This window comes from Nomascus leucogenys, chromosome 18 (assembly GCF_006542625.1).
Source record: "Nomascus leucogenys isolate Asia chromosome 18, Asia_NLE_v1, whole genome shotgun sequence".
Classification (NCBI taxonomy): domain Eukaryota; kingdom Metazoa; phylum Chordata; class Mammalia; order Primates; family Hylobatidae; genus Nomascus; species Nomascus leucogenys.
Genome location: NC_044398.1, coordinates 29803984 through 29875273, shown reverse-complemented (window position 1 = coordinate 29875273; position 71290 = coordinate 29803984). Strand labels below are relative to the sequence as shown.

The 71290-nt window shown below is 44.6% G+C and overlaps 3 protein-coding genes and 1 pseudogene across 3 annotated transcripts in view; 2 read left to right on the top strand and 2 right to left on the bottom strand.

Annotated features, from left to right (window-relative positions):
• The window catches only part of LOC100591246 (pulmonary surfactant-associated protein A2), a 4476-nt gene extending 4227 nt beyond the window's left edge, over positions 1 to 249 (bottom strand). The window contains exon 1 of the mRNA XM_012502881.2: positions 212 to 249. The gene's annotated coding sequence lies outside the window, so the exon portion shown is untranslated. The remainder of the gene's footprint in view (positions 1 to 211) is intronic.
• A 41263-nt stretch (positions 250 to 41512) lies between these two features.
• LOC100590566 (pulmonary surfactant-associated protein A1) lies at positions 41513 to 45233 on the top strand. The gene is made up of 4 exons (XM_030798628.1): positions 41513 to 41828; positions 42121 to 42240; positions 42999 to 43076; positions 43547 to 45233. Exons 1-4 carry the CDS (start codon positions 41588 to 41590, stop codon positions 43921 to 43923), a joined length of 816 nt encoding a protein of 271 aa, XP_030654488.1. The 5' UTR covers positions 41513 to 41587; the 3' UTR covers positions 43924 to 45233.
• An 8069-nt stretch (positions 45234 to 53302) lies between these two features.
• Positions 53303 to 53406, bottom strand: LOC115831393 (annotated as a pseudogene).
• A 6892-nt stretch (positions 53407 to 60298) lies between these two features.
• On the top strand, positions 60299 to 63082 carry LOC100590227 (mannose-binding protein A-like). Its single transcript, XM_030798357.1, has 4 exons — positions 60299 to 60482; positions 60926 to 61042; positions 61878 to 61952; positions 62625 to 63082. The coding sequence occupies exons 1-4, from the start codon at positions 60299 to 60301 to the stop codon at positions 62996 to 62998; spliced, it is 750 nt and encodes a 249-aa protein (XP_030654217.1). The 3' UTR covers positions 62999 to 63082.
• Positions 63083 to 71290: the final 8208 nt, after the last annotated feature.

Below are 71290 nucleotides of genomic sequence, written 5' to 3'. Positions count from 1 at the left end.
GTAGGGATGGATCTGGCCAAGGAAGATATCAAAGTATGAGGGTCTTTGCAGGTCATCCATATTGATCGTGCTGTGAAACACCTCCCAGTGGAAAATGGGAGTTGCCCTCCTTCCCAGCCTGGGCCTTGGTCAGGCCTGTGGCTGCTGGGCTGGTCCTCTCTGCCTGCGATCCTCAAGCTAGAGAACACCCAGGGGATGGGGCTAAACTCACCCACACACAGAGCCTCCAGCTTCTTGGGTCTCTGCCTCCAAGTCAGAGCACAAAGGTGGACAACAGCATTTATAGGGTGTGGGCTGCCAGGCTTCTTCCCCACCCCCGAGAGCCCTACCACAAAACCTGTGCTCCAAGCAGGAAATAGGCATAGTGTTTACACAGCACGTTTCCCTGCAGAACACTCAGGCTGAAGGAATACTTAGGACCCTTGAGGGGAGCACAGAACCTGGTAAAGAAAAATACCAGGTCTGTAAGAAGAGAAATGCCCCACTGGCTAAGGCCACCCACTCTGCACTCAGGGAGCTCCACTGGGTTCCTTGTTTAGTTTCAGAAAATGAAGAAGTCACTGCTCCAGCTGAGGTTGGTCAGGTTGATCCAGGTCAACCTGTCTGCCCTGTAACCTTGCTCAGCTCTGAGCCCCAGGACCCCCAGCCGGTGTCTCTGGAGCCTGCAGCCGAGTTGGTGGGCACATGGGCAGAGTGGCTGGCAAATATGCTGCACGTTCTACTTCCCTCTGCCCTAGCAGGTTCAGCTGGAGGAGTCAGGGCAGCACCTGGAAGGTCACGGGAGAGCTGCAGTTTCTGTCTTTGGTAGAACATCACTTTGGGTGATGTCTGGCAACCTGCAATGGTGATTATGCTAAGTGTCCCAGTGATATATGAAGCCCTAGTTGTTGAGGTCCTGGTTCGAGCATCTGGATTAGGAGGACATCTCCAACTGTGGAGGTGGTAATGATGGGAACCAAGACAGGAAAATCTCCCCTGGCTTATTTGGAATTGGTTTGAAAAATCCCAAACCATTGAGGAGTTGAGCTCTTCCAGGGAGTGGAAGCTCAGCCAATGGACCCCACTCCCAGAAGCAGGAGGCTGGGCAGTGCCAATTTGTAGCACGGAGTCTTTCAGCTGCCCCAGTGCTGTCTGCCACACCATGTGGTGGGTGCTGGGCCAGGTGTGGAATGGGGGAGTCAGGCCAATGCAGTGGGGGGACAGGTGGGGCGCAGCTCCAGCAACTTGGCTGTGGGGAGGCAGGGCTGTTTTGCAGGTGATGAGCAGGAACAGAGGCCAACTCGGATGTGCAGGGCCTTGTGGTTGGCAGCGCAGGGCATGACTTTAGGGGAAAGGCACACCTGAGTTTTGACCCAGAGTTGTCACTTACTAACCAGGTGGCCTTGGTCAGTTTCATTTTTCATTTTATTATTCTGAAACAACATCAAAATTACAGAAAAATTGCCAGTATGGTACAACTTTTTTTTTTCCCTGAACCTATGAGAGTAGGTTGTCGAAACCCCAACACCTCAATACTTTAATATGCTTTTCACACAAAGGCATTTTTGCATTACAACCATAACCAAGAAATTAGCACGGATATAATAACTCCAAATAGCCTTCAGGCCCTATGCAAAATGTACACAATGCCCCAATAGTGTCCTTTATAGCAAAGGATCCGTTTCTGAGCCATGTGTCTTATTCGGTTGTCACGCTTCTCCAGGGTCCTGAAACCCACAAAGTCCCTCTGTCTTCCCTTCACCTTCATGACCTGAACACAGTGTGATTACAGGAGAGTTACTGTGTAAAATGCCCCTCACTTTGTTTGTTTGTTTGTATTGCCTCACAGTTAGATTCAGGTTCTGTAACTTCGGCAGAAATACCAGGGACACCCGGCTGCCGTCTTCTCCCATTCTACCCGGCGGCATGTGACTTTAGTTTGCCCCAAGACTGATGACGTTCGTGTTGATCATTTAATTAAGGTGGTGGGTGTCACAATTCGCCACTGCAAATTTATTCTTTTTCTGGTTTTAATCAGTGACTATGTTGTGGGGACACACTTTGGGACTATTGTAAAGATACCATCCCTCATCACACTCACACTGTCTTTGTTGCCCATTGATTGATTTGTAGCAATGTGGACTCGTGAGTGAGGCTTGCCACCGACCGCCAGGGGGAGCCATGCACTCGCCTGCGGGCTGCAAGGGACACTATCCGAGTTTGATGTTGAGACAGGTACAGTTTACCAGCACATGGCACCAGCAAATCTAAAGAATGTCGTTAAGAAGCACAAGCTTGTCATTCTTAGCACTAAGAATTGCTGCCGTCCCTGCTGAGTTCCGAGTGTCCATGCCAGGCCACAGCCTCCTCCCGCTGCTCAGGCCCCATTGCCCCCGCGGGTCCGCTCTCCTTCAGTGCCCTTCTCACTCTCCTCGGGGCTTCACCCCCCCCATGCTGGGCCACCTCCCTCTGCAGGGACATCCTCTTCACACCGCCAGGCCCTGGGTGCCCACGCGAGGCCACCACAGAGTCCACAGTCTCACTGCACTCCGAGTCCCACTCCCTGTGGCAGGACCCCCTCCTCACCCAGTGTGACTGAAACCAGGAAGACGACGCTTTCCCACGTGGGCAAGGTAAGACTGAAGGGGCACAGAGTGGGAGCCATGCACCGCCCTAAGGACAGCCCACGGGGGTCTCTGCAGATTCGAGACCTCTCTCTTAGTGCTCAAGGGACTCTTTCCTTCCCCTTTCTCCAGCTGCACTGGGTGCTAGCAGTGGGAAGAGGCTGTCTGTGGCTGCGAAAGCTTTCCCGTCGTTTTGGATCATCGCAGCACTCTATGAGGCGTACAGAGAGTAAATCCCCATTCCATACTTCAGTCAAGTGAGGCTGACAGGGGTTACATGGATTGCCAAAATTACCCAGAAATCCTCTTTCCAGCTCGATCCTCTGCTAGAACCTTCCCAGAGTCAGAGGGATGTGCTTAATCTACCTGTACATGGAGACAAAGAGATGCATAAATTGATTTACTAATTATGGATATATTTCAAGATCACTTCTACTGTCAGAATCTAAGGGGCAGCTCAGCCACATTAAGGGAATGGAAGTTGACGCTTCTTTTCCTTGATGCAGCCAGCAAACTAAGCAAATATGTGTGTATGTATTATAAATATATGTACACACATATATTGCGTGCTGTATATTTACACATATATTTATATTACATTGGCACATCTAATAAATGTCACTGCATTCTTAAAAAGCATAACACAATAATCTTTCTATTACCTAGAAATGACATATTTTAATTTTCATCAACACAGCCCTCTCACCTCTCTACCCTGAGCATTTTGAGTCTTCCAAACCCCAGAGAAACACGTCATGTTTTATTGAGGCTTTGAGAAGAGAGAGACAGCTTTTCCCATTCTGCGCCTTGGAGGAATTGAAACTGGCAGAAGGCAGCAACTATCTCCAATGAAATAAGCTCAGGAAAACACACGTGCGCGCACACACACACACACAAACACACACACACACACACTGACTTTGCATCAATAAGACCATACTGCAGATACTCTTCTACAGTAAGTGTTTTCTCTTACATACCCCAGCCACATTTTCATATTGACACATAGGGATATAATTGTAACTATAGTCTTTTCTTGGGGTTTCCTTGTTTTTAATTTGGGTGATTTATTCTTTACTTTTTTTAATTTTAAAAAATTTCTTATTTTTAATGGACACATAATTTTATATATACATGGGATATTGTGAGCTATTTTGATACATGCATGCAATAATCGATGATCAAATCAGGGTAAGTTGCATACCCATCACCCCAAAAGTGTATCAATATTTAGTGATGAGAACATTCACAGTCTTCTCTTTTACCTCTTTGAATGTATATAATGAGTTATTGTTGACTGTGATCACCCTCCAGTGCTCTAGAAGGCTAGAACTGATTGCTCTTGTCTAGCTATGATCTTTTATCCATTGACCAAGCTCTCCCCATCCTCCATTCTCCTGGTCTTCCCAGCCTCTAGTATGCTCTGTTCTACTGTTTACTTCTATGAGATTAACTTTATTTTTAGCTTCCACATATGTGTGAGAAGATTCTGTGTTTAACTTTCTCTTCCTGGCTTTATTTCACTTAACATAATGGCTCATCCATGTTGCCATGAATGACAGGATTTCATTCTTTCTTAGGGCTGGACAGTATTTCATTGTGTATCATTATCGCATTTTCTTTATCCATCCATCCATTGGTAGACACTTAATTTGATTCCACATTTGGCTATTGTGAATAGTACTACAATAAACATGGGAGTGCAGATACTTCTTCAACACTGAGTTCCTTTCCTTTGAATATATGCCATTGAATACTGAGTAGTGGAATTGTTAGATCATATGGTCGTTCTATTTTTCGTTTTTTGGAGGAATCTCCACTCTGTTTTCCATAATGACTGTACTACTTTACATTTCCACCAACAGTGTATAAGAGTTCACTTTTCTCTGCATCCTTGCCAGTATTTATTAGTTATTGTCTTATTAATAAGAGCCAGTCTACCTGGGGTGAGATATCTCATTGTGGTTTGACATTTTCCTTAGGAGTAGTAGTATTGAGAATTCTTATTTTTATATTATATTTATTATTTTATTTTAGACAGGGTCTTGCTCTGTCACCCAGGACAGAGTGCAGTGACACAATCTTAGCTCACTGCAGCCTTCACCTCCTGGACTCAAGCAATCCTCCCACCTCAGCCTCCTGAGTAGCTGACACTATAGGCATACACCACCACGCCCGGATAATTTTTTATTTTTGTAAGCATGAAATCTCACTATGTTTCCCAGGCTGGTCTCAAACTCCTGGGCTCAAGCCAACTTCCCACTTCAGCCTCCCAAATTACTGGGATTACAGGCAAGAGTCATCGTGCCTGGCCAAGCATTTTTAATGTACTTGTTGGCAGTTTATATGTCTTCTTTCGAGACGTGTCTGTTCAGATCATTTGCCCATTTTAAAATTGTATTATTTGGATTTTTTTGCTGTGGACTTGTTTGAGTTCCTTGTATATACAGGATATTAATTCCTTATTGGATTAATAGTTGCAAATATTTTCTCCAGTTCTGCAGGTTTTCTCTTCACACTGCTGATTGTTTTCTCTGCAGATGCTTTTTAGTTTGATATAATCCCATTTGTTTATTTTCACTTTTGTTGCCTGTGCTTTTGAGGTCTTTCATAAAATCTTCACCCAAACCAGTGTCCTGTGTTTATTTCTAGTAGTTTCATAGTTTCAGGACTTACATTTAAGTCTTTAGTCCATTTTGTGTTGATTTTTTGTATGTGTGAGAGATAGGAGTCCAGTTGCATTCTTCTGCATATGAATATCCAGTTTCCCCAGCATCATTTATTGAACAGACTGTTCTTTCCCCCAATGTATGTTCTTGATGCCTTTGTCAAAAATCAGTTGACTATAGATATGCGAATTTATTTCTGTATTCTCTATTCTGTTCCATTGCTGTATGTGTTTATAACAGTACCATGCTGTTTTGGTTATCACAGATTTGTAGTACATTTTGAAGTCAGGTAGTGTGATGCCTCCAGCTTTTCGCTTTTTGCTTAGGGTTTCCTTGACTATTTGGTGTCTTTTTGTGGTTCCATACAAATTTTATGATTGTTCATTCTCATTCTGTGAAGAATGTCGTTAGTATTTTAATAGGCATGACATTAAATCTGTAGATCACTTTGGGTAGTATGGTTATTTTAACAATACTGATTCTTCCAATCCATGAGCATGAGATGTCTTTTCACTTTTTGGTATCCTCTTCAGTTTTTTTCTTCAGTGTTTTATAGCTTTCATAGTAGAGATCTTTCACTCCCTGGTTACATTTATTCCTAGGTATTTTATACTTTGTAGCCATCGTAAACGGGATTGACTTCTTGATTTCTTTCTCATGTAGTTCCTCTTGATGTATACAAATGTTGTTGATTTTTGTATGTTGATTTTGTATCCTGCAACTTTACTGGATTCATTTATCAGTTCTAAGAGTGTTTTTGTGAAGTCTTTAGGATTTTGCCTTTTTAAGGTCATGTTGTCTGCAAATAGGGACAATTTGATTTCTTCCTTTCCAATTTGGATACCCTTTATTTTTTCCCCATGATTAATTACTCTGGCTAGGACTTCCTTAACTATCTTGAATAAAAGTAGTGGGCTGGGCGCAGGGTCTCACGCCCGTAATCCCAGCTGTTTGGGACGCCAAGGCAGGAAGATCACCTGAGGTCAGGAGTTGGAGACCAGCTTGGCCAACATGGTGAAACTCCGTCTGTACTAAAAATACAAAAAAATTAGCCAGGTGTGGTGGTGGGTGCCTGTAATCCCAGTACTTGGGAGGCTGAGGCAGGAGAATCACTTGAACATGGGAGGCGGAGGGTGCAGTGAGCCGAGATCACGCCACTGCACTCCAGCCTGGGTGACAGAGTGAGATTCCGTCTCAAAAAAAAAAAAAAAAGAGTGGTGAAAGTGGGCAACCTTGTCTTGCTCAAATTATTAGCGGAAAACTTTCAAATTTTCTCCATTCAGTGTGATGGTAGCTGTGGATTTTTTTGTATATGGCCTTTATTGTGTTGAGTTACTTGGTTTATACACCTAATTTGTTGAGCGTTTTTATGATGAAGGGATGTTAAATTTTGTCAAATATTTTTTCTGCATCTATTGAGATGATCATGTGTTTTCTTCTTCATTCCATTGATGTAATGTATCACACTTATTGATTTATATATGTTGAACCATCCTTGCATCCCTGAGATGAATCCCACTTGATCATGATGATTATATTTTGGATGTGCTGCTGGATTCTGTTTGCTAGTATTTTGTTGAGGATTTTTGTATCTCTGTTCATCAGAGTTATTAGCTTGTACTGTTCTTGTTGTTGTTGTTGTGTTTATGTCTGGTTTTGCTGTCAGGATATCAGGATAATGCTGGCCCCATAAAATGAGATTGGAAGAATTCCCTCCTCTTCAATTTTTTGGAATAGCTTGAAAAGAATTGGTGTTTTTTGTTCTTTAAAACTTTGGCAGAATTCAGCAGTGAGAGCATCCAGTCATGGACTTTTCTTTGATGGTAGACTTTTTATTATTAATTCAATATTGTTATTAATAATCAGTATGTTCAGGTTTTCTATTTCTTCCTGGTTCAGTCTTGGTAGGTTGTATGTGTCCAGGAATTCATCCATTTCCCCTAGATTTTCTCATTTGTTGACATAAGTTGTTTATAATAATGTTGAATCATCATTTGTGTTTCTGTGGTATCGATTGTAAGTCTCCTTTTTTGTTTTTCATTTTTACTTATCTCAGTCTTCTCTCTTATTTTTTTAGTTAGTCTACCTAATGGTTGGACAATTTTGTTTATCTGTTTAAAGTACCAACGTTTCAGCCCGGTATAGTGGCTCATGCCTGTAATCCCAACACCGAGGCCAAGGCAGGAGGATCTCTTGAGGCCAGGAGTTTGAGACCATCCTGGGCAACAAAAAAATACTACATCTTTTAAAAAAGAAAGAAAAAAAATCTTAGCTGAGTGTGGTGGCATATGCCTGTATTCCCAGATGCTCAGAAGAATGAGGATCTCTGGCGCTCATGAGCTGGAGGCTGCAGTGAGCCATGACAGAGGAACTGCACTCCATCCTGGGTGACAGAGCAAGATGCTCTCCCTAGAAAAATACAAAAACAAACAAACAAACAAACAAAAACTCCCCCCAACTTTTAATTTTTTTGATCTCTAGTCTGTTTGTTGTTTATTTCTGCTCGATTTTTAAAGTTTCTTTCTACTAATTTTGGGTTTGGCTCTTTTTCTTGCTTTTCTAGTTCTTTAATGTGCATTATGAACTTTTTTTTTTTTGAAATCACCTACTTTTTTGATGTAGGCATACAATGCTATAAATTTCCCTCTTAGTACTGATTTTGGTATATCCCATAGGTTTTGATATGTTGTGTTTGTATTTTTGTTTCTTTCAAGGAACTTCTTAATTTCCTTCTTAATTTTTTTATTCACCCATTGGTCATTCAGAAGCATATCGTTTAATTTCTATGTATTTGTTCAGTTTCCAAAGTTCCTCTTGTTATTGCTTTCTTGTTTTATTCCATTGTGGTCATAAAAGGCAATTGAAATGATTGTGATTTTTTAAAATTCATTGAGACTTGCTTTGTGGCCTAACATAGGGTCTATCCTGGAGAATGTTCTATGTGCTGATGAAAAGAATGAGTATTCTGTAACTGTCAGATGAAATGGTCTTCAAATGTCTGTTAGGTCCATTTGTTCTGGAGCACAGATTAAATCCAAAGTTTCTTTGTTGATTTTCTGTCTAAGTGATCTATCAATACTGAGAGTGAACTGTTGAAGTCCCCAAGAATTATCGTATTGGAGTCTGTCTCTCCCTTTAGCTCTAATAATATTTGATTTCTATAGTTTGCTTTTCTGGTGTTGGGTGAATGTATCTTTACAATTGTCATATCCTTTTACTAAATTGATCCCTTTGCCATTATATGTGACCTTCCTTGGCTTTTCTCACAGCTTTTGACTTAAAATACATTTTATCTGAAATAAGTACAGTGATTCCTGCTCACTTTTTATTTCTATTTGCATGAAATATTTTTTTCACTCATTTGCATTCAGTCTATGCATGTTTTTACAAGTCATGTAAGTTTCTTGTCAGAAGCATATAGTTTGGTCCCTTTTTTTTTATCCGTTTAGCCAGTCTATATTTTTTAATTGAGTAATTTAATCTGTTTACATTCAAGGTTATTGTTGATAAGTGAGGATTACTCTCGTGATTTAAATAGTTGTTTTCTGGTTATTTTGTCTCTTCTTTGTTTCTTCCTCTCTTATTGTTTATCTTCGAAGTTTGTTGGTTTTCTGTAGTGATAAATTTTGATTGCTTTCTCTTTCTCATTTGTATGTTTCCTCTACCAATTATATTATATTTCACATGTTTTCATGAAGGTAGTTATTTTTCCTTCACTTCCATGTATAGGATTCCCTTAAGTATTTTTTATAAGGCTAGTCTAGCACTGATGAATTTTCTCTAGTTTTGCTCGCCTGGGAAAGTCTTTATTTCTCTTTCATCTCTGAATAATGGCTTTGCTGGTTGTAGTATTCTTTTCTGACAATTTTTTTTTCCAACACTTTGAAAATTATCTTATTCTCTCCTGACCTCTAAGGTTTATTCTAAGAAACCTGCTGTTAGTCTAATAGGGATTCCCTTATTGTGACTTAACACATTTTTCTTACTGCTTTGACTATCTTTGACTTTTGACAGTTTATTTACAACTTTTACTTTTGACAGTTTATTTACAATGAGCTTCAGTGAAAACGTTTTTGGATTGAATCTATCCAAACTCCTGGAAAACATTATGCTTTAGGCTTTGAGGAGAGGAAGCCAGCTTTCCTCATTCTGCCACCTTGGGGCAATTGAAATTCTCAGGTGGCAGCAAATGTCTCCAAAGAAATAGGCTCAGAAATTCTCTCTCTCTCTTACTTTGCACAAAAAAGATCATACTGCAGATACTCTTCTACAACTAGTGTTATATACCTCAGACATCCAGACATCTATTCAAATTCTGTAATTAGTGATTTCCCTTACATCCCTCAGGCATCTTTTCAGGTGAACACATATAGACCTAATTATAACTATACTCTTTTCTTGGGGGTTGCTTGTTTTTAATTTTGGTAATGTTTCCTTCACTATCTTTTTAACTTTTTGGAAAAACTTGTGCACCATAATAAACAAAAAGGATAACAGATAAGTTTACATCTCAATGAGTTGTTACACATTAAAACCTATAAAACTACCAACCAGTCAAAAAGTAAACTTTGCCAGCACCACAGAGACCTTCTTATGTGGTCAGTTTCTATGCCCTCTCTCTTCCCTATAGGAACTCATTATTCTAACCTCTGTTGCCATTGATTAGTTTCCCTGTTCTTGAAATTTATGTAAAGGATATACTCACACACTAGGGAATTTTGGGGTCTGGCTACTTTGGATCACCATTGTATGTGTGAGATTGATCTATGTTGCTGCACATGGCAATAGTGTGTTCATTGCTGACCAATATTCTACTAGATGAATATATGACAACTGGTTATTTACTATGGTGTTGACAGACAGTGATTATTTCCAGTTTCAATTTAGTATGTATAATGCTGATATGAACATTCTTGTACATAAAGCTGTCAGGTTATGAGTTTTTCATATGTTAAAATATTAAAGTATTAAAGTATATACTGGATGGGATTCCAAGATGGCAGAATAGGAACAGCTCTGGTCTGCAGCTCCCAGCGTGATTGAGACAGAAGATGGGTGATTTCTGCATTTCCAACTGAGGTACCTGGTTCATCTCACTGGGACTGTTGGAAAGTGGGTGCAGCCCACAGAGGGTGAGCCGAAGCAGGGTGGGGCATCGCCTCACCTGGGAAGCACAAGAGGTTGGGGGATTTCCCTTTCCTAGCCAAGGGAAGCCATGACAGATTGTACTGGGAAAATCGGGAAACTGCCACCTAAACACTGTGCTTTTCCAACGGTCTTAGCAAATGGCACACCAGGAGTTTATATCCCACACCTGGCTCAGCAGATCCCATGCCCACAGACCCTTGCCACTGCTAGTCCCAGATAGTCCCAGCAAGGCGGCAAGCCTGAGTAAGTAAACAAAGCTGCTGGAAGCTCGAACTGTGTGGAGCCCACCGCAGCTCAATGAGGACAGCCTGCCCCTGTAGACTCCACCTCTGGGGGCACGACACAGCCAAACAAAAGGCAGCAGAAACCTCTGCAGACTTAAACGTCCCTGTCTGACAGCTCTGACGAGAGCAGTGGTTCTCCCAGCATGGTGTTTGAGCTCTGAAAATGGACAGATGGCTTCCTCAAGTGGGTCCCTGACCCCCACATAGCCTAACTTGGAGACACCTCCCAGTAAGGGCCAACTGACACCTCATACAGCTGAGAGCTGCCTTGAGACAAAGCTTCCAGAGGAAGGATCAGGCAGCAATATTTACTGTTCTGCAATATTTGCTGTTCACCTCTTCTGGTGAAACCCAGGAAAACAGGGTCTGGAGTGGACATCCAGCAAACTCCAACAGACCTGCAGCTGAGGGACCTGACTGTTAGAAGGAAAACTAACAAACAGAAAGGAATAGTATCAACATCAACAAAAAGGACATCTACACCAAAACCCCATCTGTAGGTCACCAATATCAAAGACCAAAGGCAGATAAAACCACAAAGATGCGGAGAAACCAGAGCAGAAAAGCTGATAATGCTAAAAATCAGAGTGCCCCTTCTTCTCCAAAGGATTGCAGCTCCTCACCAGCAATGGAACAAAGCAGGACAGAGAATGACTTTGATGAGTTGACAGAAGTAGGCTTCAGAAAGTCGGTAATAACAAACTTCTCTGAGCTAAAGGAGGGTGTTCGAACCCATCACAAGGAAGCTAAAAACCTTGAAAAAAGATTAGATGAATGGCTAACTAGAATAAACAGTGTAGAGAAGACCTTAAATAACCTGATGGAGCTGAAAACCATGGCACGAGAACTACGTAATGCATGCACAAGCTTCAGTAGCTGATTCAATCAAGTGGAAGAAAGGGTATCAGTGATTGAAGATCAAATTAATGAAATGAGAAGAGAAGTTTAGAGAAAAAAGAGTAAAAAGAAATGAACAAAGCCCCCAAGAAATATGGGACTATGTGAAAAGACCAAATCTATGTTTGATTGGTGTACCTGAAAGTGATGGTGAGAATTGATCCAAGCTGGAAAACACTCTTCAGGATATTATCCAGGAGAACTTCCCCAACCTAGCAAGGCAGGCCAACATTCAAATTCAGGAAATACAGAGAACACCACAAAGACACTCCTTGAGAAAAGCAACCCCAAGACACATAATTGTCAGGTTCACCAAGGTTGAAATGAAGGAAAAAATGTTAAGAGCAGCCAGAGAGAAAGGTTGGGTTACCCACATAGGGAAGCCCATCAGACTAACAGCAGATCTCTCAGCAGAAACCCTTCAAGCCAGAAGAGAGTGGGGCCCAATATTCAACGTTCTTAAAGGAAGGAATTTCTAACCCAGAATTTCACACCCAGCCAAACTAAGCTTCATAAGTGAAGGAAAACTTAAGTCCTTTACAGACAAGCAAATGCTGAGATATTTTGTCACCACCAGGACTGCCTTACAAGAGCTCCTGAAGGAAGCACTAAAAATGGAAAGGAACAACCAGTACCAGCCACTGTAAAACATGCCAAATTGTAAAGACCATCGATGCTAGGAAGAAACTGCATCAACTAATGGGCAAAATAACCAGCTAACATCATGGCTAAATGCTCCAATTAAAAGACACAGACTGGCAATTTGGATAAAGAGTCAAGACCCATCAGTGTGCTGCATTCATGAGACCCATCTCACATGCAGAGACGCACATAGACTCAAAATAAAGGGATGGAGGAAAATCTACCAAGCAAATGGAAAGCAAAAAAACAAAACAAAACAAAACAAAAGCAGGGGTTACAATCCTAGTCTCTGATAAAACAGACTTTAAACCAGCAAAGATCAAAAGAGACAAGGCCATTACATAATGGTAAAGGGATCAATTCAACAAGAAGAGCTAACTATCCTAAGTATACATGTACCCAACACAGGAACACCCAGATTCATAAAGCAAGTCCTGAGATACCTACAAAGAGACTTAGACTCTCACACAATAATAATAATAGGAGACTTTAACACCCCACTGTCAATATTAGACAGATCGATGAGACAGAAGGTTAACAAGGATATCCAGGACTTGAATTCTTCTCTGCAAGTGGACCTAATAGACATCTACAGAACTATCCACCCCAAATCAACAAAATATACATTCTTCTCAGCACCACATCACACTTAATCCAAAATTGACCACATAGTTGGAAGTAAAGCACTCCTCAGCAAATGTAAAAGAACAGAAATCACAACAAACTGTCTCTCAGACCACAGTGTGATCAAATTGGAACTCAGGATTAATAAACTCACTCAAAACTGCACAACTACATGGAAACTGAACAACCTGCTCCTGAATGACTACTGGGTAAATAACGAAATGAAGGCAGAAATAAAGATGTTCTTTGAAACCAATGAGAACAAAGACACAATGTACCAGAATCTCTGGGACACATTTAAAGTATTGTGTAGAGGGAAATTTAAAGCACTAAATGCCCACAGGAGAAAGCAGGAAAGCTCTGAAATTGACACCCTAACATCATAGTTAAAAGAACTAGAGAAGCAAGAGCAAACAAATTCAAAAGCTAGCAGAAGGCAAGAAATAACTAAGATCAGAGCAGAACCGAAGGAGATAGAGACACAAAAAACCCTTCAAATCTCAATGAATCCAGCAGCTGATTTTTTGAAAAGAGAAGCAAAATTGATAGACCACTAACAAGACTAATAAAGAAGAAAAGAGAGAAGAATCAGATAGACACAATAAAAAATGATGAAGGGGATATCACAACCGATCCCACAGAAATGCAAACTACCATCAGAGAATACTATAAACACCTGTATGCAAATAAACTAGAAAATCTAGAAGAAATGGATAAATTCCTGGACACATACATCCTCCCAAGACTAAACCAGGAAGAAGTTGAATCTCTGAATAGACCAATAACAGGTTCCAAAAATGAGGCAATAATAGCCTACCAACCAAAAAAACTCCAGGACCAGATGGATTCACAGCCAAATTCTGCCAGAGGTAGAAAAAGGAGCTGGTACCATTCCCTCTGAAACTATTGCAATCAATAGAAAAAGAGGGAATCCTCCCTAACTCATCTTATGAGGCCAGCATCATCCTGATACCAAAGCCTGGCAGAGACACAACAAAAAAAGAGAATTTTAGACCAATATCCCTGAAGAACGTTGATGTGAAAATTCTCAATAAAATACTGGCAAACCAAATCCAGCAGCACATCAAAAAGCTCATCCACCAAGATCAAGTCAGCTTCATCCCTGGGATGCAAGGCTGGTTCAACATACACAAATAAATAAACGTAATCCATCACATAAACAGAACCAAAGACAAAAATCACATGATTATCTCAATAGATGCAGAAAAGGCCTTCAACAAAATTCAACAGCCCTTCATGCTAAAAACTCTCAATAAACTAGGTATTGGTGGAATGTATCTCAAAATAATAAGAGCTATTTATGACAAACCCACAGCCAGTATCATACTGAATGGGCAAAAACTGGAAGCATTCCCTTTGAAAACTGGCACAAGACAGGGATGCCCTCTCTCACCACTCCTGTTCACCATAGTGTTGGAAGTTCTGGCTAGGACAATCAAGCAAGAGAAAGAAATAAACAGTATTTAATTAGGAAAAGAGGAAGTCAAATTGTCCCTGTTTGCCGATGACATGATTATATATTTAGAAAATCCCATCATCTCAGCTCAAAATCTTCCTTAAGCTGATAAGCAACTTCAGCAAAGTCTCAGGATACAAAATCAATGTGCAAAAATCACATTCTTAAACACCAATAACAGACAAACAAAGAGCCAAATCATGAGTGAACTCCCATTCACAATTGCTACAAAGAGAACAAAATACCTAGGAATCCAACTTACAAGGGATGTGAAGGACCTCTTCAAGGAGAACTACAAACCACCGCTCAACAAAATAAAAGAGGACACAAACAAATGGAAGAACTTTTTTGTCCTTGTGATAGTTCCATGTGAACATGTGAATTACATGTTCAGCTAATCATCTCAGCTAAGTAGTATTTTGGATACAAGCCATTTGTATAAGAGAGTAGTAATTTCTTCTCTGAAGATTTGATACAACTCACCTTAAAACCATTTTGTTGATGGAGGGATGGTTGTTAATTTTTGACTTCCATTTCTATATTTTATGATTAGTGATATATCAATTACTCTGGTATATCAGTTATTCTTGAACCAACTTAAATAATTCTAAACTTTCTTATAATATATATTTTACCTAATTTTCCATATGTTGCTATAAAATTAACTGTACATAGTGTGATTTTATAATGTCAGTACCATCTGTACTAGTATAATAATCCCTTTTCCTCCTGATTTGTTTGTTGTTGTTGTTGTTGTTTGTTTGTTTGAGATGGAGTCTCGTTCTGTAGCCCAGGCTGGAGTACAGTGGCACAATCTTGGCTCACTGCAAACTCTGCCTCCCGGATTCAAGCAATTCTCCTGCCTCAGCCTCCCAAGTAGCTGGGATTACAGGCGTGCACCACCACGCCTCGCTAATTTAAATTAACCACGTCCAGTTAATTTTTGTATTTTTAGTAGAGATGGGGTTTCACCATGTTTGCCAGGCTGGTCTTAAACTCCTGACCTCAGGTGATCTGCCTGCCTCGGCCTCCCAAAGTGCTGGGATTACAGGTGTGAGCCACTGCACCTCGGCTGATTTGTTAATTTCTTATACCTTTTCTATTAATCACTGATATTGTATCAGTCAGCTAACACAACAGTAAATTTCCCTCTCAAGGGCTTACAACAGTAAACATTTTATTTTCTGCTCTGGATCTTCCAGTTTGTTGAGCTTTGGCTGATTTCAGCTGAGGGGGCCTGGACTCAGCAGCAGTCGGCTGGACTCCAGACTTTCAGGTGAGCTCATGACTGTTCCATATCACTTTCCAGTGATACATACTTCCCATGATTGGGTAAGAAACACAAAGGCCATAGTAAACCTGTAAGCACACGTTAAGCTGCTGCTCCCTTTGTTTCAGCTCAGGGTCACATGGCCACACCAAACAGCAAAGGGGCTGGAGTGTTTACTCCTCGCACTCTAGTGGGAGCCTTTGTGAAGCCCTGTGGCAGAGGGCCTGAGATGTAATTTTACAACAAGGAGGAAACAACCCAAACTACCATGGCCATATCTGCTAAGTTTGTGTCTGTTACAAAGAACCAGTATTCTATTTTATTAGCTCTATAGTTACTTTTAATTCTAGTTTATTAATTTAATTGTATAATTTTCATTCATTCCTTCATTATACCCTCTTTTGAAGTGCATATTAATTTATCTGTCATGTAGAGTCCACACTCCTTGGAGGGCTATTTCTGGGAGGCTTATCATTTCTATCAGCTCTCACTCTGTTTGTCGCCTACTATATTTGGTAATTGTCCCATAGTGAACTCAAATCTGCTTGGCCTCCATCTGAGACACCACTGAGGTGCCTGAGTTATGGGTGTGGTTCTCCACTGCGTTTATGTCTCCACAGTGCAGGCGATCATGCCACACTGAGACACTGGAAACACAATTTTTCATCTTGGCATAAATAGCAGAATTCTGTAATAGTCGTAATAGCAACATAAATTCATCCCCGGGTCTATGAGAGGACAGACCTATGGGTACACATCCTTGGGGGATAATCTCGTCCCCTCCAGAATCCAGGCTTTCTCAGGTTCCTTTGCTCCTAGGTGTATTTACCTCCTGCCTACCCTCTCCCCGCTCAAACCACCTTTTCTCTAAGTCTGCAGCACAGTTAGGATCCCGGTTCAATGCAAATCTGTCAGTTTCACATTCCCACCTTCCTCAGAGGTCTGCCTATTTGCTGAGCGAATTGAAAGTCATTTGTCCTCTGGGCCTATGGGCTCTTCAACATTGTGTCAATGGCATCAGGAGACACAGCCTTGAGAGGGATCTTCTTTACCACGGAAGCACCTCTTGGTGCCTGGCAGGCCCCCTGAATGGGAACCGGGAGGGCCGCTGGACAGGGCCTGATGACATAAGTACACAAGGGTGAGGACCCTTGAGAAGCCAAAATGCCTATCACAAGGCAGAGTCACAGGGAAGTGACCCACCCCACTCCCCACCTGGGAAAAACAAACTTCTCAAGCTGTTTGGTGACATGAAGTGTTTCAAAGAATGGGTGTGAGTTTGGAGGAAGGCAAGCATCAAAGGTCATATCTGGGACCTGGGCAGCTTGACTAGGCTCTGGAGACAAGAACTGGACGCTTCTGGAAACTCAGGCCTGGATGAGCACAGATGGTCTGGTGTCTGCTCGAGGTCTCTGCCTCTCTCCTCTCCCTCACACCCAATCCTCCTGTGTGCCCAGCCCTGGTTTGCACCCTGGCGACAGAGATGTGAACTGAGAATAGGAAAGTGAGATCACTGGTAAAGGGGGCACAGATGGTAGCTCCAGCCAGAGAGAAGAGGGCTGACTAGAGGACACACTGCTGGAGGATTCATTTGTTCCATAAATGTTTATTGAGCATTGACTCTGTTTCCAGGCACTCTTCTTGGTGGAGAAACAACAGCTGGGGAACAAGACCCCTGTTCTCATGAGCTTCTCGTTCTACTGGGGTGGGGTGAGTGATGAATCAATATGCAACCAAATAAACAAAGCAGTCCCACATGGAAGCAACAATCGGCAGAAAATTAGAACAGAGAATTACAACTCACTGACAGAGTGACTACTTAAAATTACAGGGTTAGCAAAGACCTTTCTCCAGAGATAATATTTAAGCTGAGAGCTGAGTGACAACAAATAAGCATGCAGAGATGCAGGGAGATGTCCAGGCAGAGGGAGCAGCAGGTGCCAATGCCCACATTCGCTGTGGATTGAAGTCATCTGCAAATACCCCTTCTCCTTGTGCCTGGCCTGGCGAGATGCCCAAACAAGACATTTGACAAACGTTCTAAATGAGAAGAGAAGAAGGAGGTGACTCAATGCTGGGGGTCTTTAGTCTCTCCACCCTGGCCCTGCAATAAATGAAACACAAATGGAAGTAGTCAATTCAACTGATACAAAGGTATGTGCGCATGCATCTGTGTATGTCCCTGTATGTGTGTGTGTGTGTGTGTGCATGTGTTTGTCTGGTGGAAAATCTATGCATGCTTTTTCTGGAAATAAATATCTGGAGAAAGCTACCCTAAGAACCTGTGACTCTGGAGGCTCAGAGGTGCTTAGCTGTGGAGACAGATGCCTGGGAGGGAGCAGTGCAGGATGGGGTGAGGACACTAATGTAGAGAGCTGCCTAGTGCTGTGCTGGAGACCCAATGGCATCCCAGGCAGAGATGGGTGAGACCGACCCGGGGGGAAAAGGGAGATCCAGGTTCGGCCTGTGTCTTTCTGAATCTCCACCTCCAGCAGGTGTCTCCTCCACATGAGGGTTCCAGCACAGACTTGGGGAGGCTCCCCTTTCATCAGGACCCATGCTACACTCAGAACAATCCCTGTAAAATGCCATTGCCTCCAAAACAAAGCTGCTCGCTGACTCTCCGGGATCCCATATTTCCACACAGGAATTGGGGATATGTGGTTGTCCCTACAGAGGGGTGTCCCACCTGGTTAGGGAGCTGGCCTTGGTGCAGGCCCTCCCCTGGGATGCAGGAGGGGGGTTCTTTCTTCTTTGGGTCACCATTAGCTCGCTGGCTGTTCCAGGGGTGAACATGAATGGAGTATTGAGCTTTCTGGGAAAAAAAAATGAGTGACAGCCACTGGGTCATCTTCCCTTTGTCTTGCAACAGATCAAGGGCTCAGAGATTTGCAGCGCCCTCCTGGGAACTTGGGGCCCCCAGTAAACACAGGGGCTCCTGGAATTCCAGGACCAAGGGTCCAAAAAGGAGATCATGAGGACAATTCAGGTAAGGGGCATACCTCAGCATGTGTGGCCTGGGGAGCTGGAGGGCCAGCTGGGAGGTCCCCTTCTCCCACTTCTCCTGCTACCTCATGGGAAGGTGCTCAATTCTCCTTCCTGGCCCAGTGCCCCCGGCCCTCTCAGCTTTACTTGGGGCCTGAAGAGACTCCCATAGGTGCCCAGGTGCAGACGTTCAAGCCACGTAGGGCCATTCCCTTGTCAGGCCCCTTAGCAGATGGGCCTAGGCTTTTCTTCAGTGGAAACAGTTCAGTGTGCACCTCCGGGGTACCAGGGAGGAAATAGGCCCTTTAGGGGTTGGGTTTATGTCCATTGTCACAAGAGTGCATGAAAATGGTCTGTCTCTTAGGACCCCTGGGTGACAGGGAACATCACAGCAACTTAGTTCAGAGTAAAATAGAGCAAATTCAGTAAGAAAAAAAGAACAATGACAACCCACTTATTCATATTTGTCTACCAGCCTGTCAAAACAATAAAGGTATTAAAAAGTGTATCTGGAATGAGAAATGAAAATGAATGACAAAGAAATTTTTCAGAAAGAAGAGTAATGAGTTGAATACTTTCTTATGAATTCTTACAATATGACAATATGCAAGCTGTATGTGGAGACAGGGGTCCAGGACTGAAGTTCCAGGTTGTGAAGGGATGCAGAGATATTGCTGGGAAGCAGGAATGTAGTCATTTTTCCCCTTTAATTTCTTTTGCTTTCTTATTTTTCTGGAACACACATTCTTCTTAGTAAGCCACTTTGTTTTTTTCAAAATGCTCCACTCTCCAACTTAAGGTCTTCTCCATAAACGCCTTCTCCCTATTGCTTTGCAGTTGCTGAGGCTAAGCTGGCCAACTTAGAGAAAGAGCTATAGAGCCTGAGATCAGAAGTGGACCATATGAAGAAGCATGTAATTCAGCTACCACCGACTTTCTTCACAGAATTGGAAAAAACTACTTTAAGTTCATATGGAACCAAAAAAGAGCCGGCATTGCCAAGACAATCCTAAGCAGAAAGAACAAAGCTGGAGGCATCATGCTACCTGACTTCAAACTACACTACAAGGCTACAGTAACCAAAACAGCATGGTACTGGTACCACAACACAGACATAGATCAATGGAACAGAACAGAGCCCTCAGAAATAATGCCGCATATCTTCAACTATCTGATCTTTGACAAACCTGACAAAAACAAGAAATGGGGAAAGGATTCCCTATTTAATAAATGGTGCTGGGAAAACTGGCTAGCCATATGTAGAAAGCTGAAACTGGATCCCTTCCATACACTATACAAAAATTAACTCAAGATGGATTAAAGGCTTAAATGTAAGACCTAACACCATAAAAACCCTAGAAGAAATCCTAGGCAATACCGTTAAGGACATAGGCGTGGACAAAGACTTCATGACTGAAACACCAAAAGCAATGGTAACAAAAGCCAAAATAGACAAATGGGATCTAATTAAACTAAACAGCTTCTGCATGGCAAAAGAAACTATCATCAGAGTGAACAGGCAACCTACAGAATGGGAGAAAATTTTTGCAATCTACCCATCTGACAAAGGGCTAGTATCCATAATCTACAAAGAACTTAAACAAGTTTACAAGAAACAAACAACCCCATCAAAAAGTGGGCAAAGGATATAAATGGACACTTCTCAAAAGAAGACATTTATGCAGCCAACAGACATATGCAAAAATTCTCATCATCACTGGTCATCAGAGAAATGCAAGTCAAAGCCACAGTGAGATACCATCTCACACCAGTTAGAATGGCGATCATTAAAAAGTCAGGAAACAACAGATACTGGAGAGGATGTGGAGAAACAGGAATGCTTTTACACTGTTGGTGGGAGTGTAAATTAGTTCAACCACTGTGAAAGACAGTGTGGCGATTCCTCAAGGATCCAGAACTAGAAATACCATTTGACCCAGCAATCCCATTACTGGGCATATACCCAAAGGATTTTAAATCATGCTATTATAAAGACACATGCACACGTATGTTTATTGCAGCACTATTCACGATAGCAAAGACTTACAACCAACCCAAATGTCAATCAATGATAGACTGGATTAAGAAAATGTGGCACATATGCAACATGGAATACTATGCAGCCATAGAAAAGGATGAGTTCATTTCCTTTGCAGGGACATGGATGAAGCTGGAAATCATCATTCTAAGCAAACTATCACAAGGACAGAAAACCAAACACTGCATGTTCTCACTCATAGGTGGGAGTTGAACAACGAGAACACATGGACACAGGGCAGGGAACATCACCCACTGGGGACGGTTGCGGGGTGGGGGCCTGGTGGAGGGATAGCATTAGGAGAAATACCTAATGTAAATGATGAGTTGAGGGGTGCAGCAAACCAACATGGCACATGTATACCTATGTAACAAACCTGCACGTTGTGCACCTGTACCCTAGAACTTAAAGTATAATAAAATATATATATATATAAAACAGAATCAGTTATATTAGAAGTATTAGGGGGAAAATGAGAATCCAAAAGATGGTTGGGTGTAATATCAACAAACAGAAATTGAGTCTTTTTTTTTAACGAATCAGCAATAATTAATTTAAAATCTAATAAAAATAGTAACAATAGCAAATAAAAGCATAAAGAAAGTAAAAATAGTCCTAATAAGAAACAAGAACATATCAGTTTTCAGAGGCTTGAAGTATTTACCTATAAAATTGGGACTACACACGGTCCTGGATTTTTGATGGTTTGACTTACAATTTATCAACTTTACAGTGGTTCAAAAGTGATGTGAATTTAGTAGAAGCCATACTTCGAGTACGCATACAATTATTCATTCACTTCCAGTACAGTATTCAATAAAGTCCATGAGATAGTCAATACCTTATTATAAAATAGGCCATGTATTAGATGATTTTGCCCAACTACAGGCTAATGTGTTCTGGGCATGTTTAAGGTAGTTTAAGTTAAGCTATGATTTTTGGTAGGTTAGGTGTATTAAATGCCTTCCCAACTTATGATATTTTCATCTTACACTGTATTTATCATGATATAACCCTATCATAAGTCAAGGAATATCTGTATATCCTTCTCCTTCTTTTTAAAATAATTTGGGGGAGGCCTCAATAATTTGTGTGCTGCATCCTAAGTGCATGCAGAATGGTGATCAGATTAAATTTTTTCATTCATAAAAGACTGAGAAATTATTCCCCTCATTCTCATTGGTTTTCTGAGTGTTGATTCGGAGCTTCCTTCCACCCAAGAAAAGCAACAAATGCTGAAGAAGAGTGTTCACAGGTATTGGGGGTGGAGAAGTGGGAGCCTTTCTGGGACAGTGTTACAGGGGAGAAGTGGGAGGTGGGACACATATGTAGCTGCTTCTTCAAGCAAGTAGGGACATGGTCTCACTCCTGCACAGCCCTGGGGTATGGAAGTGTGGTCCCATTCCATGCAGACCTGAAATTAGGATGACTCACTGAGGCCTGGAACTGAGTCCTGAGTGCCACCATCACTGCTGGGCTGCAGAAATCATTCAGGTGGCTGTGTGGAGGACAGAAGGCATGGTATCCCCACCCACAAATGGACCATGTGGATTCATGATGCCCATGTATTCTTCCAAATGGTGTCTGTAGCTCCCCATTCCCCTGCACCATCTCAGGGAGGAGAGCAGTTGTCCCCTCCCATCAAACAAAGAAAGCACATCTTGAGATTGAATTTTCCAATCTTCAGGCAAGTGGGGGCTCAGAGCCAGAGTTCACTTGATTTTACAAAAACACAGAAATGTGATGTTTCTTGGAACCAGAACAGAGGAAACACATATGAACACATTCACGATTTATTACATACATTTAAATCATCTTTGTTCAGCTCAGGGGTGGGGTGGCTGGGAGCATGAGCCTCAGATCCAGGAAGATGGGTTTGGATCCAGCCTTTGCCACTTGCTCTCTGGAATAATACTCAAAACATTTAACTCCTCCAAGCTTCAGTGTCCTTATAAAAAAAAAAATGGGGAAAACAATACCGGTCCCATGACATTGTGTGAAGATTGAATAATATGTAATAAGCCATATCAGAATTGCTTGTCAAGGTGTGTGGCACATGGTATGTGCTCAGTCAATAGCCTCTGTGTATAGTAACAGCTCTGGTGGCAATTTTGCTAGCTGCGGGGAATGGTAATAATTGTGACAGCAACAAGTATTTTATCCCCGTTTTATAGATGAAGACATAGGCTCAGGGAAAAAAAATCCCCAAGAGTCGCCAGTTACCTTGCCTACCTCAAGACACATCCTAAGACCTGGCCCACATTAATTTTAATGATTATCTGGGTGAATAGATTAATGAAAGGGGAAAGTGGAGCTGGTGGTGGTGGGGGGTGGTGTGAATGCCCACTGAAGTCTGAAGTGGGGTGCAGATTCGTTCATCAGCAGAAAGTTACTCGGGTCACGTCTGCAGTGGGGGGCTCTTCCCTAGAGGCCTAGGCCGGCTGCCTTCAGGTCAGGGGGTTGAGTTGGCATCCAAAGACTCAAAGGAGTGAATTGTACATGTCAGTCACAGGGTTGGCTTGGGCAGCACTATTCTGGGGCACCACTGGGCCCTCTGACCACCTGGAGAGCCTGACCAGGCCTGCCACAGAGACCTCAGAGTGCCAGAGAATCTCCACTGTGTCCTTAGCTCCACACAGTCAGGACTTCTCTGAAGTCCGCCTCTCTATGTCATTATGCTTGGCCAGGACTGCTCATCCTGATGGCACTGGGCTGCAGAGGAGGAGCTCAGGGCACCAGAAGGCAGGCACTCTGTGTGACTTCGGAGGGTCCTTCTACCCCAAGACCTCACCGCTACCATCTGTAAGTGAAGGAACTGGACCAGATGGGGAATAAGGAGGGTTGCATCTCATGCCAAAGGCAAAGGTTAGGAGTGACTGCCTGGGGTGCAGTGCTGGGAGGGTTTGCAAGGGGAGTGTCAAGGCTGGTCAGTGATTATGGGGAAGAGTCAGGGCCCATCAGGGGAATGAAGTGGCTAAGGATGCCTCCAGCCCTAATAGCCACAAGTGAATTCTGTTGAAAGGGAGTTCTAGCATCTCACAGACCAAGTGGAGCTTAAGGATGGAGGCTGAAGGCCAGACAGGATCCTCCCTGTCCTGCGGCATAAATTCTTCTCAGAACTCACAGATGGTCAGTCAGTACTGCAGGCAGCTCCTGTCATTCCACTGTGTACATCTCCAAGCACTTCTCATTGCCCTGACCTACGAGTTCCCCTAGGCACCAGTTCGTGTAGTCCACAGGGGCCCCATCTAGGTAGCAGAAGTCTCCAGGGCTGGGGCCCTCAGCCAGGGCCATGTAGGCATACATGTTGTACTTCTTCAAAAAGCTTGCAATGGCCTCGTTTTCCTCTGGACTCCTAGGGACAGCAATGCAGCTGCCTGCTCTGGCACATGCCTCACTAATGGCATCTAAATAGACCGACTGCCTGTTGGTGAAGAAGAACTTCTCTCCCACTGCCAATATGGAGCCTTGCAGACTGAGGGCTGAGAGCCGAGGAGTCTGGGTCAGGCCTCTGACCATTTTGTCTCTAAGCCACCTCCCTCACCTGGGCTGTCCGCCATCGGGCTCTCCGCAGCCTCTCCATCTCTGCCTCTGTGTCTTTTGTCCCTCCCCCAATCCTAGTTTTCCAAATTCTTTTCCAGGCTCTCATCCATTTATTCATTCATCTATTTAACAATTACTTATTGCCAGAAATGGTACAATTTTCTGGGATTCAATAGAAAGCAAGATTAGGCAGAGACCTTGCTTTCCTAAGTCATCAGGAGTGGATCGTGTACACTTCTGTCACCTCTGGGCCATTCAGAAGCATCAGAAAAGGCAACCACCATTCCTTTCCGAAGACCTGAATGTCCACACGCTTCTCTTCTTCAAAAGGATATGAGAATTGTAAATATATATGCACCCAACACCAGAACACCAAGATAAAAACAAATATTATTAGATGTAAAAGGAGAGACAGACTCCAAAACAATAATAATTGAGGACTTCACCAGTTTACTCTCTGCAGTGTTAGATCATTTAGACAGAACATCAACAAAAAGAAAGTTGGTTTAAACTGTGTTTAAACCAACCAAATGGACCTAACAGACATTTGCAGAATATTTCATCTGACAGCTACAGAATACCCATTCTTCTTATCAGCACATGGAACATTCTCCAGGATACACCGTTTTAGGCTACAAAGTAAGAATCAATGAATGAAAATATTAAAATGACATCAAGAACCTTTTTTGACCACAATGGAGTAAGAAGGAAATTTAAAAATTTCTCAAAACAAATGAAAATAGAAACACAACATACCAAAACCTATGGTAGACAACACAAGCAGTGGTAAGAGGGAAATTTATAACAATTTAGCAGAAAAGTAGAAAGATTTCAGCTAAAAATCTAAAATGCATTTCAAGGAACTAGAAAAGCAAGAAAAAAGCCAAACCCCAAATTAGTAGAAAGAGAGAAATTTTAAAAGTTGGAGCAGAGGCTGGGTGCTATGGCTCACACCTGTAATCCCAGCACTTTGAGAGGCCACAGTGAGTGGATCACCTGATGTCGGGAGTTTGAGACCAGCCTGACCAACATGTTGAAACCCTGTCTCTACTAAAAATACAAAAAAATTAGCTGGACATGGTGGCGGACACCTGTAATCCCAGCTACTCGGGAGGCTGAAGAAGGAGAATCGCTTGAACCCAGTAAGCAGAGGTTACAGTGAGCCAAGATCGCACCATTGTACTCCAGTCTGGGCAACACAGTGAGACTCCATCTCAAAAAAAAAAAAAAGGAGTGGAAATAAACAAAAAGTAGACTAAAAAAGCAGAACAAAATATCAACAAAATGAAAAGTTGGGGAATTTTTTATTTGTTTGTTTGAGACAAGATCTTGCACTGTCACCCAGGATGGAGTGCAGTGGCATGATCGTGGGTCACTGCAGCCTTCAACTCCTGTGCTCAAGTGATCCTCTTGCCTCAGTCTTCTGAGTAGCTGGTACTACAGGCATGTGTCATCACACAAGGCTAAGATTTTTTTTTTAGTTTTTCAAAGACAAGTTTTTGCTGTGTTTCCCAAGCTGGTCTCAAACTCCTGGCCTCAAGTGATCCTTCTGCTTCAACCTCAGTGCTGGAATTACATGCATGAGCCACCATGCCCAGCTGAAAAGTTGGATTTTTGAACAAATAAACATAATTCACAAACCATTAGCTAGAAAAGGTAAGAAAAAAAGAGAGAAGACCTACATAAAAATCAGAAACAAGAAAGGAGACATTATAACTGATACCACAGAAAGACAAAGGATCATTAAAGACTTTTATAAACAACTATATATCAACAAATGGGAAAGCCTAGGGGAAATGGATAAAGTTCTGGATTCATACAACCTACTAAGATGAAACCAGGAGGAAATGGAAAGCCTGAACAACTAGAAATGAGTAATGAGGTTTAATCAGTAACAAAAATCTCCCATCAAAGAAAACTCTGGGACTGGATGGCTTCACTGCTGAATTCTACCAAACTTTTAAAGAAGAAATAACACCAATTATTTTCAAGCTATTTAAGAAAATTGAAGAGGGAGATGTAGATAGGGATGAAACACGCCCTAGTCTCCTGCAGCGCCCCCAGGCTTGCTAGGATTAGGAAATTCCAGCCTGGCGAACTCTAGTCAGACCTGTTCTCTGCTCTTGAACTCTGACAATGCATGCACAGCGGGACATGGAAGTTCATTAGTGATTCTAGTTTTGCCCTGACCTTCTGCCTTGTGATCTTTTGTTGCCCTTGAAGCATGTGATCTCTGTGACCCACACCCTATTCATATACTCCCTCCGTTTTGAAAATTGCTAATAAAAACTTGCTGGTTTTACAGCTCAGGGGGCATCGGAACCTGCCAACATGTGATGTCTCCCCCGGACACCCAGCTTTAAAAATTTCTCTTTTGTACACTTTCCCTTTATTTCTCAGACTGGCCGGCACTTAGAGAAAATAGAAAAGGACTCATGTTGAATTATCGGGGGTGGGTTCCCCCGATACCCATGTTTATTTAAAAAAAAAGAAAAAGAAAAAAAAGTGTAAAGTTTGTGTGGAACTATAAAAAGAGACCAAGCAGTCAAAGTAATCCTGAGCAAAAAACGAAAAGTCTAAGGCATCACACTACCTGACTTCATAATGTACTACAAATCTATGATAACCAAAACAGCAGGGTACTCGTATAAAAACAGATGCATAGACCAATGGAACAGAATAGAGAACACAGAAATAAATTTACATATTTATAGTCAACTGATTTTTGGCAATGGCACCAATAACATACATTGGGGGAAAGGACAATAAATGTTCAATAAATGGTGCTGGGAAAACTGAATATTCATATGCAGAAGAATGAAACTAGACCCTTATCTTTTACACGTTAAAAAAATCAACACAAAATGGATTAAAGCCTTAAACATAAGACCCAAAGGTATGAAACTAGTAGGAAAAAGCATAGGAGAAGTGCTTCAGGATATTGATCTGGATGAAGATTTTATGGAGAGACTTCAAAAGTACTGGGAACGAAAACCAAAAATAAACCAATATGGTTATATCAGACTAAAAAACTTCTGCACAGAAAACAATCAACTGAGTGAAGAGATAGCCTGCAGAGTGGGAGAAATATTCATAAGCTATTTATCCAATAAGGGATTAGTATCCTGAATATGCAAGGAACTCAAACAATTCAACAGCAAAACATTCAAATAATCCAATTTAAAAATAGGCAAATGATCTGAACAGACACTTCTCAAAAGAAGATGTACAAATGGCCACATATATAAACAACACTTAATATCACTATTCCTAAGATAAATGCAAATGAAATCAAAATAAATTATCTCATCCCAGGTAGACTGGCTTTTATCAGTAAGACAAAAAAGAATATATACTGGCGCAGGTGCAGAGAAAAGGGAACTCATACACTGTTGGTGGAAGTGGAAAGTACTACAGCCATTATGGAAAGCAAAATGAAGCTTTCTTGAAAACCTAAAACTAGAACTATCATATAATCTAGTAATCCCACTACTGGGTATTCAAAGAGGTATCTACCCTCCTATGTTTATTGCGGAGCTATTCATAATAGCCAAGATATGGAATCAATCTAAGTGTCTGTCAGTGAATGAATGGATTAAAAAAATGTAGTAACTAAACACAGTGGAATACAGTTCATCCGTAAGAAAGAATAAAATTCTGCCATTCATAGCAATATGGATGAGCCATTATGTTAAGTGAAATAAAGCCAGGAAAAGAAAATTAAACACAGCATGTTCTCACTCATTTGTGGATGCTAAGAAAACTTAGTTAATCTCATAGAAGTAAACACAGAACAGTAAGTAAACAGTAGAACAGAATATATTAGAGGCTGGGAAGATTAAAGGGAATGAGAAATGGGAAAGGTGTGGCAATGGGTACAAAATTACAGCTAGATAGGAGAAATGAGTTGTCACCTTCTTTAGCACTGTAGGGTGACCATAGCCAACAAAAAAAATTATGTATACTTTCAAGTAGCTAAAAGAGAGGATTTTGAATGTTATCAACACAAAACAATAAGTTTTTGAGGTGATGGATATGCTGCTTACCTTGATTTCATCATTGCACATTACATACATGTATCAAAATAGTCCACTGTGCCCATACATATATAAAATAATTGTGTCAAAAATAACATTTTTTAAATTAAAAAGATAGTAAAGAATACATTACCAGAAGTAAAAACAAACAAACTCCAAGAAAAGACTATAGTTACAATTATATCCCTATGTGTCAATCTGAAAAGATGGCTGGGATATGTAAGAGAAAACACCAATCGTAGAAGAGTATATGCAGTATGATCTTATTGGTGCAAAGTAAGAGAATGTGTGTGTGTGTGTGTGTCTGCACGTGTGTGTTCCTGAGCCCATTTCTTTGAATACAGTTGCTGCCACCTGCCAGTTTCAATTCCTCCAAGGTGCAGAATGGGAAAACCTCTCTCCCTCTCCTCAAAACCTCAGTAAAGCATGATGTGTTTCTCTGGGGTTTGGAGGGTTCAAAATGTTCAGGGCAGAAAGAAGGTTGACAAGGCTGCATTGGCAAAAATGAAAATAAAAACTAGTAATGTGATTTTTAAGGCAATTTGGATGCTATTTCTAGGCAAAAGAAAGGTATTTATAGTGTTATTCTTTTTAAAAATAAAATGGCATTATTAGAGAGGCATCAATGTAATATATATGTATGTAAATATACAGCACACAATATATATGTGTGTATACATATGTATATAATGCATACACACATATTTGCTCAGGAAAGAAGAGCCTCAACTTCCATCCCCTTCATGTGGCTGAGCTGTCCCTTAGATTCTGACATTATAAGTGATTTTGAAATATATCCATGATTAGTAAATTAATTTGTGCATTCCCTTGTCTTCAGGTACAGGTAGAATAAGCATGTTTCTCTGACTCTGGGAAGGTTCTAGCAGAGGACTGAGCTGGAAAGAAGATTTCTGGGTAATTTTGGCAATCCATGTAATCCCCGTCAGCCTCAGTTGACTGAAGTATGGAATGGGGATTTACTCTCTGTACAACTCATAGAGTGCCATGATGATCCAAAGTGACAGAAAGATCCAGCAGTCACGAAGAGCCTCCTTCTACTGCTAGCATCCAGGGCAGCTGGAAAAGGGGGCAGGGGAAGGGTCCTCTGAGCACTAAGAGAGAGGCCTCAAATATGCAGAGAAGCCCATGCACTGTCCTTAGTGCCTGTGCATGGCCTCCACTCTGCACCCCTTTGAAACGGGAGAGTCCCCTGATCCCCCTCACAGGATGCATGAGAGGGGTGTGGCTCACCATTTTGGTTGCCCCGCTGCTCAAACCCCTAGGGGGAGCATGCAGATGGGCAGGTGCAGAGATTGGGGTGAGTGCTTTGGGCTCCAGCCTTGCGGTAGAGTCATGGGCCGGTGCCTGTAACCGTGGTGTTACAAAACTCTTTGAGCTTTGCATACACAGGTGGCTTGAGTGTTAATCAGCTCAATGGACCCTCTGCCTTATCCTAAGGGCAGAGGGCCTGTGTGACAGCTTTCTGTATCCCAAGCTTTCACCCAGCATCCCGGAAGAATCAGATCACATGTGGGTTTGAAGGATGAGTGCAAGATTTTATTGAGTGGTAGAGGTGGCTCTCAGTGAGATGGATTGGGGACTGGAAAGGGAAATGGAGTGGGAAGGTGATCTACCCTTGGAGGTGGGCCATCCAGTAGCTGGTATCTTCTCCGATCGCCCCGGGCAATCTCCCCTCAGTGTTCAGATATTCCTCCTCTTCTCTCTCTCTCTGCCACATCATTCCACTGTCCACCTGCTTGTCTGCTAGTCTGCTGGTCTGCTTCTGGAGCTTGGGGTTTAGGGTTTATATGGTTGCAGGATAGGGGTTGTGACAGACCAAAAGGCAACTTTTTGGTCATGAAAACAGAAATGTCTTTTCCCATTTAGGGCCATGGGTCTTCAGGCTTGAGGGTGGGGCCTTTGTTGGGGAGTCACCCTTTTTTTACCTAGTGTGTCACTGTCTCCTGTCACTATCATTCCTCTTTTTTTTTTTTTTTTTTTTTTTTTTTTTTTTTTTTTTTTTTTTTTTTTTTTTTTTTTTTTTTTTGTCATTCATTCCCCTCCTCTGAAGAGGCACATCTAACTGCCATTAGAATATGGATGATGACCAGTCTTAGCTACTTCCTGCTGACAGGGGGAGTTGTTTTGGGGAAAATGTCAGTCAAATTCCTCCCAGAGGTCTATCTAAGGGTCCCTGACAAAAGGGAGCCATCATCTGAGGCTCTGGTTGCCTGATGAATCTTGAATTTGATGACCTCTAAGTGAGAGAGGAAAAAAAGTTTTATAAGGTTAAGTAGGCATGGGTTAAAATAGTGTATTATACAAGGAAAGAATCTAGTGCCAAAGATTACAGAAATAAGAAGTAAAATATACTAATTACCCTGAAAACACTATTGTACCCCGTGGTATAGAAGAGAACAAAGGTAAGAACAGCAAGCATAGGCAAGACTAAAAAGAGGACATACATGAAATGTTAATTAACACTTATCTTTTGTGATTTTTAGTTTGAGTTCCCTGATCTCTTCACAGTGGTATTTTGGGTGTTCTTCTAGGTCGAAAGAGGTGACTCTGTTGGCTTCCCAGGCCTTTACTCGAGTGTAATGAATCCAAGAGTCTATTCTGGTGACCCTGACCTTCACCACCGTAGGAGTGAAAAGAAGTACAGTGCAAGGTCCCTCCCAACCAGGGCATATTGAGGGAGAAAGGTAAGGAAGTACCTTTACAAGTACTGGGTCCCCAGGGTTGAATAGAGGTGGGCCTGGTTCATGGGACTGGGACTTCAACAGTTGTTTCAGTTCCTGTTGGAAATGGACCAAAGAGGTTATGTGCTTAATTAAAACAAAGGTTTCTTGGTCTAGCAAGAAATCATTCGTGAGAAAATGCCATCCATACATAGTCTCAAAGGCACTGAAACCCAGACTTGAAGGAGTGTTTCTGATATATAGCAGGACTATAGAAAGAAGAGTAGTCCAGGGGAGATGAGTCTCCTGAGACAGTTTCTTGAGGTGCCTTTTGATAATATCATTTCTTTTCTACCTTTCCTGAGGATTGTGGTCTCCAAACACAATGAAGATGGTACTGTATGCCTAGTGCCTTTGAGACCCTCTGGGTGACAGCTGCCTTGAACGAGGGGCCATTATTGCTCTGGAGGTACTTAGGGAGTCCAAAGTGAGGAATTATCTCATTGATTAGTACTATTATCACCTCAGAGGCTTTCTCTGACATGGAAATGCTTCTACTCAGTTAGTGAAGGTATCCATCCATACTAGGAGGTACTGGATGCCCCTTGCCTTTAGCATATGGGTGAAATCCATTTGCCAGTCTTCCCCCAGGTAGCCTTGGAGAAGATGCAATTAATTAAGGGGATTATTTTTAAGGCAGGTCTTGCAAGCATTAACAACCTGTTTAACTGTTTGTATCAGGTTTTTATCTGAGAACAATCTGAGCCAGTTGATAAGTTTTATCTTTACCTAGGTGGAAGGCCTGGAGAAGGCTTTTAAGAACTTTCCATTGGTTGCCAGCTGGTAGATGAAGCATGCCATCCCAAGAGGTGTCCCGTTCTATATTCATAGGAGAGTATTGAGGTTTTATTTCTCTGATGGGGGCCCTCCAAGATCAGTAGGGCTTCAAGTGGGTCAGAGACCTGGGGACCCCTTGCTGCTGATTTAGCTGCTCAGTCTGCCAGCCTGTTTCCCTCAGCTATTTCATCCATCCCTCATTGGTGGCCTTTACAATGTATTACTGCCACTTCCCGTGGGAGGAAAACTGAGCAAAATAGTCTATTAATTTCCTGATGGCATTTAATGGGATACCCATTAGCTGTGAGGAAGTTCCTCTCTTTCCAGATAGTGGCATGGGTATGGAGAACTAGGAAAGCATACTTAGAATCAGTATAAATGTTAACTGTTTTTCCTTTGCTTAATTCGAGTGCTCTCATGAGGGTGATTAGTTTGGCCAGTTGAGCACTTGCGCCTGAGGAGAGAGGTGTGCTCTCAACAATATCATTCAGAGTAACTATTTCATACCCTGCTTTACGATTTCTTTGTTTGACAAAAGAACATCTGTCCATAAAAATAATCCGGTCTGCGTTCTTTAAGGGGGTTTCCTTGAGGTATCCTCTGGCCGCATAACTTTGTACTACTATTTATTCACAGTCATATTAAGTTCCCCAGCTTCCTCTGGGAGGAAGATGGCTGGATTTAGGGAGGGACAGGTTCTTAATTGGACTGCAGATCCTTCTAATAACAGAGCTTGATACCTGAGGAGGTGGTTGTCTGTTAGCCAGAGACTCCCCTTAAAACTATTCTTACCACATTATGCAGGGTATAAACGGTTAAGTTATTACCCATGGTTAACTTAGCCTCTGGTACCAGCAAGGCTACTGCTGCGATTGCCCTGAGGCAGGCCAGTCATCCTTTGGCTACCAAATCAAGCTCATTACACAGTTAGCCCACAGGCTTCTGGGCTGGACCCTGGGCCTGTGTTAGGACTCCCAGTGCCATTCCCTTTCTTTCTGATATATAAAGATTAAACATTTTTCCCGTGGGGGGACTAAGGGCTGATGCCTTAAGCAAGGCTTGTTTTAGTTGGTCAAAGGCCTTTTTAGCCTCCAGTTCCCAAATTAGACAGTGAGTATCAGCTGCTTGAGTCTCCTTTATTAGGTGATATAAGGGATGTGCTATTTCACTGTACCCAGATATCCATAATCTGCAGAATACTGTAATGTGTAAGAATTCCCTCCATTGCTTGAATGTTTGGGGAGGAGAAAGGAGGAGATAGGTTTAATCCTTTCTTCGCCCAATGCCCTGGTCCCCTCTGACAAGACCAGGCTTAGGTACTTCACTGAAGTCTGACAGAGCTGAGCTTCAGATTTTGAAACATTATATCCTCTGTTAGCAAGAAAATTAAGAGGAGCCTTATTGCCCTCCTGAGAGATTTCCTCAGTTGGAGTGCAAAAGAGAAGGTCATCCATGTATTGCAGAACTTTGAACTGAGGATAAAGGAACTTGGAGAGATCTCTCCATAATGCCTGCCCAAACAAGTGGGAGCTGTCTTGGAATCCCTGAGGTAACACTGTCCAGGTTAACAGGGTGGTTTGGTTAGAGGGATCCTCAAATGCAAACAAATACTGGGAGTTGGGGTATAATGGTATGTAGAAGAAGGCATCCTTTAGGTCCAGGAACCATTTAGTTCCCTCAGGTATTTGAGCTAGCAGGGTATACGGATTGGGAATCATTGAGTGTATTGGAACCACAGCCTCATTAACAAGGAGGTGGTTCTGAACAAGCCTCCATTTCTAGTTGGGTTTTTGTACCCCCAAAATTGGGGTATTACAAGGGCTATTGCAGGGTTTGAGTGGGCTCTCCATCTTCAAGTTATCAATGATGACTTCTAGTCCATTCCTAACCTCTAGTTTCAGGGGATATTGTTTCTGGTTAGGAAAGGAGGTGGGATCCTTAAGATGGACCCAGACTGGTATGGTAGTTGTGGCTCTGACAATCTTCCCTAGAGTTGCCCAAACTTCTGGGTTAATATTGGTCTCTACTAGGATGAGACAAAGAGTTTCCCTAGGGGCCATCAGAATGGTGGTCCCCACATGGGCCGTAATATGCCTACCCATCAGAGGAGTTGGGCTTTCAGGCATAATTAGAAAAGCTTTGGTGAACAACCCCAGCTACCGCTAAGGGGTTGGAAAAAATATTGGGTTAAAGACCTTCCTGTGATGTCCCTCACAGTCATGCTAAGAGAGGAGAGGGGGCCTGGATTGAAGAGGAGAACTGAGAGACCAGCCCCAGTGTCCAAAAGGAGGTCCACTTTCCTCTCTTCAATTTCCATGATTACCCAGGGCACCTTGATGATAATGGTTGTCTGGACCACAGGAGCCAGGAGAGGAGCCCTGGGACCTGTCAGTCCTGCTGCTGGACCATTTGGAAGACTGGCTCTGGACCTGGTGACCAGCATGCCCAGGAACAGTCCACCCTCCAGTGGTCCCCATTGCAGATTGGACAGGGTTGAGGTGGCTTCTTCATGCTGTCTGAGCAATTCTTCTTGAAATGCCCTGGTTTGCCACATCTGTAGCAATCGACAGGTGGGCCCTGGGAATTCTGGGGTTTGTGGGCTTTTCTGCTGGCCATTAAAGTCTCTGTCTCTTTCCTGTATTTCCTCTCTCTCTTGTGCCTACCTATCTCTATTATAAAAGACCAAGGTGGGTACTTTCAGAAGGTTCTCTAAAGTACTATCTGGTCCTAGAGCCTGTTTTGTAGCTTCCTCCTGATATCAGGGGCTGCCTGAGTAGTAAATTTATCCTCTAGGATTGGTTGTCCCTCAACTGAATCAGGGGATAGACAGGTGTGCTTTACTAAGGCCTCCCTTGGCCTTTCCAGGAAGGCAGTGGGATTTTCATCAAATCCCTGGTCAATCATGGATGATTTAGTATAATTGAGAGGATTGGTCCTGGTCTTATGTAAGCCCTCCATTATGCACACCTGAAAGTGCCTCCTCTTCCAGTCTTCTTGTCATTGGAATCCTATTTAGGGTAATCCACTGATACTGCTTCTCTTCCAGTTGGATAATGTTTGCCCCCTTCCCTGACACTATATGTGATACTAAGCTCATCCCCAAATCTCTCTGCTGCTTGCAGAGCAGGCTGCTTCTCAGTGTCTGTCAAGGTCTGGTTCAAAAGCAACATAATGTCTCTCCAGGAGATATCAAACATTTGGGTGAAATTCTGGAAAGCCTCTATATGTCTATCGGGGTCATCTGAAAACTTCCCAAGATCCCCCTTAATTCACTTTAAATCCTGTAGGGAGAAGGGGAACTGGACCTTACTGGGCCCAAATTCACCAGGCATTTGTTGAAGGGGCAAGAGTGAGGTTGGGGCTTGTCTAGGGTGAGGAGTTTTAGGAGGGGACAAGTGAGAGGCTGAAGCTGAATAGGGAGGTCGGGGTGGACCCAGAGGGGAAGAGCTGGAGGGGGCTGGCTTCTCTGCTTGGGTTGCCTCTGGGATTCATATCTTTAGTTTCCTAGGCTTGCCCCTTGCAGTCCTCCCTGAGATGGCAAACAGGAGGGCTGTATCAATCCTACACTGTCAGCAAAGGTCTGGATTGCCTTGCAAGGTGTGGAAAGCCTGCACATATGGGACCTCAGACCATTTGTCTTCATGTACACAGAAAAGGCCCGACCATCGGCTACTATCAAAATGAATGGTTCTTTCCTGAGGTCCACCCTGTCCTTCATAATTTGGCCAAACCTTTGTGCAGAGGACTATGAGGCATTTTTCTTCCAGATTAAGAGGATCAAAGCAGTCCCATTGGTTCTGGATACACTCCAGAGGGGTATAAGCTGGGAGTGGTGAAGAGAGATGGTTGCCTATTCTGAAAGACAGAGAATAGAGGCATGCCTCATTCTCTTCCTCCTTTAGTGAAAACTCAGGGTGTGATGGAGAGGCAAAGCAAGCATCCTTCCTCTCTTCCATATTTTTGTTCCTGAGTCCCAGTGACCTTTGCAGGTGCCACTCATGAGTACCAATGCAGCATTCAACCATGAAGCAGAAAAGGCCTAGAGAATAGGAATTATTCGCCCTCACTTATGCCTCCATCTTCCCCTGCTGTCAATAAACTTTGAGTTCCCTGGGCCTCATTTATGCCATGGAGCATGGCCTCCTTCCATGGTGTGGGGATTTAGTCTGCAGGAATTTGTCCTACCCATTTACATTGTGCCTGTTGCCTGGCTTTAGGTCCCTCAGATCTAGTTTTCCTTTCTAGGGACTCAGCCTGAAGTTTGGAATAAAGTTTGGGACTAAAAAGTATTTCAAGAGGCTGCACGTATCTGTTTAGGTTGTCTCAAATGACCTCTGCCAAATGTGCAGGTATCAGCCAGCAGGGCCTGCTCCTCTGTTATTTTCCCCATCAGCAGCAGAGTGCTGGGAGGGGGAACCCTCTCACCCAGAAAAGGAAAAAAACCCAAAAACCCAAAATAGCATAAGGGGAGAAAGGGGAAGGTACTGGGGTAATGTTAGAAACAAATTTTCAGTGCCGCAAAAGAATAGCACTCAAACATAAACTTTCTCAGCAAGGCAAATTTACTCCTGCAGGAGGGTGTGTCTTGCGTACGGAGCAATGGTGAGAGCACCCAGGACAAAGGAAAGAAGGGATTTTGATTATCTCTTAACGTAGCTTGTCCCTGTAACTGTACCCTGCCTCCATTGACTGGAGTTGGACCGCACAATCTAAGCCAAACCCAGTTGACTAACTTGAAAAGTGCAGGAATGCTGTTACACTGGTGGAAAGACAGGAAGATCAGTTTCAGCAGGAGAAGCCGTTGCAATGGGAGGGCTAATTCACAGAGTGGGTAGCAGATGTGGAATGTGCACTCTATAGATAAGGATTGGTGGGAAGGTTGTTTACCAGGGCTGGGGGAACACAGAGAGTAAGGAAGTCTGGCCTTGAAAGCAGGGAATGAAGGACAAGGAAATTTAAGCAAGCTAGACCTTTGAAGAAGAATTTCCTACTGTATTTAACAGGAAGAACCTCTTGCTCAGTGCAAATTTGTCCCTTTAATCATTGTATCTTTCCCCTGGATTGAACTGGGCTGAACTCCTCGGCCAGAGGAGTGAAAGTTCCATAGGCGTGACAGCTGAGAAGTGCTGGCTGGCCTTTCCAGCAGGGCCCCTGGCAGTAGCCACTGTTTCTTCCACCCCTTGTGGCCATTGGGCACAGCTTTTGCATGCTCTGGACATTCCCAGGTGCCCGAGCCAGGAGGGGAGTGAGTACGAGTTGTGGGGCGGGGGTGTGTGTAACGTGAGCAACTGCGGCTGTCAGGGTGGATGTGGGCATCACACATTCAAGAAAAAACAAAAACCACATTGTTCTAATTTCCACCTTTGATGGCTGAGCCAAGCACTCATTCTATTTAATGTTATAGCCACAGCCTGTAGCAAAACTGTTAACATTATAAAGGAAGAAATAAGAGCCATTTCAAACTGTGAAAGAAGAAAAGACACCAAGTGAAGTTTGTGAAGTCTGTGGGTCTTGGCCAACGGAGTTCAGTCTTGGGGCCTTCCAGCAAAAGTGCCTTTGGTTGCCTGAGGTCTTTACTCCAGTCCCATGTGGTGGCTAGACCTCTGTGAAGAGAAACAGAGCAGGAAAGAGAGAGGTGGCAGGGCCTTGGAAAAGAGGCAGATCCGATGGTTTCACATCTGTACTCACCCTTCCGATGAATATCCCAGACAGGGCTCCAGCTGAAATGGAAGAGCTCCCTTATCCCTGTTGCAGGACATGCAACAGGGGTGTGGCTTGCCTGTTCAGTCACCCCACTGCTCAAACCCCTAGGAGAGCAAGCAGATGGGCAGGTTACAGAGGCCAGGGTGAGTGCTTTGGGCTTTGGCCCTGTGGTAGTGTCTAGGGATGTGTGCCTGCAACCCCAGTATTACAAGCTCTTTCAGCTTTCCCTTCCACAGACGTCTCCAGTATTAATCAGCTCGGTGGACCCTCTACACAAAGGTAGAGGGCAGGTGTGACAGCTTTCTGTATCCTGAATTCTCACCCAGCATCCCAGAAGAATCAGATCACACATGGGCTCAGAGGATGAGTGCAAGATTTTATTGAGTGGTGGAGGTGGCGCTCAGCGAGATGGATGGGGAACTGGAAGGGAGAATGGAGTGGGAAGGTGATCTTCCCCTGGAGTTGGGCCACCCAGTAGCTGGACTCTTCTCCAATCACCCCAGTCAAACTCTCTTTGGCATTCAGCTGTCCCTCCTTTTCTCTCTCTCTCTGCCACATCATTCTGCTGTCCGTCTGCTTGTCTGCTGGTCTGCTGGTCTGCTTCTGGAGCCTGGGGTTCAGGGTTTCTATGTGTGCAGGATAGGGGGTATGGGAGGCCAAAAGGCAACTTTTGGCCACGAAAATAGAAATGTCTGTTCCCATTTAGGACCATGGGTCTTCAGGTTTGAGGGTGGGGCCTTTGCCAGGAACCATGCTCTTCTACCCAGTGTTTCCCCGTCTCCTGTCCATATCACCTTCAGTCTTACCTTGCCCACGTGGGAAAGCATCATCTTCCTGGTTTCAGTCACACTGGATGAGGCGGGAGTCCCGCCACAGGGAGTGGGACTCCAAGTGGAACGAGACTGTGGACTCTGAGGTGGCTTGGCATGGGCACCCAAGGACTGGCAGTGTGAACAGGATGTCCCTGCAGAGGGAGGAAGCCCAACGTGGAGGGTGAGGCCCCGAGGAGAGCGAGAAAGATACTGAAGGAGAGCAGACTGGACTGGTGGGGACAGTGGAGCCTAAGCAGGGGGAGGAGGCTGTGGACACAGCTGAGTGGCCTGGTGTGGGCACTCGGAACTCAGCAGGAACTACAGCAATTCTTAGAGCTAAGAGTGACAAATTTGTGTTGGGAGAACCATCTTCTTAACGACCTTCTTTAGATTCACTGGTGCCATGTGCTGGCAAACTATAACTGTTTCAACATCAAACACACATAGTGCCCCCTGCAGCCCGCAGGCGGGTGCTTGGCACCCCCTGGTGGTCGGTGGTAGGCCTCACGCACGAGTCCACATTGCTACAAATCAATCAATGGGCAACAGAGACAGTGTGATGAGGAATGGGATCTTTACAATAGTCTCAAAGTGCGTCCTCATAACATAGTCACTGATTAAAACCAGAAAAAGAATGTATTTATGGTAGTGAAGTGTGACACCCACCACCTTAATTCAATGATCAACACGAACATCATCAATCTTGGGGCAAACTAAAGTCACATGCTGCCCGGTAGAATGGGAGAAGAGCGCAGCGGGGTGTCTACGGTATTTCTGCCGAAGTTACAGAACCTGAATCTAATCGTGAGCCAATACATTTAAAAAAAAAAAAAGTGAGGGGCATTCTACACAGTAACTCTCCTATGATCTTCACACTGTGTTCAGGTCATGAAGGTGAAGGGAAGACAGAGGGACTTTGTGGGTTTCAGGACCCTGGAGAAGTGTGAGTGTGACAATCGAATAAGGCACATGGCTCAGAAATGGACCCTTTGCTATAAAGGACACTGTTGGGGCATAGGGTACATTTTGCATAGGACCTGAAGGCTATTTGGAGTTGCTGTATCCACGTCAATTTCTTGATTATGGTTATAATGTGAAAATGCCTTTGTGTGAAAAACACATTAAAGTACTGGAGTGTTGGGGTTTCATGCTGACAACCTACTTTCATAGGTTCAGGGAAACATGTTTGTACCATGCCCGCATTTCTTCTGTAAATGCCTGCAATTCTTCTGTAAATTTGATGTTTCAAGATAATAAAAACAAAAAGGAAACTGAGCCTCAAAATGTTACATAACCTGACTGAGTCCACATGGGTAATAAGTGACAGCTCTGGGTCAAAACTCAAGTGTGCCTTTCCCCTAAAGTCATGCCCTGCCCTGCCAACCACAAGGCCCTGCACATCCGAGTTGGCCTCTGTTTCTGCTCATCACCTGCAAAACAGCCCTGCCTCCCCACAGCCAAGTTGCTGGAGCTGCACCCCACCTGCCCCCACCTTGCACTGGCCTGACTCCCCCATTCCACACCTGGCCCAGCACCCACCACATGGTGTGGCAGACAGCACTGGGGCAGCTGAAAGACTCCGTGCTACAAATTGGCACTGCCCAGCCTCCTGCTCCTGGGAGTGGGGTCCATTGGCTGAGCTTCCGCTCCCTGGAAGAGCTCCAAACTCCTCAATGGTTTGGGATTTTTCAAACCAATTCCAAATAAGCCAGGGGAGATTTTCCTGTCTTGGTTCCCATCATTACCACCTCCACAGTTGGAGATTCCCTCCTAATCCAGATGCTGGAACCAGGACGTCAACAACTAGGGCTTCATATATCACTGGGACACTTAGCATAATCACCATTGCAGGTTGCCAGACATCACCCAAAGTGATGTTCTACCAAAGACAGAAACTGCAGCTCTCCCGTGACCTTCCAGGTGCTGCCATGACTCCTTCAGCTGAACCTGCTAGGGCAGAGGGAAGTGGAACGTGCAGCAAATTTGCCAGCCACTCTGCCCATGTGCCCACCAACTCAGCTGCAGGCTCTAGGGACACAGGCTGGCGGGGGGGCCTGGGGCTCAGGGCTGAGCCAGGTCGCAGGGCAGACAAGTTGGCCTGGATCAACCTGACCAATCTCAGCTGGAGCAGTGACTTCTTCATTGTGTGAATTTAAACCAGGAGCCCAATGGGGCTTCCTTAGTGCCTGTGTAAGGGCTCTCGGCTTTCACTGCTAAGGAGCTTGCTAGGGACAGGGTGGGTGACCTCAGCCATGGGGGGGATTTCTCTTCTTACAGACCTGGAGTTCCTCTTTGGCAGGTTCTGTGCTCCCCTCAAGGGTCCTTTGAGATTCTCCAGCCTGAGTGCTCTTGGGGAAATGGGCTGTGTAAACACCATGCCTATTTCCTGCTTGGAGCACAGGTTTTGTGGTAGGGCTCTCAGGGGTGGGGAGGAAGCCTGGCAGCCCCCACACCTATAAATGCTGCTGTCTACCTTACCCTCTGACTTAGAGGCAGAGACCCAAGAAGCTGGAGGCTCTGTGTGTGGGTGAGTTTAGCCCCATCCCCTGGGTGTTCTCTAGCTTGAGGATCGCAGGCAGAGAGGACCAGCCCAGCAGCCACAGGCCTGACCAAGGCCCAGGCTGGGAAGGAGGGCAACTCCCATTTTCCACTGGGAGGTGTTTCACAGCACGGTCACTATGGATGACCTGCAAAGACCCTCATACTTTGATATCTTCCTTGGCCAGATCCATCCCTACCAGGGACTCAGCAGGGCCTAAGTGGGGGGAGTGGGAGAACAGACCCCAAGAAGGAGGAAGACCTCATCACTGACTGTGAGAGGGTCATCACCAGCCTGATCATCACCTTGAAGGGCCCAGGCTGTGGGCCCCGTTCATCTCTTTTCATTCTCAGGTCGCTGATTTCTTGGAGCCTGAAAAGAAGGTAACAGAGCATATGAGGGACAGATGGAGTGAGTCAGTGACTGAGTGACCTCATCCTTCCTCCTAACAGCCTGAGAGGGACAGGGCAGGTTTTCTGCAGAGCACGGAAGATTCAGCTGAAGTCAGAGAGGTGAAGCCAGTTTCCCAGGGTAACATAGTGAGGCACTGACAAAAAGGAGACTGCAATGGAGCCCAGGTCCCCGGGCTCCCCAGAGCTCCTTACTCTTTCTCCTCCTCAGCAGCCTGGAGACCCCACAATCTCCAGCCAGAGGCCTGAAGCATGAGGCCGTGCCAGGTGCTAGATGATGCTGGGAATTTTCCCGGGGGCTTTGGGTCTTCCCAGCACTCTGGTCTCACACGCCCTGCCTCTCAGCTCTGCCCAGCTTCCTGAGTCCTGACAGAGCACAGTGGGGGAGATGTTGGCAGAGGTGGCAGATGGGCTCATGGCCATCCCTCCTGCAGGAGCAGCAACTGGAGCCAGAGCCATGTGGCTGTGCCCTCTGGCCCTCACCCTCATCTTGATGGCAGCCTCTGGTGCTGCGTGCGAAGTGAAGGACGTTTGTGTTGGAAGCCCTGGTATCCCCGGCACTCCTGGATCCCACGGCCTACCAGGCAGGGACGGGAGAGATGGTGTCAAAGGAGACCCTGGCCCTCCAGGTACTGTGCTTGAGACCCCACCCTCAGCTGAGGGACACAGACCCGTTTTCAGGAGGCCCATCTGTCCAGGCCCCTAGGCTGTGGGCCATAGTGAGCTGGGGGCTATAGTAAGCTGGGTGGGACCTGGTGGGTTCCTGGAGCCCTTAGGATGGTGCATCCTGGAGAGTCTGTCCTCATAGTGGCCACGGAGTGATAGCTGAGCCAGCCCCAGTGATAATAGGCATCGAGTCTCACTAGGTCCAACCAGTTGTGGGTGACAGATTGCACACATCCATGTCTCTTTTCTCTGCAGGCCCCATGGGTCCGCCTGGAGATATGCAATGTCCTTCTGGGAATGATGGGCTGCCTGGAGCCCCTGGTGTCCCTGGAGAGTGTGGAGAGAAGGGGGAGCCTGGGGAGAGGGGCCCTCCAGGTGAGCAGAGTGGGGCAGGTGGGCAGTGGGAACATGGGCACAGCGACCCTGAAGTCAGTTACACAGGGGTGATGGGGGTCAGACAAACCCTGCAGGTTCCCCAAGGGCATTTGGCTCAACCTAAGTAAGAGAATATGAATTTGAGGGAGAAAGCCCAGGTGTCTAGGGAGTGTGGTCACAATTCAGGGAAGGGCAGGTGTGGGAAGTCCTCCGTGCCTCATGACCACCGATGGGGAGACACTGAGTCAGTTGTGGGATGAGGGACAGACCTGGGAGGCAGGGGAGGCACATCCTGGGATGGAGTTGCTGGCGGCAGTCTGAAGGGTGAATGCGGACCAGGCATCCAGGCAGATGGTGTGATCAGGAGCCCCACAGACAGAGGGGAACTTTGAAGCTCAGAGCAGTAAGCAAGTCCATCAGGGCAGTGCAGAGAGCATCATGCTTGCCCTTGGTGGAGGGTGTGGGAGAGGGACTTGCCCCACAGAGGCGGGCAGACAGAGCCCCTCGAGGGACAGAGCAGGAAAGAGGACAAGGGGTGGGGGGTCTCAGCAGGGGCAAGGCTTCACTGAAGAATAGGGGACCACGGGGTGTGGAGACACACTGGAATCTCGTGGACCCTCTGAGCCTGGGGTCTGGGCGGTGCCTAGCAGCAGTGAAAGGGCAGAGTTCCAGGATTGCAGATGGCAAAACGCCTGCGTGGCAGCAAGTGGGGGTCTTCACTGTCTTGCCCCTCCTTCTGTGTGGGGCGCTCTCCACAGGGCTTCCAGCTCATCTAGATGAGGAGCTCCAAGCCACACTCCACGACTTCAGACATCAAATCCTGCAGACAAGGGGAGGTAAGGGGACGCCCTGGGCCTCACAGGGTAGGAATTTCCCACAAGTTCCCCTCATTCTCAGCACCGGCTTCTAGAACATAGAGATGACAAATAGGCATGCACATGCAGGCCTTAGGGAAAGGAATGATGTTTGCTTTTCTGATGTCTTTGAATGGCCCAGAGGAGACAAAAGCAGACACAATTCACTCCCCATTTCATAGGAAAGCAAGTTCTCCACCTGCCTTGCTTTCCACTGAATCCCAGGAAATTGCACCATTTCTGGCAACAAGTAATTGTTACTTGGGTGAATGAATAAATAGAGGAGAGTCTAAAAGTGAATTTAGAAAACTGCGATTGGAAGAGGAAGAGAAGACACAGAGAGAGGCAGAGATGGAGAGACTGGGGAGAATCTGGTAGCAGAAACCCCAGGTGAGGGAGGTGGCTTAGAGACAAAGCGGTCAGTGGCCTGATCCGGACTCTTCTACTCTCAGCCCTCAGTCTGCAGGGCTCCATAATGACAATAGGAGAGAAGATCTTCTCCACCAATGGGCAGTCCGTCACTTTTGATGCCATTCAGGAGGCATGTGCCAGAGCAGGTGGCCGCATTGCTGTCCCGAGGAGTCCAGAGGAAAATGAGGCCATTGCAAGCTTCGTGAAGAAGTACAACACGTATGCTTATGTGGGCCTGACTGAGGGTCCCAGGCCTGGAGACTTCCGCTACTCAGATGGGACCCCTGTAAACTACACCAACTGGTATCCAGGGGAGCCTGCAGGTCGGGGAAAAGAGCAGTGTGTGGAGATGTACACAGATGGGCAGTGGAATGACAGGAACTGCCTGCAGTATCGACTGACCATCTGTGAGTTCTGAGAGGAATTAATGCCATGGGACAGGGAGGACCCTGTCTGGCCTTCAGCCTCCATCCCGAGGCTCCACTTTGTCTGTGAGATGCTAGAACTCCCTTTCAACAGAATTCACTTGTGGCTATTAGGGCTGGAGGCACCCTTAGCCACTTCATTCCCCTGATGGGCCCTGACTCTTCCACATAATCACTGACCAGCCTTGACACTCCCCTTGCAAACCCTCCCAGCACTGTACCCCAGGCAGCCACTCCTAGCCTTGGCCTTCAGCATGAGATGGAGCCCTCCTTATTCCCCATCTGATCCAGTTCCTTCACTTACAGATGGCAGCAGTGAGGTCTTGGGGTAGAAGGACCCTCCGAAGTCACACAAAGTGCCTGCCTCCTGGTCCCCTTAGCTCTCCCTCTGTAACCCAGTGCCATCAGGATGAGCAGTCCTGGCCAAGCATAATGACAGAGAGAGGCAGACTTCAGGGAAGCCCTGACTGTGCAGAGCTAAGGACATAGTGGAGATTCTCTGGCACTCTGAGATCTCTGTGGCAGGCCTGGTCAGGCTCTCCATGAGGTTAGAAGGCCAAGTAGTGGTCCAGCAGGGTGGTGGCCAAGCCAAACCCATGATTGATGTGTACGATTCACTCCTTTGAGTCTTTGGATGGCAACTCAGCTCCCTGACCTGAAGACAGCCAGCCTAGGCCTCTAGGGTGACCTAGAGCCACCTTCAGATGTGACCCGAGTAACTTTCAACTGATCAACAAATCTGCACCCTACTTCAGACTTCAGTGGTCATTCACACCACCACCCCCACCACCGGCTCTGCTTTCTCCTTTCATTAATCCATTCACCCAGATATTTCATTAAAATTATCATGTGCCAGATCTTAGGATATGTCGTGGGGTGGGCAAGGTAACCAGTTGAAGATTTTTTTTTTTTTCCCAGAGCTTATGTCTTCATCTGTGAAATGGGAATAAGATACTTGTTGCATCACAGTTATTACCATCCCCCCAGCTACCAAAATTAGTACCAGAACTGTTACTATACACAGAGGCTATTGACCGAGCACCTATCATTTGCCAAGCACCTTGACAAGCACTTCTAATACAGTGTATTATGTGCTATTCAATCCTCACACAATGTCATGGGACCAGTACTGTTTCCTCATTTTTTATAAGGACACTGAAGCTTGGAGGAGTTAAATGTTTTGAGTCTTATTCCAGACAGCAAGTGGCAGAGGCTGGATCCAAACCCATCTTCCTGGACCTGAAGCTTATGCTTCCAGCCACCCCACTCCTGAGCTGAATAAAGATGATTTAAGCGTAATAAATCGTGAATGTGTTCACATGAGTTTCCATAGCTTTGGTTCCAAGAAACATCACATTTCTGTATTTTTGTAAATCAAATGAACTCTGGCTCTGAGCCCCCACTTGCCTGAAGATTGGAAAATTCAATCTCAGGATGTGCTTTCTTTGTTTGGTAGGAGGGGCCACCTCCTCTCCTCCCCATGATGCTGCAGGGGGATGGGGAGCTACATCCACCATTTGGAAGAACACATGGGCTTCCTGAGTCCACATGGTCCATTTGTGGGTGGGGATACCAGGTCTTCTGTCCCCTACTCAGCCACCTGAATGATTTCTGCAGCCCAGCAGTGATGGTGGCACTCAGGGCTCAGTCCCAGGCCTCAGTGAGCCATCCTAGTCTCAGGTCTGCATGGAATGGGACCACACTCTCATGACCCAGGGCTTCGCAGGAATGAGACAATGTCTCCAACTGCTTGAGGAGGCAGCTACATATGTGACCCACCTCCCACTTCTCCCCCTGAAACATCTGTGAATACTCTTCCTCAGCGTATTTATTGCTTTTCTTGGGCAGAAGGAAGCTCTGGATCAACACTCAGAAAACCAATGAGAATGAGGGGAAAATTTTCTCAGTCTTTTATGAGTGATAATTTTTAATCTGATCACCATTCCACATGTGCTTAGGACCCAGCACAGAAATTATTGAGCCTTCTTCAAAATTAAGAAAAAAACAAGTAGAAGCACATACAGATGTATCTTGACTTATGATGGGGTGACATCCAAATAAACACATTGCAGGATGAAAATATATTAAGTGGAAAATGCATTTAATACACCTAACCTACCAAACATCATAGCTGAGCCTGGAGTAACTTAAACATGCCCAGAAAACTTAAGTTATCCTGCAGTTGGGCAAAATCATCTAACACAAGGCCTATTTTATAATGAGGTGTTGACTGTCTCATGAAATTTATGGAATGCTGGACTGAAACTGAATGAATAATTCAGTTATATGTGTACTTGAAGTATGGCTTCTACTGGATTTGCATTGCCTTTAAGTCATTGTAAAGTGGAAAATTTGTAAGTCGGACAATTGTAAATCCAGGACAGTCTATATTCCCAATTTTATAGATAAATACTTTAAGCATCTGAAAATTTGCATCTATTGAGATAATCATGTGGTTTTTGTCTTTAGTTCTGTTTATGTGATGAATCACTTTTATTGATTTGCATATGTGGAACCAAACTTGCATCCTAGGGATGAAGTTTACTTGATTGTGGTGGATAAGCTTTTCGATGTGTTACTTGATTCGGTTTGCCAGTATTTTGTTAAGGATTTTTGCATCAATGTTCATCAAGAATATTGGCCTGAAGTTTTCTTTTGTGTTGTATCTCTGCCAGGTTTTGGTATCAAAATGATGCTGGCCTTAAAGAATGAGTTAGGAAGGAGTTCCTTCTTTTCAATTTTTTGGAATAGTTTCAGTAGGAATGGTACCAGCTCTTCTCTGCACCTCTGGTAGAATTAAGCTGTGACTCCATCTGGTCCTGGGATTTTTTTGGTTGGCAGGCTATTTATTACTGCCTCAACTGCAGAACTCATTATTGGTCTATTCAGGGATTCCATTTCTTCCTGGTTCTTTCTTGGGAGGGTGTATATATCTAGGGCATATTTATCCATTTCTTCTAGATTTTCTAGTTTATGTGCATAGAGGTGTTTATAGTATTCTCTGATGGTTATTTGTATTTTGTGGGGTCAGTGGTGATATCCCCCTTATCATTTCTTATTGTGTCTATTTGAATCTTCTCTTTTCTTCTTTATCAGTCTAGCTAGTGATCTATCTATTTTATTAATTTTTTCAAAAATCCACCTCCAGGATTTGTTGATATTTTTAAGGTTTTACGTGTCTCTGTGTCCTTTGGTTCTGCTCTGATCTTGGTTATTTCTTGTCTTCTGCCAGCTTTGGGGTTTATTTGCTCTTAGTTCTCTACTTCTTTTAGTTGTGATATTAGGTTATTAACTTTCTAGCTTTTGGATATGGGCATTTAGTGCTATAAATTTCCCTCTTAACACTGCTTTAGCTGTGTCCCAGGGATTCTGGCATGTTGTATCTTTGTTCTCATTAGTTTCAAAGAAGTTCTTGATGTCTCCCTTAATTTCATTGTTTACCCAAGAGTCATACAAGAACAGGTTTTTCAATTTCTATGTAGTTGTGTGGTTTTGAGTGAATTTCTTCATCTCGAGTTCTAATTTGATTGCATTATTGTCTGAGAGACTGTTTGTTATTATGCCAGTTCTTTTTCATTTGTTGAGGAGTGTTTTACTTCCAATTGTGTGATCAGTTTTAGAGTAAGTATGATGTGTCAATGAGAAGAATGTATATTCTGTTGTTTTGGCGTGGAGAGTTCTGTAGACATCTAACAGGTCCACTTGATCCAGAGTTGATTGAGTTCAGATCCTGAATAACTTTGTTAATTTTCTGTCTCAATGATCTATCTAATATTGTCAATGGGGTGTTAAAGTCTCCCACTATTATGTGTGGGAGTCTAAGTCTCTTTGAATGTCTCCAAGAACTTGCTCTATGAATCTGAGTGCTCCTGTATTGGGCACATATATATTTAGAATAGTTATCTCTTCTTACATAGTGGTTAACTCTTTACCACTATGTAAGGCCCTTCTTTGTCTTTTCTTATGTTTGTAGGTTTAAAGTCTGTTTTGTCAGAAACTAGGATTGCAGCCCCTGCTTTTTTCTGTTTTTCATTTGCTTGTTAAATTTTCCTCTATCCCTTTATTTTGAGCCTATGTGTGTCTTTGCATGTGAAATAGGTCTCTTTAAGACAACATACTGACGGGCCTTAATTCTGTATCCAGCTTGCCATTCTGTGTCTTTTAATTGGGGTCATTTACTCCATTTACATTTAAGAATAGTATTGATATGTGTGGATTTGATCCTGTCATGATGATGCTAGCTGCTTTTTTGCAGACTTGTTTATGTGGTTGCTTCATAGTGTCACTGCTCTGTGTACTTTGGTGTGTTTTTGTAGTGGCTGGTAACAGTTTTCCTTTCCATATTTAGTGCTTCCTTCAGGAGCTGTTGCAAAGCAGGCCTGGTCATGATGAATTCGCTCAGCATTTTCTTGTCTGAAAAGGATTTTATTTCTCCTTCACTTGTGAAGCTTAGTTTGGCCAGATATGAAATTCTGGGTTGGAAATTCTTTTTTTAAAGAAAGTTGACTGTTGGCCCCCAATCTTTTCTGACCTGTAGTGTTTCCACTAAGAGATTCACAGTTAGTCTGATGGACTTCCCTTTGTAGGTGACCTGGCCTTTCTCTCAGGCTGCCCTTAACATTTTTTCTTTCATTATGACCTTGGAGAATCTGATTATTATATCTTGGAAATGATCTTCTCATGGAGTATCTTACTGGGGTTCTCTGCATTTCCTTAATTTGAATATTAGCTTGTCTTGCTAGGTTAGGGAATTTCTCCTGGATGATATCCTGAAGTGTGTTCTCCAACTTGGTTCCATTTTCCCCATCACTTTCAGGTACCCCAATCAGTGACAGATTCAGTCTCTTTACATAATTCCATATTTCTTGTAGGTTTTGTTCATTTCTTTTCATTCTTTTATCTCTATTTTTGTCTGCCTGTCTTAATTCAGAAAGCAAGTTTTCCAGTTCTGAGATTCTTTCCTCTGCTTGGTCTACTCTGCTATTAATACTTGTAATTGCACTGTGAAGTTCTTGCAGTCTGTTTTTCAGCTCTAACAGGTTAGTTATGTTCCTCTCAAAACTGGCTCTTTTGGCTCTCAGTTCCCATATGGTTGTATCAAGATTCTTAGCTTCTTTGCATTGGATTGCAACATGCTCCTTTAGCTCTGCGAAGTTTGTTATTACCCACCTTTTGAGGCCTACTTCTGTCATTCAGACATCTCAGCCTCAGCCCAGTTCTGAGCCCTTGCTGGGAGGTGTTGCAGTCATTTGGAGAAAAAGGGGCACTCTGGGTTTTTGAGTTTTCAGCATTTTTGCACTGATCCTTTCTAATCTTTGTTGGCTTACCTACCTTTGATCTTTGAGGTTACTGACCTTTGGATGGGGTTTTTGTTGTTTTTCTTTTTTCTTGTTGTTGTTGTTTTCCATCTGTTTGTATTTCTTTTAACAGTCTTCCCACCCTTCCACAGGGCTGCTGTGGTTTGCTAGGAGGCTGCTCCAGACCCTAGTTGCCTCAGTTCTTCCCATACCTAGCGGTATCACCAGTGAAGGTGGTCCCAGGGAGAGATCAGAGCTCTGTCTGTAACATGTGCCAGTGAGAGTGGCTGGAGGGCTTGGCTGGGAGGTCCCGCCAAGTGAAGAGAAGTGGATTGGGTCCCCGCTAAAAGAAGCAGTCTGGCCACCATCTGTCAAAGCGACTATGTTGTGCTACTGGGGGAATTCTTTCTTGTCTGGACTGTGTGGACTCCCCAAAGCCCATAGACTGAAAAGGCTGAGTCAACCCTCCTCCCTGGGGCTCCATTCTGTCTCAGGCAGGCTCCACCCTGTTATTGATGGCTGCCTGGAATTCCAAGCCAGTGGGTATTATCTTGCGAGGTACCGTGGAAGTGGAGCCCACAGAATGAGGCTGCTCAGGCTCCCTGAATTTTGCCCCCTTCCTAGGGGTATGTGTGGACCTCCCACCTTTGTACCTCTGAGTTGCAGACACATTTGTTGGGGATCCTGGGGCTAGGGCATATAAAACTCCTAAGTCTCTGTGTGTGCATGAGTAGCTGCTCCGCCAAGACTGCACACAGCTCTGTGTGTCAGACCTGGCATGGGCTCACGAGGGGATCTCCTGATCAGTGAGTTACAAAGCTCTGCAGGAGAACAGTGGTTTCCTGGGGTAATACAATCACACACCACTTCCCTTGGCTGGGGGTGGGGCTTCCCTTAGCTCTGTGTCACTCCTGGGTGGGCCATTGACCAACCCTGCTTTCCTTCATTGTCTGTGGGTCAAGTTATTTCCCTGAACGGTCCCATTGTGACTATCTGGATATTTCAATTTCAGGTGCTGTATTCACTTGCCTCTTTCATTCCTCTTTGTGAGTGCTGCGAACCACAGCTGCTTCTAATCGGCCATCTTCTCATTTCTTTTTAGATTTATTTTTGCTTACTTTATGGTTTAGTTTTCTATTGTTACTATGCTATTTTATTATATTCTAAATTAATTATTGCTGGTTTGTAAGAAAAACTCTTGATATATTATTTGTTGATCTTATACCCTACCATCTTTTTGGAACCTCATTTTCCCACAATACTTCTATTATAACTGATTCTGTTATATTTTATATGTTTCTATTTACAAACAGTAGAAATTTTGTATATCTCTTTATGCCATTTATATTTGTATATCCCCTTTTTATAGGGGCCAGGAGAACCTATACATTTTTGAAGAGACTCATTGAAATTTTTCATTGAGTCTTTTTTTTTTTTTTTTTTTTTGAGACGGAGTCTCGCTCTGTCGCCCAGGCCGGGGTGCAGTGGCGCAATCTCGGCTCACTGCAAGCTCCGCCTCCCGGGTTCACGCCATTCTCCTGCCTCAGCCTCTCCGAGTAGCTGGGACTACAGGCGCCCGCCACCATGCCCGGCTAATTTTTTTTTGTATTTTTAGTAGAGACGGGGTTTCACCGTGGTCTCGATCTCCTGACCTCCTGATCTGCCCACCTCGGCCTCCCAAAGTGCTGGGATTACAAGCGTGAGCCACCGCGCCCGGCCTTCATTGAGTCTTTGTGATGTAATTTTATGTCTAGAAAACCCCATAATCCTGGCCCAAAAGCTTCTTCGGCTAACAAACAACTTCAGCAAAGTTTCAAGATACAAAAGCAACATAAAAAATCCCTAGCATTCCTATATACACCAACAAAAGACAAGCCAAAAGCCAAATCAGGAATGCGATCCCATTCACAATCGCCACAAAAAGAATAAAATACCTAGCAATACAGCTAACTAGGGAAGTGAAAGATCTCTACAATGAGAATTACAAAACACTGCTCAAATAAATCACAGATGACCCAAACAAATGAAAAAACATCCCATGCTCATGGGTAGAAAGAATCAATACCATTAAAATAGCCAAACTGCCCAAAGCATTTTACAGATTCAATGCTATTCATATCAAACTCCAATGACATTCTTCACACAACTGTAAAACACTATTTTAAAATTCATATGGGACCAAAAAAGACAATAAAGCTGGAGGCATCACGTTACCCAAACCTCAACCTACACCGCAGGGCTGCAGTAGCCAAAACAGCATGGTACTAGTACAAAAACAGAACCATAGACCAAGGCAATGGAATAGAGAGCCCAGAAATAAGGCTGTGCTACTACAACCATCTGACTCTCATCAAAGCTAAAACAAAAACAAACCAGCAATGAGGAAAGGACTTCCTATTCAATAAACGGTGCTGGAATAACTGGCCAGCCGTATGCAGAAGATTGAAACTGGACCCCTTTTTTATACCATATACAAAAATTAGCTCAATATGATTTAAAGGCTTAAATGTAAAACCCAAAACTATGAAAACCCTGGAAGACAACCTAGGCAATACCATTCTGGACATAGGAACAGGCAAAGATTTCATGACGAACACACCAAAAGCAATCTCAATGAAAGCAAAAATTGACAAATGGGATCAAATTAAACTTAAGAGCTTCTGCACAGCAGAAGAAACTATCAACAGAGAAAATACAGAATGGGAGAAAATATTTGCAAGCTATGCATGTGACAAAGGTCTAATATCCAGCATCTATAAAAACTTAAGCAAATTTACAAGAAAAAAATTAAAAACTGGACAAAGAACATGAACAGACACTTTTCAAAAGAAGACATACACGCAGCCAACAAGCATATGAAAAAAACTCAATATCACCAATTACTATAAAATACAAATCAAAACCACAATGAGATAACATCTCACACCAGTCAGAATAGCTACTATTAAAAGGTCAAAAAATAACAAATGCTGATGAGGTTGCAGAGAAAAGGAAATGTTTATACACTGTTGGTTAGAGTGCAAATTAGTTCAGCCATTGTGAAAAATAGTGTGGCAGTTCTTGCGGGCAACAAACATATGAAAAAAAGCTCATCATTACTGGTCATTAGAGAAATGCAAATCAAAACCACAATGATATACCATCTCACACCAGTTAGAATGGTGATCATTAAAAAGTCAGGAAACAACAGATGCTGGAGAGGATGTGGAGAAATAGGAACACTTTTACACTGTTGGGAGTGTAAATTAGTTCAACCATTATGGAAGACAGTGTGGCGATTTCTCAAGGATCTAGAACCAGAAATACCATTTGACCCACAATCCCATTACTGGGTACATACTCAAATGTACATAAATCATTCTACTATAAAGACACATGCACATGTATGTTTATTGCAGCACTGTTCACAATAGCAAAGACTTGGAACCAACCCAAATGCCCATCAATGATAGACTGAATTAAAAAAATGTGACACATATACACCATGGAATACTGTTCAGCCATAAAAAGGATAAGTTCCTGTCCTTTGCAGGGACACGGATGAAGCTGGAAACCATCATTCTCAGCAAACTAACACAAGAACAGAAAACCAAACAATGCATGTTCTCACTCATAAGTAGGAGTTGAACAATGAGAACACATGGACAAAGGGAGGGGGACATTACACACCGGGGCCTGTCAGGGGGTGAAGGCTATGGGAGGGACAGCATCAGGAGAAATACCTAATGTAGATGATGAGTTGATGGGTGCAGCAAACCACCATGGCCCATGTATACCTATGTAACAAACCTGCACATTCTGCACATGTATCCCAGAACTTAAAGTATAATTCAGAAATATATGCAACAAACAAATAATTTGCTGAGGAAATTTTTATCTATGTGCATCATAGGATTTTTGATTTATGAGTGAGACTGACCTGTGATATTCCTTTTTTGTATTTTCCTTGTCACATTTTTGTATTGAGATCATTTTGGTCTCAAAAAATAAAAAATTTTTAAATTTTTTTTCTATTTTCTGGAGGATTTTGTGTGAGATTAGAACAATTTCTTAAATTATTTGTAAAATTCACTGATGAAGATATAATTATAGATCAAATTTATAAATCTATATAGAAAACTATTAAACTGATAAGAACAGATACTACACTTGATCTTAGCCAAAAGGCCGAGAAGCGATAAAAAATGATGAGTTCATGTCCTTTGTAGGGACATGGATGAAACTGGAAACCATCATTCTCAGCAAACTATCGCAAGGACAAAAAACCAAACACTGCATGTTCTTGCTCATAGGTGGGAATTGAACAATGAGAACACATGGACACAGGAAGGGGAACATCACACACCGGGGACTGTTGTGGGGTGGGGGGAGGGGGGACGGATAGCATTAGGAGAGATACCTAATGCTAAATGACGAGTTAATGGGTGCAGCACACCAACATGGCACATGTATACATATGTAACAAACCTGCACGTTGTGCACATGTACCCTAAAACTGAAAGTATAATAATAATAAAATAAAAATAAAAAAAGAAAACTATTTAGGTTTTTGTACATCTTCTTGTGTAAGTTTTGGAATTCATATTTTTCAAGGAGTTTATCCATTTCCTATACATTTTCAAATTTATTGGCATAAAGTTATTTGTATTATCATTTTATGATGTTTATGTCTGTAGGATATGTAGTGTTAGACTCCTCATCGTTCCTGATATTCATTATTTGTGACTACTCTTTTTTCCTCTTTATCAATCTCATCAAAAACGTATCCATTCTTTTGGTCTTTTCTAAGAACAAACTTGTGGGTTTATCCCTTCTGTTGCATTTTATTTTATTACATTAATTTCTGCTTATTACTATTAGTTCAGATTCAGGAGGTACATGTGCAGGTTTGTTACATAGGTATATTGCATGATGCCGAGGTTGGGGCTCCTAGTGATCCCATCACCCAGGAAATAAACATAATACTCAATAGGTGTTTCTTCAACCCTTGCATTCCTCCCTCCTTCCCTGCTTTTGGAATCCACAGTGTTTATTGCTCCTATCTTTGTGTCCATGTGAATCCAATGTTTAGCTCCCACTTCTGGGTGAGAACATGCAGTATGTGGTTTTCTATCTCTGCCTTAATTTGCTTAGGATAATGGCCTCCAGCTGCATCCATGTTGCTGCTAACGACACAATCTGGTTATTTTTTATGGCTGCATGCTCTTCATTATTTTCTTCTATTTTCTTTGGGTTTAACTTGCCTTCCTTATTTTTCTAACATTTTGAAATGGATATTAGATTAATGATTTTCCGCATTCTTCTTTTCTAAAATATATACTTAAAGGCTATAAATTTTCCTCCAAGTGCAGCTCTAGTTGATCTCATACGTTTTGATACTTAATTATTCATGATTATTCAGTTACAATGTTTTCTAATTTCTATTAGAATGGCTTTTTTGGCCTACAGGTTATTTAGAAGCATATTTCTTAATTTTCTTCTTAAATATATAGGGATTTTCAAAGTATCCTTTTATCATTGATATACAGAATAATTGCTCTGTGGTCAGGGAATATTTTTTGTAATTTGTTGAAACTTGCTTTAATATCCCAGCATATGCTCAATTTTTATTAATGTTTCATAAAAATAGTATTTACCCTTGAATTTTGGGGTGTAGTGTTCTCTATATGTCAAGTAATTCAGGTGTTTTAGTGTATCATCCAATATTTTATCATCTACTGATTTTTGTGTCAGCTTGGTCTATCAGTTAATAAGAAAGTTGTATGAAAGTTTCCCACATGATTGTGGATTTCTCTGCTTTTTCTTATAATTCTGTCAATTGTCTCTTTATATGTTTTGAGGCCATATTTGTAAGTACATACATATTTAGAGTTATTGTATGTTTCTGGGAGATCAAACCAGAAATTATGAAGTATTTATTTATGAATCATACTTACAAAGTGTAAAAAAAAAAGAATGAAAAATACCATTTGATTCAGCAATCTCATTACTGGGTATATACCCAAAGGAATACAAATCATTCTACCATAAAGACACAGGCATGCAAATGTTCATTGCAGCACTACTCACAATAGCAAGGACATGGAATCAACCTAAATGCCCATCAATGACAAAAGAGTTTTGAGACTACAGATTAGTTTTGAGAACAAGAGAGCTTCAAGCTCCAAGATCTGAGAGACATAAATTTAGGCTCTTAATAAAACCTGCTCTTTATTAAATTCATGATTTACATTTTTTTTATGTTGAACCATCTTTGCATTCCTCTGATATATGCTGCTTGGTCTGATGCTTGATACACTCATTACACAGACTATGGACCGGGCACTAGTATTAACTCATGTAGTCCTCATTAACTCTATTTTATAGATGCTATCATTCTTTCAAATTTACAAATAAGAATATTAAGGCATACAGAGGTCAAAGTGATTTGCCAAATATTATGCAGTTAATTCATGGGCTAATGAATGTAGGAAATCAGATTCCAGAGACTTCTGTTAACCATGAGTACATTGCTGGTCTTAATAGCTATTTTTTACATTATATTTTTGCATCTGTACTTACAGATGAGGTTGGCTGAGAGTTCCTTTCTTTTCTTCTGTCTTTATGCATTCTGTGTTACATATTCAGCTAATCATTTTAGCTAAGTAGCTGTAGACACAAACCATTTCTATAACAGAGAAATTATCTCTTCTCTGAAGATTTGATACAACTCACCATAAAACCATTTTGCTGATGGAGAAATGGTTGATAATTTTTGACTTCCATTTTAATATTTTATATGATAAAATAATATATTCATTATTCTAACACTTCTAGGGCCAATGTAAGTAATTATAAACTTTCTTATAATATTATGTATTTTAACTAGTTTTCTAATGTTTTGCTATAAAATCTACTGTAGATGGTATAATTTTATAATGTTAGTACTATCTATATTAGTATAATAATCCCTTTTCCTTCCTGATTTGTTAATTTCTTATATCTTTTCTATTAATCATTGATATTGTATCAGTCAGCTAACACAATAGTAAATCTCCCTCTCAGGGCTTACAACAATAAACGTTTTATTTTCTGCTCTGTATCTTCCAGTTTGTTGAGCTTTGGCTGATTTCAGCTGAGCAAGCCTGGACTCAGCAGCAGTCACCTGGACTCCAGACTTTCAGGTGAGTTCATGACTGTTCCATATCACTTTCCAGGGAAATATACTTCCCATGATTGGGAAAGAAACACAAAAGCCATATCAAACCTGTAAACACACGTAAAGCTGTGGCTCCCTTTGTCTCAGCTCAGGATCACACGGCCACACCAAACAGCAAAGGGGCTGGAGTGTTTACTCCTCACACTCTAGTGGGAGCCTTTGTGAAGTTCCATGGCAAAGGGTCTGAGAGGTAATTTTACAACAAGAAGGAAACAACCCAAACTACCACGGCCATATTTGCTAAGTTTATGTCCCTTACAAAGAACCAGTATTCTATTTTATTAGCTCTATATTATTTTTAATTCTAGTTTATTAATTTAATTATATAATTTTCATTCATTCTTTCATTATACCCTCTTTTGAAGGGCATATTAATTTGTCTGTCATGTAGGGTCCACACTCCTTGGAGGGCTATTTCTGAGGCTTGTCATTTCTATCAGCTCTCACTCTGTTTGTCCCCTACTGTATTTGGTTAATTGTCCCATGGTGAACTCAAATCTGCCTGGCCTCCATCTGAGACACCACTGAGGTGCCTGAGTTATGGGTGTGGTTCTCCACTGCGTTTATGTCTCCACAGTGCAGGAGATCATGCTGCGCTGAGACACTGGAAATGCAATTTTTCATCTTGGCATAAATAGCAAAATTCAGTAACAGTCATAAGAGCAGCATAAATTCACCTCTGAGTCTATGAGAGGACAGATCTATGGGTACACATCCTTGGGGGAGAAACTCATCCCCTCCAGAATCCAGGCTTTCTCAGGTTTCTTTGCTCCTAGGTGTATTTACCTCCTGCCTACCCTCTGCCTGCTCAAACCACCCTTTCTCTAAGTCTGCAGCACAGTTAGGATCCTGGTTTAATGCAAATCTGTCAGTTTCACATTCCCACCTTCCTGGGAGATCTGCCTATTTGCTGTGTGAATTGAAAGTCCTTTGTCTTCTGGGTCTATGGGCCCTTCAATATTGTGTCAATGGCATCAGGAAACCCAGCCCTGAGAGTGATCTTCTTTACCTTGAGGGCCCCTCTTGGTGCCTGGCAGGCGCCCTGAATGGGAACCAGGAGGGCCACTGGACGGGGCCTGATGACATGAGTACACAGGGTGAGGACACTTGAGAAACCAAAACGCCCATCATAAGGCACAGTCACAGGGAAGTGACCCACCCCACTCCCCACCTGGGAAAAACAAACCTCTGAAGTTATTTGATGACATGAAGTGTTTCAAAGAATGAGTGTGAGTTTGGAGGAAGGCAAGCATTAAAGGTCACATCCGGGACCTGAACGGCTCGACCAGGCTCTGGTGACAAGAATTGGACACTTCCGGAAATTCAGGCCTGGACGAGCCCAGATGGTCTGGTGTCTGCTCGCGGTCTCTGCCTCTCTCTTCATCCTTCTACCCAATCCTCCTCTGTGCCCAGCCCTGGATTGCACCCTGGGAACAGAGATGTGAACTGAGTACAGCTCCTGCCCTAGAAAAGTGAGATCACTGGTAAAGGTGGCACAGATGGTAGCTCCAGTCAGAGAGAAGAGGGATAATTTGAGGACGCGCTGCTGGAGGATTCATTTGCTCCATAAATGTTTATTGAGCATTGACTGTGTTTCCAGGCACTCTTCTCAGTGGAGAAACAACAGCTAGAGAACAAGACCCCTGTTCTCATGAGCTTCTCGTTCTACAGGGATAGGGGGTGGTTGATGGTCAATCAATATGAAACCAAATAAGCAAAGATACAGGGAGTTGTCTGGACAGAGGGAGCAGCGGGTGCCAACACCCACATTCGGCTTTGGATTGAAGTCAGCTGCAAATACCCCTTCCCCTTGTGCCTGGCCCTGTGAGGTGCCCAAAGAAGACATTTGACAAACATTCTAAATGAGAAGAGAGGAAGGAGGTGACTCAGTGCTAGGGGTATTTAGTCTCTCCACCCCAGCCCTGCATAAACAAAACAAAAATGGAAGTAGTCCGATCAACTGATACAAAGATGTGTACACATGTGCATGTTTGTGTGCATGTGTGTGTGTGTGCATGTGTTTGTCTGGTGGAAAATCTACGCATTCTTCTTCTGAAAATAAATATCTGAAGAAAACTACCCTGGGAACCTGTGACTCTGGAAGCTCAGAGGCGCTGAGTCATAGAGATGGATACCTGAGAGGGGGTAGTAGAGGAGGGGGTTAGGGCACTAATGTAGACAGCCACCCAGTGCTGTGCTGGAGACCTGCCAGCAGCCCTGGACATCTGCCCAGGACACAGTAGTTCTAAGGATTGTTGATTATTAATCTGGGGTTGAAGGCCAATCCAGTGCTGTCCCTGGTCATCACACTGATTGGACTGGACATTGCTGAGGCACCTGCCAGAGGCCTGGGCTGGAGGGCCAGCTTCCCTGTCACTAACTCCAGGCTCCGAAGAAGCCCTAGTAAGTCATTTCTGGAGGAAAGAGGTGGGGGCCTGGGCCAAGAGACTGACCTCTTGACTGGATCCTGGTGAGGTCCAGGTAGGGGCTTAGGGGGGTCATCAGGTCCACCTGGGGCCTCTCTTTCTCTCTGGCCCAAGCAACTGGGAGCTTCCTGTATCTACTTGGCCATCAGCAAACTAAAGGGTTGTCTTTGCCAAAGTGAAGAACAGAAGTGGCATGTGCACGCTAGCAACAGGTACAAGCCTTGACTGTGACATCCAATGCCAATTCAGCACCAACAGGAGAGGTTTAAAAGAGACAAAAATGATACAAAGAGGAAAGTTGGAGAAGGACATGATCATAAAAGTTCCCTTCCATCTGGGCATCTCTCACTGCGTCCTGGAGGAAGGGAAGGGCTAAGGGACTGCGGCTGGGATAGCAAGGGCAGACACAGTGTTGGGCGGCAAGAGCCGGGACATTAGGATTCAAGGCTGGAGCAGAGCAGAGAGAGAGTCCTGTGGGGTCCCAGCTGCCAAGTGTCCTGGAGGACAGGCCAGCCTGGACAAAGGCAGGAAGGGACTCTGATGGTTGGGTAGGGGCACAGAGCTGGGGGGCATCTGGGCAGCCTCCTGGAGGGGGAGTAGGAGCTGAATCCTTCCAGACTCAGGCTGAGCAGAAATTTCAGAGCCTGGGTGGTGAAACAGCCTCTCAGTGGAAGATCTCAAACCAAGAGAAGTCTCAACTGGACAGGATCAATCACCAAAAAAGGTCCCATTTTGAGGGTCGGAATCCTGCCTCAGGGCACTCTAGGTCCCAGTCCTACAGGAAGTGCCTCTCACAAATTATGCAAGATGGTCAAGAAGCAGCTGGGGAAATAGGGGCTGCTCTGAGGACAGAGCCCCACCATGTCAATCAGGGAGTTTTATAGGAAATAGGAGGGTGGAGATCATCAACCAAGTCCAGCCAAGAGATGGAACTTGTGAGACCTCAGGTCTCCTGCTCCAGTCTGAGTCCAGCTCTTTCCTTCCATAGGAAAGGAAGAAGAAGGAAACCATGGCTCCTTTGGCATTTTAGAAAGAAATCCGAGCAATTCAGGGACCACAGCTCACACAGGCAATGAGCTCTCTTCACCATTGTCTGGACCACTGTGCCCAGGGCTCATGGGTAATCCTCAAGCCCTGTGGGCTGTCAAGTAGGAGGTGCCTAACTGCTAAGACTTATGCTAACAGGAGCTCTGGGACCTCAGGGAGAATGGGCTCGCATTCACCTTACACCTGCCTTTGTTTTAGCACTGATCTAACTCTCACATCTTTTACCCACCCATCTCCCTAGTAGCCTGAAAGTCATTCAGAGCCAGGGGTTGTGATGGTCCCCTCTGTGTCCACTGTCCCCAGCACAGGGTCTAGCACACCACAGTGGGTAGCAAATGCTATTTAAATGAGATGGGATGAAATTCCCTTCCTTCACTTTCTTCACCTCAAGGTAAGGACCATGTTCCTGTTTCCGTCATTCCCTGTCCTTCTCCTGTCTGTGGTGACAGCTTCCTGCTCCGAAACACAAGCCTGTGAGGATATCCAGAAGACCTGCTCCGTGATTACCTGTGGCATCCCCGTCACCAATGGCACCCCAGGCAGAGATGGGCGAGATGGACCCAAGGGGGAAAAGGGAGAGCCAGGTCTGGGACAGGTTTCTGTAGCTTCCTAAATCTCCACCCCCAGCAGGTGTTCAAGCAAATCTGTGCTTGAGCCTGCCACAAAGGGTTAAAGCACAGACTTGGGGAGGCTCCCCTTTCATCAGGACCCACGATACACTCAGAACAATCCCTGTAAAATGCCATTGTCTCCAAAACAAAGCTGCTCGCTGACTCTTCGGGATCCCATATTTCCACACAGGAACTGGGGGTGTGTGGTTGTCCCTTCAGAGGGGTGTCCCACCTGTTTAGGGAGCTGGCCTTGGTGCAGGCTTTCCACTAGGTTGCAAGGGAGTCTTTCTTCTTTGGGTCAGATCACTGGCTCACTGGCTGTTCCGGGGTTGAACATGAATGTAGTATTGAGCTTTTGGGAAAGAAAAAAAAAAGAGTGACAGCTACTGGGTCATCTTCTCTTTGTCTTGCAACAGGTCAAGGGCTCAGAGGTTTGCAGGGCCCTCCTGGGAAGATGGGGCCCCCAGGAAACACAGGGGCTACTGGAATTCCAGGACCAAGGGGCCAAAAAGGAGATCGTGGGGACAATTCAGGTAAGGGGCACACGTCAGCATGTGTGGCCTGGGGAGCTGGAGGGCCAGCTGGGGGGTCCCCTTTTCCTTCTTCTCCTGCTGCCTCATGGGAAGATGCCCAACTTTGCATCCAGGTCCAGCACCCCCAGCCCTCTCAGCTTTACTTGGGGCCTGAGGAGACTCCCATAGGTGCCCAGGTGCAGACATTCAAGCCATGTAGGGCCATTCCCTCATCAGACCCCTTAGCAGATGGACCCTGGCTTTTCTTCAGTGGAAACAGTCCAGTGTGCACCTCCGGGGTGCCAGGGAGGAAATAGGCCCTTTAGGGGGTTAGGTTTATGTCCATTGTCACAAGAGTGGCACGAAAATGTTCTGCCTCTTAGGACCCCTGGCTGATGGGGAACATCACAGCAACTTAGTTCAGAGTAAAATAGAGCAAATTCAGTAAAAACGAAAGAACAATGACAACCCACTTATTCATATTTGTCTATCAGCCTGTCAAAACAATAAAGGTATTAAAAATGTATCTGGAATGAGAAATGAGAAAGAATTACAAAGAAAAATTTTCAAAAAGGAGGGTAATGAGTTGAGTATTTTCTTATGAATTCTTACAATATGACAATATGCAAGCCGTATGTGGAGACAGGGGTCCAGGCCTGAAGTTCCAGGTAGTGAAGGGATGCGGAGGTATAGCTGGGAAGGAGGAATGTGGTCATTTTCCCCTTTTTATTTCTTTTGCTTTCTTATTTTCCTGGAATAAGCGTTCTTCTTAGTAAGCCACTTTGTTTTTTTCAAAATGCTCCGCTCTCCAAATTAAGGTCTTCTCCATAAATACCCTCTCCCTATTGCTTCGCAGTTGCTGAGGCTAAGCTGGCCAAATTAGAGAGAGAGCTACAGAGCCTGAGATCAGAACTGGACCACATGAAGAAGCGTGAGCTTTCTCTCTGCCTGTAATGTGTTCTTGGCTCTCACTCTTCTTCAGCGCACTCTAGGTTTGGAGGAGGTGGGAGGGGAACTAATTCATGAACACTTGTCCTACACCAGGGCCTGTGCTGGGTGGCATTTTCCCATAAGATGGTTTCATTCAATCCTCTCAGCAACCTCAGTTGTGGTTGTTGAACTTGCTTTATTGACAGGTGAAGAAACCGAGGTGCAGGAAGTGTTGGTGACTCATTTGATGTCACACAGCCTGGAAGTGGCAGGGGAAGGGTTGGATGGAGATCTGTTGTCTCCAAAGTCTGTGCTCCTTCCTTGTCATCTACTGTGCTCTGATGTCTGTCCCTGCGTCTTCCTTATCCTGGTGCCCAAGCCTGCAGTGAGGCCCAAGACTGTCTCCCTATGTCTACCTGTGTTGGGGCAGGTTTTAGCAGATGCTTTTTCAAGGTGGGATATCCCAGGGGAGTCTGGATTGTCTGCAGGCGTCTGGATGCCCCTTCCCAGGCTCTGCAGCTGAGGCTTACTTCCTGACCAGGCTCTGGCCTGAGCTACTGGGCATAGGGTGATTTTTCAGAGGTCTGACTTCCCAGGGAACTCAGACTACTTGCCTACTGTCCTTGGCTGGGCTCCAAACCCAGCCAGCCTCACTCACCATTTGTGGTTTCAGTGCAAGCCTTCTCCTTGGGGAAAATGTCTGGGAAGAAGCTCTTTGTGACCAACGGTGAGCGGATGCCTTTCTCCAAAGTGAAGACTCTGTGTGCTGGGCTCCAGGCCACAGTGGCTGCCCCCAAGAATGCCGAGGAGAATGAGGCCATCCAGAATGTGGCCAAAGACACTGCCTTCCTGGGCATCACAGATGAGGCAACTGAAGGCCAGTTCATGTACGTGACGGGCGGGAGGCTGACTTACAGCAACTGGAAGAAGGATGAGCCAAATGACCACGGCTCAGGGGAGGACTGCGTAATTCTCCTGAACAATGGGCTCTGGAATGACATCTCCTGTGCATCCTCCTTCATCGCCGTCTGTGAGTTTCCTGCCTGAAGAGGCATGTTCCTCGGCCCCCTCCTTGGCTCCCTGCTGAACTCTCTGCTGCTTTGGTAGAGAATTCAATGCTGGTTTTCTTCTGCCCTGTGTTGAGTCCTTCCTTCACGTGGATGGGAGGAAAATGAAGGGGATATATTTGATTGTGGGGTGAGGACAGAAGAAGAGGCTGGCTGTGGGGCACAAGGGTTCTGGTTCAGCACATGGCAAAGGACACCACCATCCCACTAGGAGCACAGCGCTGGGTGGGAATCCACCCTGGAAAGGGCCACGTCTGACCCTCTCATTTCATGGTGAAGACACTGAAGCCCACCAGAAGGACCCAGTGGGGCCACACCTGGGTCAGAGTAGGCTGTAGATCCCAGCCACTGAGAGATCTTATTCCTTTTCTCCATGAGTTGCCACTACTGAATGCCTAAACTCCTTCCATGGCGAGCCCAGACCTCTCTAGGACACAGGTATTGTTTCTAGTTGTTCATGAGCTGCGCCAGACAACCTCTCACTACCTGACTGTAACACCTGGCAGTCTCCTGCCTGGGCAACAGTTGTTAGCCCTAGGAATCCTTTCATCTTGCCCATGTAGCCGTGGCCACCCTTTAGTCACTAGGGTGACCTTAAGGCCAAAGAACAGCTTTTCCTCCTGCATCATTTTAGGAGGCTGACTCGATATTGAGGTGTGTCAGCTGCGTGTGAGGAGGCAAATTGTCATGCAGGGTGTGCCCTTCTCCGCATGCCTCATGAGTCTCATAAGTCTCAGCCCCAACCCCTACTCCAGTCCCCCACCTGCCCAGCAGCCCCTCCTTTCCCTGTAACACCCTCTTCCCATTATAGGTCAATGGGCCCATTGTCAGTACAGACAAGCGGAAAATTACCCCAAAGCTGAGCTTCATACCCTACGGGTTAAATTATGCGGCTCCAGCTGGCCAGCAAATGCAATCCACTTTCGGAGCAGGCTTCTGATGCCATTGAGGCCCACAGTTCTGCCCATGACCATGGCTGTTTTTCAGCTATCTCAGGGTGGGTGGCTCTGAGATGACATAGAGCCCGTGCAGCAAACTAAGGGAAGCGAATGGATTCCAGCACCTGCCGTATGCCATTCACACAATGAGATGGGAAAATATTTCATAAAAAGGCTAAGGGCCACTTTAACTCTGTGAAAAGCTTTAGTTAATCTTAGTTTTCTATTTTACTTCTCTTTGTATCTGAACTACCAGGAAAATCAACACGTGGTTGGTAAGTGCTTGATGAATATTTATCAAATGGATGCATCAAAAAATTACACAGGGACGCATGGGTGGGATCTCAGGGACTGAATATCAAGCACGCTTTCTCTCAGGTGTCCCTCTTCTGCGGGACTATCCGGGCAGGGCTGGGACGTGCCAAGGGCATTGGGACCATCAGGATGAGCGTGGCAGGACCTGTGTGCTTGGCCTCTGGCCTACATAGACAGCCATATCACTGAATTTTCAATTCCAAAAAACCCTTCTATAGGCGCCAAAATTGGGGTCAATGAGAGGAGTATTTTTGTGATGTAGAGCAAAATAATTAACTGCTTCCAATGCAATCCACACTGCTTACCGAGGGAACAGGAAACTGGTTAAGCTTTAGAAGCACATATGAATCCATAGTGTATGGCAAACAGAGAAAGGAAGGACCAGAAATTTTTAGAGGGAGAAAAGACACACATATACAGTGACCCAGAACAAAAGAATGACCAGAACCAAGCATGAATGTTACACCTGAATGTTCTCACAGCCTAGATGAAAATGAGAAAACTGGCTGGTGATGGTTACATCGTCCTTCCTATGTTATGCTAAGGAGGGTTGTCGTGGTCAGTGCTGAGATGAATGTCTCCTTTTCCACACTGTGCATAAAGGACAATATCTTCAGCCGTGAAACTGTAGAACACGCAGTTATGTACTTCACATAGGGGTGAAGTACATACTGGTTGTTATGGTTTTCCAGCATGCAATGCTGTGGTTTTCCATCATGCAATGATTGCCCCTCAGTCAGGGAAATGCAAAAAATCTTGTAGGGCAAGCTCCAATTCTTCCATCCCCCTTTCAGACTGCTTCTCTTAGTTCCTTCTGCAGGGCTCTTTTCCTCCTATCTCTCTCAATGACTACAGCCTCACGTTCCCGCTCTAAGAGCTTTTTATGCCACCAATGCCCTGTCCTCCTTCTCCCCAGCTCATAAGCCTCCTCCCCTGCCCCTGGCACTTTGAGGTTCCTTGCTAATTCTCTTCTCTTGGCTCACCTGGCAGGGCATGAAGCCTCCTATTTCTATTTGATGTAAGGAAGATTGCCATGGTCAGTGCTTCTGGATGGGTCGGGCTTTGTTCTCTCCCTGATCCTGCACCTAACCATCTCTTTTGAGCTCCTCTCTCTAAATGTATCTGCTGCCACACTATTCTTCCTTTAGCCTGGAATTGAGACAGACTGCCTCTCTGTATTCATTTCTTAGCTCTTATCTGCAAGCAATGGGAGCCTGGTGTGTATTAGCTGGGGAGAAGGTGAAGTTAATCTGAAGATATAGGATTCTCTTTCTGCAAGAAAGATGCCAAGAAAAACAGTTTTTAAGAAAGATACAGGATTCTCATGAAAGTCCAAAGATAGAAACTTCAGTTCATCCAGGCCTTCCAGGACCTGGGACAAGAGGAAAATTTTGGATTTAAGATGACCCTCCAAACAGTCTCCCTCCCTCCTACCCATACTTCCTTCCTCCTTCCCTCTCTTCCTTCCTCCCTCCCTCCTTCCCTTCCTTCCTTCCTTTCTCCCTCCCTTCCTCCCTTCCTTTCTTACTCCCTTCCTCCCTTCCCAACTTCTCTCCTTCCCTTCTCTCTCCCTCTTTCTCTGTCTGAAGGGCTGAGGACAGGCAGTTTCCTTTACTAAGGAACAGATAATGATTGACATCTCTTGCACAGGGAACCCAGTGAAGCCACATACTCCAAGGACAGGCCTGAGGGGCCCCAGGCAGCTCATTCCCCTGAGACTGCAGCAGTGGGGATGACTGTGAGCAACTTCTTGAGCCCTGCCATTTGTTCGAATGGGGTAGATGTCTCTGCCATTCATTTCTCACATTGGTTTTTGGACCACGGAGCTGAAAGACATCTCCTAGCTGCAGTCTTCCTTTGCTGCCTCTTGCATGGAGTAAGAACCTGAAGGCCATGCTCAGAGCATTCCTGGAAGGGAAGCTGGTGTTCAGAACTCTGTGCAGCCTGGGCTCTGGCTCTGGGCCATGCCCAGGGGAGAAGGCCTGGGTCTCTGTGCACTATGTTAGGGCTGAAGGAGAGATGGCTTGGTGGGTGGGAAGTTCAGATTTTCAGAGCAGGAGACAGGGGTTTCAGGTTAGCTCCCTGACTAATATACTGAGTGGCAAATTGGTTTCCTGGGCCTCAATTTCCCTATCTATAAATAGGTCACTAAAGATTTCTTTCTTCTAAAACTTAATGAATCAATTGTCACACAGAAGTCCAGACCGTAGGAGCCAATTCAGGAGCAAAGTGGCAGAAACTGAGTTTTTGTGTGTGTGTTATTTTGTAGAGATGAGGTTTCACCATGTTGTCCAGGCTGGTCTTGAACTCCTGAGCCCAGGAGATCCCCCCACCTAGGCCTCCCAAAGTGGTGAGATTACAGGTATGAGCCACTGTGCCCGGCCCTGTTTTCAGTTTTTGTTTCCTGGCAGTTCTGTCCAAAGTAATTGTGAGCTAAATATTTATCAGCTATTTCTGAATTCTACAAAAGACAGTCTGGGTAAATTAGAATGACAAATATACCTTGGACTCAAGATGGGAACTTTGGATTTAAATTATGTCTGCAGAAGCAGAGGCACAGCAAATATAATCACAGTTTCCCTCCTGTGTCTGAATGAAAACAGCTACCAAAGCCTGTGACACTCGAGGCCCAGGCTCCTGCCTGGGTCTGAATCCAGGAATTGTAGGGCCTTGTGCCTGCAGGACACTGTTTCCTCGGAGTCCTACAGCTCTGCTGCTTCACTTTAGCCATGTCCAAGCCAGAAGATGGGGACTTGGGGTACCAGCTGAAGGCCCAGTGTTCACATCTTTCAAATCTTCTTCTTGCTGGTGCCAGCCAGCTTCCCTTCTCTGTGGCTGTCAGAGGGGGACCAGTGCCAGGGGTCACAGTCAGTCCCTGGACTTGCCCTCTGTGTCACAGCAGAGCCTCTGACCTGGAAGGCTGTTTGCTTGTCATTATGTAACTGGTCTGTGCTTTTGAGCCTGCCAAAGCTCAGGGTTTTTCCATTAACTGAAAAGGGATTGGATGTTATCAGAGGGCCTCGGCTGGAGATGCCGGGAAGTGGATTTTGTAAAGCGATGTTGTCCCGGTAACCCTGAGTGGCTGATGGGCTGCTGGGAAGAGGGGAGGAGATCAGAGCAGTGGGCCGTCTGGGAAAGGGTGCTCACAACCCTGGTGGCCACTGTGTGAGGAGTAGACAGTGTCCCCAACTGTGAACCTGTGGTTTGTCCAGCAAACACAGGTGCATGTTTCAAAGAAGCTGGGGGCAAGCAGCCATTCATTAACCAAGCAGATGCCTTGGGCGAGGCTAGCCATTGCCAACCCACAGCCCAGCCTTCCTTGCCCTGGCTTGTGCTTGTGCCACCTTGTACCTCTCTGCTGAGTGGTGACCAGCAGAATTGACTGGAATGCTTGACAAAATCATAGGCTCTTGGCCTCATTCTGAACCCAGTGAGTGAAAACCTCAGAAATCTGTCATCTTCATCAGTTCCTCAGGTGAACCGGATGTTTGGCCAGTTTTGAAACCACTGCCCCAAGAAATACAGACACCACAGTGGCTTTCTGCCTGCCTCTCACCCTGCAGGGCAGCCCTGGAGCCTGGAAGCCAGCATTTTCCCATTCCTGATAGGCCCCTCATGAGGTGAAGGGAGTGCTGCTTAACTGTATAGTGTCAGACCCCAAATAATCTCCCTCAACGGACCAGTGCTCCACTAGTGAAAACCAACTGCAGACCTAAACCTTCCCTATTTCCAAGGTCTCACTGCTTCCTGTGGCTTTAGGGAGGAGGTCTGCGGTTGGGACAGCTCTGAGGAGCTTCAGAGCACGTGAGGCACTGGATGCGTGAGACCTTGAAGGGGGAATTGTGTGCACATGGGCTTGGGGCTGTTTGTGTGTATTGTTGTGCATGTGTGAGTGTGTGTTGAGTGCCTGTATGGAAACCAGCAACCCAGTATGGAAACCAAAACCCAGTGCTTGAGGTTCTCAGCATCCTGCCACTGGGGGGCTCAGCCCCTACCTCCCCAGCCTGTCTCCAGGTCTACCTCTGCATACTCCCCACTGAAGAACATTGGCTCAGGCTGACCCCAGAGATTCTGGGTGAGGAGTTGGAGTGCTTGGTCATAGACAACATGTCCTCTGTAAGGGGTCCTAAGCTGTGTTCTAGGACACCGGGAGGTCCGCAGAGATTGAGCACTAATATGATCCTCTTCCCCTGCCAGGCCTTGGATTGCATGTCACCACTCCTCCCACCACCCAAGTCCCTGCCTGACCACTGAAGCTAAGGTTGCTCCAACCCCAGTCACCATTACAACACTCCATTTTATTTTCTTCTAAGAGTTATGGTTATCTGATATCATCTTGGCCATCTGCTCAAGTTATGTCAGTGTTGCAAAGTCATTAAGAATAAGGAATCTAGCCGGGGTCAGTGGCTCACGCCTGTTACCCCAGCACTTTGGGAGGCCAAGGCGGGCAGACCATCTGAGCTCAGGAGTTCAAGACCAGCCTGGGCAATATGGCCAAACCCCACCTCTACTAAAAATACAAAAAATTAGGTGGGCTTGGTGGTGCATAATTGTAATCCCACCTACTCAGGGTGGTGCATAACTGTAATCCCACCCACCTCAGGAGGCTGAGGCAGGAGGATTATTTAAGCCCAGGAAGAGGAGGTTGCAGTGAGCAGAGATCGTGCCACTGTGCCTCAGTCAGGGCAATGGAGTGAGACTGTGTCTCAAAAACAAACAAACAAACAAACAAAGAGTGAGGATTCTGGAGTCAGACTGCCTGGATTCAAATCCTGGTTCTACCAGTTTGCACCTGTGTGACCCTGGGCAAGTCACATAATACATTCTCTGTGTGTTAGTTCCCTTCTTGGTAAAATTGGGATCGTGACAGTGTCCACCTCAGAGGGTTGTTGAAGGAATAGATGAACTGATATAAGCAAGGCAATTAGGACAGCACTGGTCTGCAATAAATGCCCTGCAAACATTAGTCCCTACTGTTGCGATTAGTACAAGACCATATCACTCACCTATGCAGTCCCAGTGCCTTGAAAAGGGCTGGGAACCACATACACAATCAATAACTGTTGAGTGAAGAAGTGAATGAATAATAAATGAATGAATCTGAGTCCTCCACCAAAATGTGTGACCCAGTTCCCTTCTCTGGAGCTTAACTCAGCTCTAAGCTGGATCCAAGAGAGAAACAGCAAAACTCATTTTGGAATACGGTTACGGGCACAGCCTCCTTTCTCTGATAATTGAGTATCCCTGGCCCCGGCAACAGTGGCCATGTGCAGCTGGTGCTGTGGCCTCGTGCTGCCCCCTGCTGGTTGCCTCCAAGACAAGGCCAGCAAACCCAGAGAGACTCAAGCCCAGCCAGGTGAGTGGTGGGATCACATGAGCACCTTGTTTGCAACTTTGGATGCTCCCGCTTTCCTCCTCTCCACGATTGCCCTGGTTGCTTTGCTCACTAGGGTTGTGTACCCACCCTGCAGGGCCAGGGCCAGACGCACGCTCCTACTGCGTGACAGCAGGTCTTCAGCATGCTGGATCCCGACAGCCCTCAGTGCACAGGAAGCCCCGGGGACTGGCGGGATGCTCTGCTCCTTGTTTATACATGTCTCCTTTCCAAGCCTAGAATGTGATCTCTTTAGGGCAGGACCCACAGGCCACCCCCACATTCTCCTTGCCTGCCCCTCCACAGGTCTCTGTGTCCGAGGCAATTTCAGAATCCCCTCAAGACAGGACTTTGCTGCTGCTCTTGCCCGAGCCCTTTCGGGGCTGGATTTGTGGGCTCCTTTCTGGGTTCCCTTTGAGGACTTTTTGGGTATTTCTCTCAAATGCAGTCACTTTTTTCTTTCCTCAGCATCAGCAGGGAAAGAATCTGGACTTTTCTCTGAATCAGGTTCTTTTGGAGAACACTACTAAGTATTTGCTTCTGATTTTCGTGTGATGACCTCACGTCATTTCAAAAGGACAAAGGGGTTCAGACTGGGAACCTGTAACTCAGGACAGTTTAGGGACTCTGCCTGGGACCCATTAGGCCACCAGCAGAGGGTCTGGTGCACAAAGGGATGGTGGGGATCTCCTAGGGGGTCTCAAATGGAAATGACATTGTTGTTCCACCAGCTTCAACACTGTCCTTGCTTCTTGTTCTTGCACTTCCTGGGAAGCCAGCTGGCGGAAGCACAGGATTCTTGCAGAAGTCACAGAAAGTGCCTTCACTGGGCGCATGATGAAGCTCGGGGCAACCCCCTTGTTGGGTTCCCTCTGGACCTGCAGGGCAGTGCCCTCTTAAGCCAAGGATGACAAACATTAGCACACATACTGACCCTCTCCTCCCCCTTATCTGTGCCAGATGCAACTAATCAATGATCTCCTACACAGCCTGGAAAAGACCCTGAAAGCCATTTAACCCCACAGTCATTACCAAGGGATGTGAGATGGTGTGGGGAAAAGGACTCATTGTCCAACCCTCCAGCCCTGCCCAGAGCTCCTGATGTGTCCAGCTTCCTATTCCCATGAGAATCTATGGCCTTGACAATTACAGAAGTACCACCGGAAGCCATATGCTGAATTGCATGTGAGACCCTTTTCCCCAGTGAGAGCATCCTCTGGAGACCTCACCTTGCCCAGCAGTGCTGACCCTTTCCTGTGCTGTCTGCAAGCAGTTCCTGGGTGGTCATCTCTCCTACACTGATGGAGTCTGTTCCCAAGCACCCCAAGGGCAGTAATCAGAAAAGGTCATGAATATTTTGGATTCACTATGTGAAAAGGGTCTGGGGAGTCCAGAGGTAGAAGCTCCCAACCATGGCTGAGATGGAGAGGAAGGTGATGCGACATGGTTTAACATCACACTCACTGTTCTATGGTCGTGCTTGCCTAATGCACTAAGGTTATGAGCTAAATTCCACATCAGATAAAAAGCAGTGCCACTTTCCTCCTCCTTAGCCAGGGAGCTATAAACCACCTGGAGCTTCAGGGCAAGGAGTGTAGAATCCGACCCCAGGCCATGGAGCAAAAGCAAGGGAAGGATGGGGAGG

Bases quoted from the DNA above. Each gene is read 5' to 3' on its own strand.
- LOC100590566 (XM_030798628.1), top strand. From the start codon at position 41,588: ATGTTGGCAGAGGTGGCAGATGGGCTCATGGCCATCCCTCCTGCAGGA. The intron at 42,241-42,998 runs GTGAGCAGAGTG...CGCTCTCCACAG, and splicing joins TGGGGAGAGGGGCCCTCCAG to GGCTTCCAGCTCATCTAGAT. The intron at 43,077-43,546 runs GTAAGGGGACGC...TTCTACTCTCAG, and splicing joins AATCCTGCAGACAAGGGGAG to CCCTCAGTCTGCAGGGCTCC.
- LOC100590227 (XM_030798357.1), top strand. From the start codon at position 60,299: ATGTTCCTGTTTCCGTCATTCCCTGTCCTTCTCCTGTCTGTGGTGACA. The intron at 60,483-60,925 runs GTCTGGGACAGG...GTCTTGCAACAG, and splicing joins GGGGGAAAAGGGAGAGCCAG to GTCAAGGGCTCAGAGGTTTG. The intron at 61,043-61,877 runs GTAAGGGGCACA...ATTGCTTCGCAG, and splicing joins AGATCGTGGGGACAATTCAG to TTGCTGAGGCTAAGCTGGCC.